The 72,089-nt window shown below is 37.8% G+C and overlaps 3 protein-coding genes across 3 annotated transcripts; 1 reads left to right on the forward strand and 2 right to left on the reverse strand.

Moving 5' to 3' along the window:
* Window positions 1–23,254: 23,254 nt before the first annotated feature.
* On the reverse strand, window positions 23,255–36,015 carry LOC117989669 (uncharacterized). Its single transcript, XM_069504041.1, has 17 exons — window positions 35,966–36,015; window positions 35,144–35,301; window positions 34,477–34,637; window positions 32,892–33,259; window positions 31,511–31,731; window positions 30,512–30,614; window positions 29,889–30,016; window positions 29,327–29,614; window positions 28,641–28,802; window positions 28,334–28,462; window positions 27,752–28,236; window positions 27,334–27,517; window positions 26,760–26,955; window positions 25,890–26,656; window positions 24,629–24,821; window positions 24,115–24,228; window positions 23,255–23,482 (listed from the first exon to the last, which is right to left on the reverse strand). The coding sequence occupies exons 1-17, from the start codon at window positions 36,006–36,008 to the stop codon at window positions 23,412–23,414; spliced, it is 3,771 nt and encodes a 1,256-aa protein (XP_069360142.1). The 5' UTR covers window positions 36,009–36,015; the 3' UTR covers window positions 23,255–23,411.
* A 2,478-nt stretch (window positions 36,016–38,493) lies between these two features.
* Window positions 38,494–50,637, reverse strand: LOC117989671 (uncharacterized). Its single transcript, XM_034977063.2, has 17 exons — window positions 50,595–50,637; window positions 49,582–49,739; window positions 48,209–48,369; window positions 46,959–47,326; window positions 46,358–46,578; window positions 45,943–46,045; window positions 44,937–45,064; window positions 44,555–44,842; window positions 44,021–44,182; window positions 43,786–43,914; window positions 43,231–43,715; window positions 42,343–42,526; window positions 41,731–41,926; window positions 40,863–41,629; window positions 40,221–40,413; window positions 38,983–39,096; window positions 38,494–38,564 (listed from the first exon to the last, which is right to left on the reverse strand). The coding sequence occupies exons 1-17, from the start codon at window positions 50,635–50,637 to the stop codon at window positions 38,494–38,496; spliced, it is 3,771 nt and encodes a 1,256-aa protein (XP_034832954.2).
* A 19,137-nt stretch (window positions 50,638–69,774) lies between these two features.
* On the forward strand, window positions 69,775–71,556 carry LOC138403443 (uncharacterized). Its single transcript, XM_069504014.1, has 2 exons — window positions 69,775–69,877; window positions 69,957–71,556. The coding sequence occupies exon 2, from the start codon at window positions 70,040–70,042 to the stop codon at window positions 71,174–71,176; it is 1,137 nt and encodes a 378-aa protein (XP_069360115.1). The 5' UTR covers window positions 69,775–69,877; window positions 69,957–70,039; the 3' UTR covers window positions 71,177–71,556.
* Window positions 71,557–72,089: the final 533 nt, after the last annotated feature.

A 72,089-nucleotide genomic window follows, 5' to 3' on the forward strand; every position in this document is an offset into this window, starting at 1 on the left:
TCTAATACAAATAAAAGTAAAGTAAAGTAAATTATTCTTTATTGTACACCGAAACCAAAACCATAGCAAAGATGTTTGCAAGTACAATAGGCGGCCTTATCGCTACAATAGCGATCTCTTCCAGACAACCTTAGGGTAGAGGATATTATAAAAATTAAAGAAAGCGGAAGGAGTATACTAATAAAATAAATACACATAATATACGTATGTACCTATATGTATAAAAATACAACAGTAAATAAGAGAGGAATAGACGACAGATAAGTGGAACAAAAGTAAAAATCAAATGGAGGATAAATAAAATAGCTTCAATTTTGTTTTGAAAATAGCAGTATGCCTAGCGGTAACAGTAAATGATTTAGTATAATAGGAAGAGGAGTGTGTATTGTGTAGGCACTTTCAGTCGTAGATTATTTTGAGAACGGAGAGAAAAAGAGTGTGTATCGCATCGGTGCTTAAATCCGAAATGGAAAGAAATGAAATATAAAGGTTTGTTTTATTCAAATAACCATTTACACACGCTTTTAAATTGTCAGGAATCTACCATGGGTTGGAAATGCTCTTCTTACAAAGAAGTCTCATCATCATCAACCGTTAGACGTCCACTGCTGGAAATAGGTCTCTTGTAAGGCCTCTCACATGCCACGGTCTTGCGCTGCCTGAATTCAGCGGCTTCCTGCGAATTCTTTGATATCGTCCGTCCAACTAGCAGGAGGTGTTCCAATGCTGCGCCTTCCGGTGTGAAGTCGCCATTCCAGCACCTTGAGACCCAAACTATCGGTTTTCCGAACTATGTATGTGCCCTGCCGATTGTCACTTCAGCTTCGCAACCCGTTGAGCTATGTCGGTTACTCTGGTTCTCCTAACGATCTCCTCATTTCTGATTTGATCACGTAGACAAACTCTAAGCATAGCTCTCTCCAGAGTAACTCCGAGCTTTCCGATGAGGCATTGTTAGCGACCATGTCTTTACATCATCATCATCATAATCAACCGATCATAATCAGACGTCCACTGCTGAACATAGGTATCTTGTAGGGACAACCACACACGAGGGTCTTGCACCGCTTTAATCCAGCGGACCCCTACGACTCGTTTGATGTCGTCTGTCCACCTAGTGAGGGTCTTCCAATGCTGCGCCTTCCGGTGTGAAGTCGCCATTCCAGCACCTTGGAACCCCAACGTCCCCCTAATCTCTACCATAGCATTCCAATTTGCGGCTTGCTTCTAACTGCGTGCCGTACAGGATGATCAACCTTTCTTCTTTGCTGGGCTTTCCAGTGCGAGGTCACCATTATAGCATCTTGGGACCCCAATGTCTAAATTACAGGATGGTGGAAACATGACTATACAATGTATGCAAATGGTACTCACTAGTCCATCGGTCTTGGGAATAGATTTGGTTATCGGCCACATGGCTTGGTCGGTGTAGGTCACCTGGTGGCCCTCAGAAGTCGGCCTGGTTTCTCTATGCTTTACAGCTCCAGAACGATAAATGTCGGCCACGGTATTTTCTGGACACAGTGAGAGAAGACCCTGAAAGAAATTAAAAGGGTTTATAAATAATAATTATATTATACAGGGTGTAACCAGAACGCTGGCAAAAACGAAAACAGGTGATAGTGCTGATGATTACAGAAATGATAGCACAAAAAAAAAAACGCAAAAAACTTATTAAAAAATCCTATATTATTGTAAAAGTTTACGATAAATTGCAAATAAAACATGTGACTGACGCTAGAGGTGAATGAACGTTGGGAGAGTAGGTCACTCGGAGTCAATGCCGCGTCGTAGACGGGGCATTGACCCGATTTTGCACGCTATACATTGCCGGTTTAAAAAAATCTAAATCACTAAAACAATTTAGAAATTATGACTTCTCAAAGTGCCCCTGCCGGAATTGTATTAGGGACTGGGACCTCCCACTTGTAAGACTTAGTAATTGATGAGCATACAGCACGTACCAATGCGTTAGGGACGTCGTCAAAACTTTTCATAATTAATATTATATTTTTGAAAATTATTATTTATTGCATGTCCATAAAAACATAAATAAATTTCAAAAAGAAATAAAAATAAACTCATACCTAAATGCCCACCTCTAGGCTAAGTAAAGTTAGCAATTCATTTGTTGGTAATTCTATACGTTTTTATAATAAGCTTCCAGAAGACATATTGGAGATGTCTCTCAACAAGTTCAAAGTTTTCATAAAACGTAAACTTATTGAGAAATGATATTATTACAATGTAAAGGATTATTTAAATCATAAGAAAGCTTGGAAACGAGTTGCTTAACGGCTTTGTGATAGTTCTAATAAGTTTAAGTGATTTTGTAAAGTGGTAATAGTAAAAAGAATACCCGGCTGAGTTTGTTGTGGGCTCTTCTCAGACCTGGGCGCGTTTGTGACCCTCGTAGCTTTAGTTTTAAATTCGCGTAAAATTACCACCACTTTATCATCATCTTACAATTGCAAGAAACGACCATCAACAAGTGTAATTTTTTTTTAGTATTACAATAAAACTTAAAGCTAGCCTTATCTAATTACTATACAAATCATGTCCGCGGGAATGGTGCCAAGAATACTGGCTCCATTTCGGCGCTGGACAGCCAGGCTGATAAAGTGTAAATTATCACCTTTATTGAATAAAACATTTGACTTTGACTATGACTTTGACTTTGACTTTGACTTTGACTTTGACTTTGACTTTGACTTTGACTATGACTTTTAACATATTAGTGAGTTGCGTACCTTATAGAAGAGCCCCAAAGCCATTTGTCGGCGGTACTCCACTGAAGGCTCAGTCAAGTGAGCTGTTATGACCATTTCATCTTTCAATATAGCCAGTGCTCCTTGCAGGACTTCATTGGTGAACGGGTTTTTGCCGGTCATGTACCGCTCGGTGTTGTATGCGCGATTGAAGTTAGTCGAAAGCGCTCCGTAGACGATTCTGCATTCTTGTATTATGTTGCTTTCGTCCATCTTGTAGTAGAACGCGGCGTTCACCAAAGCGTGGACGCTCTGGGAGCGCGGCATTATCTGAAAACAAATTACAATGACAGAATTTCTATAGAACCGTAACCCATTTTATTATATTATAATTTATGCTTTATGCAGCATTTTGTTGCTGTTTCATCACTGATAACTAAACATAGGATTTAACACCTCTAGAACTTGCGGTTTTTCATTAAATCTAAGATTAAGACGTCACAATAATAAAACTAATAAAAACTATTGTGCATTGTGCAAAATATCAGAGAAATACGACTGTAGTACGGAACCCTCGGTGCGCGAGCCTGACTCGCACTTGGCCGGTTTTTTTTCCATGATGTAACTACAAATTCACGGTTTTCGGATGTTTCCCTTTGTCTGTGCTATAAGACCTACCTACCTACCTTTTAAGGTTCTAGGTCAACGGGAAGTACCCGGTTTTATTGACAGACATGACAGACAATGAGGTGATCCTGTAAGGGTTCCTGTATTTTCCTTTTGAGGTATGGATCCCAAAAACAGAATGAATTCGGATTTACCTTGTATGTTCGTAATTTACAGTCGGCACCCAGGGGCGGTAAAACAACGTTCAAAAGTAGCTTCCCTGTCATGTCTTCCTTCAGGAATCCTTGCATCGACAAAACGCGCTTTTGCCCATCAGATTGCACTGTAACAACAAAGTTATATAATATAATATGTCGGAAGGGCCGTATTTTAATTGTAAACAGATTGCTCATTGAACATCACATCATCGTCCCCACCGTCGCGTCGTTGTGAGACTATAAAATCGGATGCGCAGTGTGTCACGATTCATTACTCGTGTGGCTCTTGACGAGGCCACTTCTCATTAGACACTGTGGGTCGTATTGTGGGTTTTATGGTTTCTGTTGTTATATATATATAAGGTTATAATACTAGGCTGTGGTGTGCTAGGTTAGCTGGTTTAAGATGCCAGTTTAAGATGTATAGTTTTTCTTTCTTTCTTACTTACGTATAGTGATCTCTGCTCCAATAGCCTCCAGGAAAAGATAAATGTCCGACTGGAAGCCAGGAGATTGTTTCTTGATCATCAGGTTGCCGCCCATGGTTCCCAACTACAAATATAGTCATCAAAATTTATTTGTTTCATATAGGACAACATATTGTAATGAAATGTTTTATAAAGGGTATCCCAAAATTCACACAAGAATCACATTATTCATACATGACGTAGTTTCTAATACTATTCTGAAGAAGTATAAAAAATTAGACCTGATAGTTTGTCGTAAGATTTTTCACAGCTTTATTACCTGTTATCTCCCAAAGCCACTACGATCCAAACAAACATCCAAATTGACGTTTCTCCCAGTGTTGGGGACAATACGCAAAGGAACTTTCAGCTCTTATAAAATAACGAAGGTCTGGCACGCGCTGGCTTTCTCTCTATTGATTTGGGGCATGGATAATGGAGAGATAAAATGATATGTATATGGCTTAGTTGAAGATCTTTAGTTGAAGACTATATTTGTACGGGCGCGTAAAGGATTGATGCTAGATCTCTGTATACTTACATTCCTGATGGCGACGCTAGCCACTAAGTCCATATGGTCTATGGGTTCCTTGAGATAGCTGAAGCCGTCATACCCCATGGCGAGATTGAATATGTCCATCATCTGAGCCAGCGTGTTTCCGGCAGCCACGTACAGGTTCTGGTCCATGTAGTGACCCTTTAATTCCGGGATACTACTTATATCCATTATCAGTTGGGGATACTGAATCATTGGAAAAGCTCCTGGAATTAAATGAAAATGAAAATATTTTTTACTAGCATAAGCATGCTTGCGACTTCGTCCGCGTGGGCTACACAAATTTCAAACCCCTATTTCACCCACCCTTGATGCTTACGTCATAATAGCTATCTGCATGCCAAACTTCAGCGCGATCCGTCCAATAGTTTGAGCTGTGCGTTGATAGATCAGTCAGTCAGTCAGTCAGTCACCTTTTCCTTTTATACATAGATATATTTAGAAGATTCAACTAAACTTTTACAAGTACTTTCGAATAGTCTGATGCATCTACCACTGGTTCGGAATGTCTTTCCTACCGAGAAGAACCAGCAAGAAAATCGGCGGTTGCTCTTTTCAAATGCAATCATAAGAGGCGTGATACAGTGGTTTAGACGTCCGCCACCTATTCAGGAGGTTGCGGGTTCGATCCCGGGGACGTATAACTTAAAAAAAACCGGCCAAGTGCGAGTAAGACTCGCACACCGAGGCTTCCGTACTACAGTCGTATTTTTTGACATTTTGCACGATAAATCAAAAACTATTTTGCATAAAAATAAATAAAAATCGGTTTTCTAGAATATAAAGGTAAAATGCCCTTTCATATGATACCCCATTTGGTATAGTAATCTTACTTTAAAAGTTGAAAATACTAATTATTTGTTCAAAACACATTTTTTTTTGTGATGTAACCACAATTTCACGGTTTTCAGATTTTCTCGCTAATGTCTGCTATAAGACCCACTTTGCTGCCAAATTTCATGATTCTAGGTCAACGGGAAGTACCCTGTAGGTTTCTTGACAGAAAAAATACGACTGTAGTAGACTGAGCCTGACTCACACCTGGCCGGTTTTTTCCTTTTAATGTACGGAACCCTATTAACCCTTGGTAATGTTATTAGTTATTACCAAAAAATTACCTTTGACAGTATTTCCCGCTACACACATATACGATTCCGTGCCACCATGCTTATTCAAACAGTCGAAGAAGTCGGTCAACTTGGTAAGTCTGTACCAATCCCTGTTGTCCTTCAGTCTGATGTGCAACATCTCATCCTGCACTTCGTTTTTGGAAACCATGCACCAGTCGGATGGGTCAGCCTTCTGATCCGAGCAGCAGCCACCAGATTTATCCTTAGAGCAGCAGCCATCAGATTTCTTGGAAGAGCAGCAACCATCAGAACTCCCGCATATTTTCAAGTCTTCGATGGAGAGTGAGGAAGGGGTATGAGCATCACTGGCGAACGGGTGGAAAGCCTGCAGGATTGGTCGGTACCCGGTACATCTGCACATGTTGCTGCCGAGGGCCCTCTCTATTTCTTTCTTCGTGCGAGGTTTAGCCTTCAAAAAGCTACAAAAACAGTAGATTAATCATCTAAATATATAAAACGAAAAGGTGACTGACTGACTGACTGACTGACTGACTGACTGACTAACTGACTGACTGACTGACTAACTGACTGACTGATCTATCAACGCACAGCTCAAACTACTGGACGGATCGGGCTGAAATTTGGCATGCAGATAGCTATTATGGCGTAGGCATCCGCTAAGAAAGGATTTTTGAAAATTCAACCCCTAAGGGGGTGAAATAGGGGTTTGTAATTTGTATAGTCCACGCGGACGAAGTCGCGAGCATAAGCTAGTTAATTAATATGACGGCAGTGCCGTCTTTTAGTCTTATAGTTTTCTCATTGAACATCATCATCATCATCATCTTTATGAAGGCAGCAGGCCTAATCCCGACATCAGAAGTGGGATTACCCACACTAATCCCACTTCTGATGTAGGCATTTCACCACCATTTTTGTAATCCTGACATATCCGGTTAACCATTATATAAAGTTACCTTTAGTGGTTTAGTCTTCAATGTCTCTGGTGAAATCTTCTGAAATTTGGCATACAGATAGATATTATGACGTAGGCATCCGCTAAGAAAGGATTTTTGAAAATTCAACTCCTAAGGGGGTGAAATAGGGTTTTGAAATTTTGTAGTCCACGCGAACGAAGTCGCGAGCATAAGCTAGTTAAAGTATAAGTAGAGGTAGTAACGTGGTAATAATCCATACTTTCCATCCATACTAATTTTATAAATGTGAAAGTGTGTCTGTCTGCTAACTTTTCGGACAGTATAACCACTTTTGATGAAATTTGGTACAGAGATAGTTTTTATCACCTATAACCTCATATAGGCTAATTTTTTAAACGAGTAAGGTTCCGCTTTCCAGTGCGAGGTCGCCATTCCAGCAACTTGGGACCCCAACGTCTATCGGTTTTTCGAACTATGTGCCCTGGCCATTGCCACTTCAGCTTTGCCACGTACCCAAACGGTTCGGACTATGTTTTGGGCTGTCAGTGACCTTAGTTTTCCTCCTCCTGCCTTCCGCCTCAGGAAAGTCCAAAAGTCATTTGTGGGTATTGGTATTACCTTTTATAATAAAATCCCGCAAACTATTTTGGACTTACCTTTGCACAAGTTAAAAAATCTATTAAAAATATGCTCCTGAAAAAAGCATATTACACAATTGAAGATTATCTAAATGATAAGAGAGCGTGGATTTGACCTGCAGCTCGTTCCAGCAACGCACAAGACTGCAAATACTATTTTATACATGGCATAATTTTGTACCTATATCAAATATTTGAAAAGAGCAACCGCCGAGTTTCTTGCTGGTTCTTCTCGGTAGGAAAGGCATTCCGAACCAGTGGTAGATGCATCCGACTATTCGTAAGCACTTGTAAAAGTTTATACGAATAAAAAAGATTTTCATTTTCATTTTCATTTTCATTTTTCCTGCCAGATCTCCTGAACTCCGATCTTATCGTTCAGGGAAATTGCTAACATATTCCCCTCAGTATAGTTCGCTGAGCAACTTTGAATTTGTGGATGAGGCAACTTGGTGACCACGTTTCAAGGTTATACCAGAGGATGATGAGGAGATCCTAGTAAAAGCGTTCCGTCTTACCTGTACATATTCATGATCATCCCTGGGGAGCAGTACCCGCACTGGGAGCCATTGTTCTCCGCGAGGGTCTTCTGCAGCGGATGGTACCCATCCAAGCGGTTGCCAATCTTCTCGATGGTCTCGATATCCCAGCCATGGCATGATGTTATTGACACGAGACACTAGAAAAAACAAGTAAAAATGGTCAGGTCTTCAATCCATTGAAGGTTTTCTACGAAAAATTATTTTAATATCATTCGGTGAAGCAGCAATGGAGAACCAACAAATGTCAAATGAAGTCGGTGGCTGTCATTCAGTGTTATACACTTACCGCCGTACTCAGAGTCACTTAATCATTACTTAAGTTTACTTGAAACGAGACAGAGCTATATCTCTTACATCAATCTGTCTCGTTTTAACTCAATCTTGAGTAAGTAGCGACTCTGAGTACGGCGGTTAGTTAGCGCTGATGGAACTTCGACATCATCATCAACCCATCGCCAGCTCAGCAATGAGCACGGGTCTCCTATCAGCATTAGTAAGGGTTTGACCAATAGTCCACCACGCTGGCCTTTTGGCCTGACTTTTTTTCCCCACTTCAAGTTAGCCCTTGACTAAGATCTAACCTGCCCCCCAATTGTGTAAGAATGACCATTTCATGGCTATCCCAATCGTCAAGAAATTCTGCCATTTGATTGGTTGATTCGCTGTTTACATTTTTTCACAGCCAATCAAAGGGCAGAATTCTTGACGATTGCGATAGCCATGAAATGGTTATTCTTACACAATTGGGGGGCTGGTCGTAAGTGATGAATGATGATGCAGTATAAGATAGTCATCGTACCAAAACACTAAGCCGCTTGGCGGCACGGCTTTGCCGCTGGATGGTAACTAACCACTGCCGTAGCCTCTCACCAGACCGAACCAGAGACAGTTTAGAAATTTATAAATTCCCAAATTCTGCCGGGAATCGAACCTGGAGCCAACCACTTGTAAGGCCAAAGCACTCGTCACTGCGCAATGGAGGTCGTCGAATAAACTGAATGACAGAAATTATCCATACTAATCTTCTAAATATATAAAAGGAAAAGGTGAGTGACTGACCAACTAACTGACTGACTGACTGACTGACTGATCTATCAACGCACAGCTTAAACTTCTGGACGGATCGGGCTGAAATTTGGCATGCAGATAGCTATTATGACGTAGGCGTCCGCTAAGAAAGTATTTTTGAAAATTCAACCCCTAAGGGGGTAAAATAGGGTTTTGAAATTTGTGTAGTCCACGCGCACGAAGTCGCGAGCATAAGCTAGTATTATTTAAATGCGAAAGTGTGTTTGTCTGTTACTAGCTTCACGACCCAACAGTTAAACCAAACGTGATAAAATTTGGTACAGAGTCAGCTTACATCCCGGGGAATAACATAGGCTTTTTATGGGATTGCCGAGGTATTGCAGTGCTTCTACTATGTTTGCCGAAGCGGGGGTGCCTGACTTCTATTGTATTGTTAGAGCTCGCGTGACATCCTTTTGGGAAAGACTTCGGAGCTCTAACAATGCAATACTCAAGATCGTTTGTGAAGGGATGCCCAGCCCTATTTTTAGTTATTGGCTCTATCTGTACACCAGGATAAGAACAGAAAGTAATACCTGTGACCTGTGACATCTGAAATGAGTTTTTTAACCATTTCAGTTAGTTGTAAGGTATCTTTATGTATGCTTTGTAATGTAAATTGTATTTTATTTTATTGTAATTTTTAAATGTGTTAATGGGTTTTATGCCTGACAATAAAAAACTATTATTGTTATTATCCCGGAAAATCAAAGGATTCCCTCGGGATTCTTAAAGACCCATCCGTTTAACCGATATACAGGATGTAACCTGAACACTGGCAAGAACAAAGACAGATACATAGTACCTACTGATGAACTGATAATATGATTACACCGGTTCGGAAAGTAAAGGAGAGTGGGACTTCTGGGCCTGATCTAACAAGTTGAAATATACTTTAAAAAAAGGGTATATTTTTCTGATGTAAAATACAAAAACTAGCTCATTTTGCAATCTACAAATCGAAAAAACATTAAAATAGAGAAAAAAATGGAGAAAATCGATTAAAATGGAATCAAATGAATATTTAATCGATTAAAAAATATTAAGATCCAGTTGTTTAATTTAAATAATATTAGTTAGGTGCATAGTTGAAGTTCGAATGACCATATTATGAATAAAAAATATTATTTTCTATAAACAAAACTGAGCACACTGAGCAATTATTTTATTTAGCCAAAAAGTCGATTGGCATAAAAAAATTGATACTAGTGAAATCCTTGTTCCTGAACGCTAACTACGCTTTGACAATGACAGTCTGACAGATCATTTCATTTCTTCGACATTGTCAGTTGTCACTTCGTTTCTTGTTGTATTCGTTGAGTTACGGGCTTGTTTTTCGCGTGCTTTCTAATTCTGCTTTTTTTCATCCCCTGCTTTGTTAACGGACTCCGAGAATCTTGCTTACACGACTGAATTGGCCTTGTTATTTTGGGATACGACACCACGCCTATCGATTGGATATTGACGAAATGGATCGTTATTCTAATTGTGGTATACTCATTTTTACTTCTTGAATTGCTCAGCTCCTAGATTGACAAATCTTGCCAAATTTTCAGTTATGGATAACTTAAATGTTAGCTTTTAAGGCCCAGGAATATACAGAAGCGTTTCGATCTCCTTTCTATTGAGAAGATTCGACAAGAATCTCAGCTTGCTTTTCGCAGGACTTACGGAATTGAGGCTGACGCGTTCTTCGCCAGGGCTCTTGACCACGCTGACCATGCAGGCGCCGCAGCCGCCCTCCTTGCACATGTACTTGGTGCCGTGGAGGTTGAGGTAGTACCTCAGGTACTCCAGGAGTGTCGTGGTGGAGCTAACCTCGCACCCAACTAAAAACGACAGAATATAATATTCAGGAAGTATTTATAGTAAATTAATATGGTAGGTACCAAGCAACGACCTTATGTTTGGACTCCAAGTCTTAACTCCTTAACCCTGATGATGTAGAGGTACAGCTCTCCTATACTACAGTGATTTAGGAATTGCGGATGATGCAATATTATTTTTGGTGCCAAGCATAGACTACACCATTGAACTTCTGATCCCAACTCCTCAATCCTGATGTTTTAAAAAAATATCGGAATACAGAACCCTCGATGCGCGAGTCTGACACGCACTGGACCGGTTTTTCTTTTATTTGAAAAAATATCTAATGTGGCAGGGCAATTGTTTTTTTTATTTTTTAAATTCCTTTTATCTCTATCTTCTATCTTCTATAATATAAAAATGAATCACTGTGTTGTTCATCGCAAATCTCGAGAACAGCTGAACCGATTTCGCTAATTCTTTTTTTATAATATTCCTTGAAGTAAGAGGATGGTTCTTACCGAGAAAAAAATTTAAAAATTTGAATCGACTGTTAGGCGGAACGAAGTTCGCCGGCAGCTAGTGTTTAAATATAATTTTATTAGATCATACACTTCTTCTTCTTTTTATTTTGCTTTGTGGCTTCATTCACTTCTATCAAATGATGATGAAATAAATAAATAAATAAAATATTTTTATTTCGACCAATAAAAGGATCATATTGGTGTTAGTAGGTAATTACACGAAACTTAAACCTATTTGTTAGTAAAATATCCACAAAAAATCTATAACTATTTAAATTAGGACAGGATCGATTTGCCAGCACGTGAATCATACAACAGTGATTCAAGTACTGGCAGTCGATCCTGTCAGAAAATACCTTCAGGAGGCCGTTGGGGCTGGAGCGGACTCTACCTAACTATAGAGATACCTAGTGTTTTATTTTTTAGTTGCTTAGTTTTAGTGTTCAATTTCAAAGTTTGGAACATTCGGCACAAAGTTGCCTGTCTATCGGTATTTTACAGGATATATTTCGGAGAGTGTGCCGAGGAACTTTTCAACCTGGTTTCTTCTTCACCTTTCTAATATCGTACCGCAAGGCATCGCCAAGGTCTACTACACCCGTGCGTAGTCGAAATTCCACGGATACGTACGAAGCGATTTGCCTCCTCATTTCTGATTCGAACCGCTAAGATTTGGAACACCCTTCCAGCATCAGTTTTCCCCTCCAATTATAATATGGGTACTTTCAAGTCGAGAGTGAATAGGCATCTTCTAGACAAGCGCGCTCCATCTTAGGCTGCATCATCACTTGCCACCAGGTCTGATTGTAGCTAAGCGCTAGTCTATAAATTTAATTTAAAAAAAGTGTGTGCGATGTATTTGTCTTTGTCTACGTTCTTCTTCTTCTTTTCTTAATATATCGCTTTTTTTAATGCCACATCAGAACAGTGTTCTTTGCCAGTCTCAAGTAGCTTGACGGAGACGCAGAGGAGATTAACTGGTATTTTTTTTAAAATAATGAATAAACTTTTATTAAAATCTAAATATATAAAAGGAAAAGGTGACTGACTGACTGACTGACTGACTGATCTATTAACGCAGAGCTCAAACTACTGGACGGATCGGGCTGAAATTTAGCATGCAGATAGCTATAATTATGACGTAGGCATCCGCTAAGAAAGGATTTTTGAAAATTCAACCCCTAAGGGGGTGAAATAGAGGTTTGAAATTTGTCTAGTCCACGCGGACGAAGTCGCGAGCATAAGCTAGTTATTATTATAATCCTAAATGAATATTCTACATACCCGAATGGTCGTGCCCATTGACTGTAAAACAAACTTGGTCCATGTCCGTATCTCTTACGTCGGTCAGACTAAGTGAGGAAGAACGTCTTGGATAACTTCCGAAGCCGTCTCACAATCAAACAATGGTTTTATTTACTTTTTAAAAACTGACAAAAGCATGCGGCTTCGGTTTTAAACCATTTTTTTTAATTCTTCTTCCTGTTAAAGACCTGGCGAGTCACATTCTTCTCCTTCGTAGTAAATCTGTTGGCAGAGTGGTCGTGGTCATTACGAAGTGGCATTTTTGGGGGCAGATGTTATACTACTATTATATATCCCGGTTTTTTTTTTTTTTTTTTAATATTTTAAGAAAAATAATTAAAGAGTTCCCATGCGATTATAAAACGGTGTGTTTTCCGTACCATTAGTGAACTTATGTTTTCCAAAAAACATAAGTTGTGATTGGTCGTCACTGAAAAGGGTTATGCCCACTTCGTTTTTTATCTTTGTGATTTGAATGGGATTGCGTAAGAGAGCCCTATTGGACTAAGAGCCTACGAGGGGCGGACCTCGGTTATTTTATAAAAGCTGAAAGAGTATATCTGAAAGCTCGCTGTGTTGGGGACAATACGAAGAGAAACTATCAGCTTTTAAAGAATAACGAAGATCTGACACGCGCTGGCTCTCTCTCTCTATACAGGGTGTAACCAGAACTAAGCTAGCAAAAACGAAGACGGGTGATAGTAGGTACTGTAGGGTGATTGTCTAAAACCTGCATCAATCATTATTACAATCTCAATTGTTCTGATTGGCTGAATTTGTGCCATTCTTGTTGCAACAATGCATTGTAGCCAATAGTGAGCGAGTGTTAACCAATCAGAAATGATTGCGATCGTGACATTGTAGCTGTCAAACAACCGCGGTAGGGTCACAGATAATTACTTATATGATACCACAAAAAAAAACGCGAAAAAATATATAAGAAATCTTAAATTTTGTAAAAGTTCACGACATTATATAGCAAATAGAACATTTGACTGACACTAGAGGTTTACGAACTTTGTGTAAGTAGGCCACTCAGAGTCAATGCCGCGTCGCAGGTGGGGCATTGACCCAAGTTTTGCACACTATATATTACGGGATTGAAAAATACTAAATTACTAAAACTAGAAAATGAGGCAAATGGTTATTGGTATTGGATTGTGTTTAGGTAGTATAACATTAACGCTAAGTGTTTGCTAGCGTTTTGGTTACATTCCATATACTAATTTATCTCCGGTGTATACTGGAAGAGTTTAGTAAGATTTAGATTTAGCTATTCCACCTAGACATGTATGTGCATTCTGCCAACTGTCACGTATGGTGCTCAGACTTGGTCCCTGACAAACTCTCAAAAGTCCAAGCTCAAGGTTTGCCAAAGAGCCATGGAACGCAGCATACTAGGCAGAGGCGTCTCTAGCCCTTGTGGCGCCCGTGTGCACCCAGTACCCTGGCGCCCTCTAGTCTAGTAGGAGCAGGGTCAAAATGGAATACTAACAGTTATATTTTCAAACGGAAATTCGGATGCAAATGGTGCAATTTTAAATGATGATGGCGTCGGCCATAACACGAGCGCTGGGTCTTTGAGAGCGCCGGCATCGACGCATCTTTGGAGGTGTCGCATTAGAGGGCGCTCGGCGCCCCCTTAGACCCGGCGCCCGTGTGTGTCGCACACCCTGTACCATAGGTAAAGACGCCTCTGATACTAGGTATAAAACTAGCAGATCGCGTAAGGAATTCTGCTGTACGTTCCAAAACGCGAGTAGCTGACGTTGGCCGCAGCTGCTTTACTCAGATGGGACTGGGCAGGTCATGTGTGCCGTATGCCAGATGAGTTATGGGCAACATCTGCTTCTTTTTGGACGCCCCAGAATCATCAACGTCAGCGTGGTCGGCCGAGGCGACGTTGGCGTGATCAATTAGATAACTTTACAGTTCCGTGGCCTGAAGAGGCACGAAATAGGAAATTGTGGAAGGATCGGAGGGAGGCCTTTGCCCAGACGTGGGACAGCACAGACTGATTTAGATTAGATTAGATTAGTCTACCTATAGGTAACATGGTCATACTTTGACGAGTTAGGTAGGTATTCTAGATGGGTATAAATCTAGTCAAAATATCACAAGGAATATTGAGAAATTGACGGACCTACATTAGATTTATACAAGTAGGTATATAATTCCGTACCTACATATTTAAATACCAACTAATGCCCTAGGATGATGATTTTTTAAAAATCCCGTGGGATCTCTTTGATATTCCGGCATAAAAAGTAGCCTATGTCATTATCTCCAGGTCTTTAACTAAGTATATCCATGCAAAAAATCACATCGATCCGTCGCTCTGTTGCAACGTGATTGAAGGACCAACCAACATACTAAAAAACCAATGAACCAACAAACAAACACACTTTCGCATTTATATTATGGGTACTGATGACTCAGTTCACTGAAATTAAACGAAAAATATAATAGGTACCATTAGGTATTTTACATAACTACATCGAAAGTTTATTATATATGTAACTACGTACTATGTATGTATAGAGTTGCATGGAGGGGGTATACGTATGTACATTGTACGTGGTGGTGGCAAATAATACCCCCCTCCATCGCATTTACACACATATTATGCAAACATTTTTATTTTGTCTGGTGGGAGGCTTCGGCCGTGGCTAGTTACCACCCTACCGGCAAAGCCATGCCGCCAAGCGATTTAGCGTTCCGGTACGATGCCGTGTAGAAACCAAAGGGGTATGGGTTTAATAAAAACTGCCATACCCCTTCCAGGTTAGCCCGCTATCATCTTAGACTGCATCATCACTTACCACCAGGTGAGATTGCAGTCAAGGGCTAACTTGTATCTGAATAAAAAAAATAAAAATAAAAAAAACATGCATGTACCTACCTACTTTGGAGTGGATGGTATATTATGAAAATGTCACTAAGCCACATATTGTATGTAGACAGCTATTGTTGAAGCGCCTACAACATTTTCGCAGCAAATGCGCACAAATTCGTCGACTCCTAATATTAACGTTCACTTAATTATTTAATTGTTTCTTTATAGTATTTTTGTTATTGTATATAAATAAATTAGTCACTTTTACAACTCATGTTTAATATTTTGGAATCAAACATTAATAATCTAAAATCACACATTTATTATCTTTTCAAAATGTCAGTTCATGCAACATAATATAACCAACCGCAATTTTCTATATATTTTTGTATCGATTGACGTTTTCATAAATTCCTTTGTTCTTCTTGTTCAAACTAGCCAACGGTCTGCGCGCAATAAATCATTTACAACTGCAAGAAAAATCATTTACAACTGCAAGAAAAATCATTTACAACTGCAAGAAAAATCATTTACAACTGCAAGAAAAATCTTTAAATTGTCATCCACGCATCTACACCTAGGTATGTTATCCATGCATGATAAAAATATTATTTTAAAGCTTGGGATCTTTTGTTTGATATATTAATCGTCATCATCATCATGATCAACCCATCACCAGCTAACTACAGAGCGCGGGTATCCTCTCAGAGTGAGAAGGATTTTGGCCATAGTCTACCACGCTGGCCATGTGCGGATTGGTAGACTTCACACAAATTTGAGAACATTATGGAGAACTCTCAGGCATGCAGGTTTCCTCACGATGTTTTCCTTCACCGTTAAAGCAAGTGATATCACATAATTCCGAAAAGTTAGAGGTGCGTGCCCGGGATCGAACCCCCGATCTCCGATTAGAAGGCGGACGTCCTAACCACTAGGCTATCACTGCTTCGGATAATTTAATATAATGATCTAAAATAATAACTAAGTATTACATTTTGTATGATCCTGCAAATTAAAAAAAAAAGTTATAAAGTTTACTTTGAGTGGAGATTCTGTGGCCACGGAGTCTTAGGGTGAGATCTATAGAGCGCACTCTGACTTAGCTTAGACTTAAGACAGAGTTAAAACGAGACAGAGCTATACCTATACCTATCTCTCACATAAATCTGTCTCGTTTTCACTTAATCTTAAGTAACCATTAGCGACTCTGAGTACCGCGGTTAAAGCAAGTTCTATCATACTGCACCCATCAGTAATGTGGGAACACACACACACACACACAGACGAAGATAAATTGGGTAAGAAATAAGAATTACTCCCCGCACCCCGCAGTTTCCCGCACGCAAAGTAGTGGGGCGTGTCTTCGTGGATTGAACTATCTATAACTTGTATTTGAATTTAAAAAAAGAATGAGATTGTAATAAAATAAGAAATGAATAGTGTCTCAAAAACTTTTCTGGATAGCGACAAATAACAAGAGTTCATGCCACTTGTTCAAATTGATCGCCTACCTACTTTACGTACCTAGTGTTTAAACAACTTGGAATGAAAGAAACAAAACAAATATGGCAGAATTATAATAATTATTGACACAGACAGCAGCTTGCATTATATTTACATAAGTAAAAATTTTGCGCACATTATATAGACCTTGGCCTTGAAAGAAAATATTAACAATAATTATGTCTCATAATATCGGATTTTTGAGAGGGTATGGACGTCTTTTAGCGATGAATGAGTATTTCATTGGTTGGGACAACCCTCCACCTCCCATTGCCCACCAACCTGTCGGTTATATGTGCCGAATCGCGAGAGGGCGTTCGGTGGTTGCTCTTAGCGTTTTCTCGACTCCCTACAAATTATTTTGTCTCTTCCTTGTCCCTTATGCCAACTCTCCCCCCTTCGGGGCTAGACGTCACTAGCACAGCTGGGATCTCCGCTGCTGCTCCTCCGTGGTGCCGACCTGGCACCTGTACGCTCCGAGCCGCTTCGCCTCTTATGCCAATGGTGCGATTGTAGTTCCCCGCCGCCGCGCCGCTGTGACGAGGTCCGTGTTGAAGACCGGCCCCGCTTTCCCGCGTACGATCCCATCTAACATTGTAAATGTTGTAATAATCATAATACGTCTTGGATATCCAACACATATTAAACTTTAAGGATGTCTGGCAGGGGGTTGCCACTCGGAACAATTAGGCAAATGGCATGGAATCCTGATTAAAAAAAAAACTGAGTTTGCGTAGGGATATAAATTATATTATAGTTCGGTCAAAATAGACATTCAAGGTTACAAATAATTCGCACATGGCTAAAAATTGGTACGTTTTAACGTTGGGAAAATCGATATATAAATCATAATCATAATTTATTTATTTTGCTTAGATATGGTAAGTACATGTCTATTATTTACATGGGGTCTTAAAAAATAAGGAATCAGGAAGCATGGCGTGCAAAATTAATTGAACCCAGCATCTCATTTCAGCTTCGATGGGGACTTTCATAATTCATTGGTGTTATAATATATTCTATTCAATTCTAAACATTAATGAACCATTTTAATAAATAATTATGTGCATACTGTTTGTAAAATTGCTACTAAATTGCAAACATGCTAATGTTTAGGCCTTGTTGTTTGCATAATCGGTTATTATTGCGAGACCAATGTTAGGCAGTGGTCCAGCCGCCGCAGCCGGCGAGAAAACTACTAACTATCGGCGATTTTCTCTCAAGGAACGCACAATAAATTTACATTCCGTGTAAACGAAAGAGATGCATTAATATCAAAAGTTGCTCTCTGACCGTTCACACTGCCGGTGACGACTCGCTTTACTAGTGTTGTCGCTGAGCGACGAGCTTTCAAAAATAAACTTGCTCAGCGATATTCGTTCTCTCGCTTGAACACGTGTAATGCGCACGCAGGTTTGCACAGGACTGGAATATTTCAGATGGACCATTTACTGTGGATAAGATTTGTGTGACCTGCAAAACGGATTCTATGGATTTCAAATTTTATTAGAAAGAGACAATGACTTATTGGGAATAATAAATTCCTAAATAAAATAAATATTCTTTTATTTGGGACCATATCATAAACACAGTACTCAGTACAAACACAGAATCATACAGAAAACTGGCCAAGTCCGAGTCAGACTCGCGCACTGAGGGTTCCGTAATCGGGTATTTTAATCGACATTTTGCACGATAATTAAAAAACTACAATGCGTAAAAATAAATAAAAATCTGTTTTAGAATGTACAGATAAAGCCCTTTCATATGATATCCCACTTGGTATAGTAATCTTACTTTGAAAGTTTAAAATACTAACTGTTTATGAACACTTTTTTTTTTAAATGTAACTACAAATTCACAGTTTTCGGAATTATAAAGCCTCACATACACACCTCACCTCATATACAACATATACTTCTACTAGAAAACCTACCTACCTGCCAAATTTCATAATTCTAGGTCAAGTACCCTATAGGTTTTTTTGACAGACACGACAGACGGACAGACAACGAAGTGACCCTATAAGGGTTCCTTTTTTCCTTTTGAGGTACGGCACTCTAAAAAGGCAAAGGTATGTTCAAATATGGCATACAATGTTGATGATCATCACCATCATGATGACAGATTCGCTAAGAAAGGGACCGAGATGTAAAATATACTTATCTTTTACGACAAAAGATCTCGTGAATCGAATCCTGTCCATTTGCTTAACGAGGTGACATAAAAGGGGTGGGTCGGATGGATCCCATAAATTAGGAGATTTCTGCTGAACGCGCCATGGGTTCCCATGTAATGGCGGTGACGATCTATGGAAATTTAACGGTTAGATGGGGTGTTTTTAGATTGTGCCTATATTCGTATATTTAGAGCGGTTTCAGATAAGCATTTTCTAAAACCTATGTTTTTAAGGTTTCATACCCGAAAAGGGAAAAAATAACCTTTATAAGAATACTTCGTTGTACAGCTGTCTGTCACGTCTGTCAAAAAACCTATAGGGTACTTCCCGTTGACCTAGAATCATGATATTTTACAGGCCTTATAGCACAAGTGAAGGAAATGTTCGAAAACCATATTTATGACTAGCTTATTCCCGCGACTTCGTCCGCGTGGACTACACAAACTTCAAACCCTTATTTTACCGCCTTAGGGGTTGAATTTTCAAAAATCCTTTCTTAGCGGATGTCTACGTCATAATAGCTATCTGCATGCCAAATTTCACCCCGATCCGTCCAGTAGTTTGAGCTGTGCGTTGATAAATCAGTCAATCAGTCAGTTAGTCAGTCAGTCAGTCACCTTTTCCTTTTATATATTGATTGGATTTAGAAGATTGGTTGGTGATGGTGGCTCAAAATGGTCAATGTCCACTGAGATTTTTTCATTGACTTATATCATAGATTAATTATTGGTCTCGCTCCGCTCTACTAGATACCGCCCATCGATGATGTATGACTTATATATTGATTTTTTCCTGTATCATTTGTATGGAATTACAATATCATACTATAACCATCAGACAGAGCGCATCTTCTTTCCTTTCCGTTCCATAGTACAAACGTCTTCTTAATTTTCACTAAAAAAAATTCAATAAAATGATGACAAATCTGTAACATCAAATTAAGACAGAAATAGACAGCAATCAAGCGAAATGTCAATACAAAGATGTTACGACGTATTTATTTCTTAGGTTTATTGTTATTATTGTGTATTACTAATATTTCCTTTTGCTACGACTATTTATCGAATGAAGAGCTAAACCCTAAACAAGTTAATAGAAAAATTCGAGTTGATGGTAGAAAATCGAGAAGAAAATTTGATCGAAGGAATCAAGCACACATAGATGTAGCCAGCTTCATACAAAGTCCTGATGATTCTCCTTTGGATGAAAATCAAACTTATGAGCAATATAAACAGAATGTCAAGAGTCAAGATTATGGTAACTATGGGTCTTATGTCAATATAAACGATGAAGTCAATAAAGATACTAGGGAATATCCAAATTTGGATTCTGATAAAAACCTTGAAGTCAACATATTACATGCAAAACACTTTGTCCCTCAACATATTATGAATTTAAATGGACTATCTATGGATGAAATAAATTCTCCAAATATTGAAGTACATAAACAAGGAACTATTAAGCAATTTGATTTTCCATACAGTTCAAATGTCGAAAAGTTTTCACGGAAGGAAAAGAAATGGTGAGTAAAGATCGATTAACAAAAATAATGTTTATTTTAAAGTTTTTAAAAAGAAAAACTGACTGACTGGCTGATCTATCAACGCACAACTCAAACTACTGGATGGATCGGCCTGAAATTTGGCATGTAAATAGCTATTATGAAGTTGGCATCCGCTAAGAAAGAATTAAGGAGGAAAAAAATAATAAGGAAAAAAATAAGGATAAAAAAATATAGGAGTTTGAAAATTTGTGTAGTCCACGCGGATGAAGTCACAAGCATATGCTAGTAGACTATAAAATATTTTTGATTCATAGAATTTCTGGGTACTGTTGGTAATAAGTATGTCCGACTAGTTTGTGTAATGTGGGTACAGAACCCAGCAGATCACTAATTTATAGTTCGCATTACAACCTAAGGAACACGTCGGGCATACACCAATAAAAACCGAGCGTAATTACCGGCATTTCTTATATATAGTTATGACTCTGTCTTGTCATTCCCTGGCTTATTATGATAGTTTAGATTCTTAAATATTTTGCGAAAATGTTTTTGTAAATATGTAGTTCAAAACTTTAAACTAATTCTTTTTGTAAATAACTCAGATTAAAAAGTTATTTGGGCAATATAAATATTTACAGAAGCAAACCATGCACTTAATGCTTTGTCGTTTTTTTAGTGCCGGTTGGAAGAAAATGAAGTTTCCGTTTTTTTCCCATAACAATTCCAAAGAAAAAGTACAAGATAAATCGCCTGTAACAACTGAAAATAAAGGTAAAAAAGACAAAAAAAGAAGACTATTTGGCTTACGATCCAAGGGCTCCCATAAATTAAAGAAACAAAGTACGAGCGTACCAAAAACAACTATGGGTATCACGAATATTATCATGGCGAAATCTACAGAGGCTAACATTGATGCAGACAAAATCTTCAAAAGATCTTATTTCGAAAAACTGTGTCCTGCCTGTAAAAAAATGTTCTTTGGAAATTCAAAGTCAGGTGAAAGAGGTAAATCTTTAAATGGCATAATACATAATAGTAGACAATATTTCCAAAAAAAAGCTCATAATCCTCCAGCCCAAGAAAATAACAAATCACCTAATTTTGAAATGAAAAAAAATAGTTTGGAAAATAATTTTGATTTTGGAAATTCCATACAAGATCAGCACGCCTAACATGCGCACCACGAGAAAATTTTGTCTACGCATTTACTCGTCTTATTTGTATGAAAAAACACGAGATAATGCGTAGACAAAATTTTCTCGCGGGGCGCATGTTAGACCAACAGAGGTGGAAAAGAGATCTTGAGACGGTTGAGGGCAAACAAAAGAAGATTTTAGAAGAAACAGAAAAGTTGAAAGCGTATGGGTGAAGAATGAGGAAAAAAAGTAAATTAATAATATTGTTATCTCTTTAAGTAAGATTTTGAGTGTAGGTGTACAATGTTTCATAATAAATGAGTTTTAGAATTAAAATTATATTATATTTTTATGTTACGATTTTTTAAAGAATACTAGCCAGGTTAATTATGACTAATATTCCTCTTTTCTCTAAAATCTCCAAATAAGTGAAACGACAATAGTTTTTGATGAACTCATTGGCGCAGTGGTATATTCCGGATTCGATTTCTGGCGGGGGTTTGGAATTTTATAATTTCTAAATTTCTGGTCTGATGGGAGGCTTCGGCCGTGGCTAGTTACCACCATACTGGCAAAGCTGAGGCTTTGAGGCTCGTTGACACCATATAACAAATACCACCTCTGTCGTAGACTTCAAAAACCCCTAGAAATTTTGAGTTTCATGACCAATTACATAATTAGATACCCACGATTTCAAAAAGAGTTCCCACGGGATTTTTAAAAACCTAAATCCACGCGTACGAAGTCGCGGGCATCAGCTAGTTACAATATAATGGATCTTTTTTTCTTAATCTTTAATTAAAAAATTACACAATCACGTTTACTTAAAACTTTATTTGAATAAGTATACCCATTCACAATTTTATTGCAAAGACGGCGATAATAGCACATCACAATCAGTAGCCAAATTGATAAAGTTAGTAGCCAAATTGATAAAGTTAGTAGCCAAATTGATAAAGTTAATAGCCAAATTGATAAAGTTAGTAGCCAATTTGATAAAGTTAGTAGCCAAATTGATAAAGTTAGTAGCCAATTTGATAAAGTTAGTAGCCAAATTGATAAAGTTAGTAGCCAAATTGAAATAGCTTTTCAATAACTTCTATAGGATTACAATTTTTTTAACTTTACCTAAGTATAAATAATTTAAGTATAACATTAGGTTTGAAGAGACCAAATAATATATTATTATTTAAGCAAGCTTCACAACTTTACAAAATAATTAGTTACGAGTACGACGACAGTCAATTCATTAGTATATACAAGATGTAACTAGAACGCCAGTCAAAACTTACCGTTATTGTTATACTGCCAGACTAAATACAATCCAATACCACTAACCATTTGCCTCATTTTGTAGTTTTAGTAATTTAGTATTTTTCAAACTCGTAATATAAAGGTAGCGTGCAAAACTGGGGTCAATGCGGCATTGACTCCGAGTGGCCTACTTACGCAATGTTAGTTTACCTCAAGTGTCAGTCAGATGTTTTAATTGCAATATATCGTGAACTTTTACAAAATATGGGATATTTTTAATATTCTAGTAGGTAGGTAGGCACTATCACCTGTCTTCGTTTTTGCCAGCGTTCTGGATACACCCTGTAGTTCATTTCTGATGTTTGTGTAAAAATAAACCATAGTAAAACGAAAAAAACAGTTAAACAGTGATGTTCCCAAAGGTGCGTTTCTGCCGATCCACACTTGGCTAGTGTGGTGGACTATGGCTTAACCCATTCTTATTATGAGAGGAGACACGTGCTCAGTATAATATAGTATCAGTATGGTAAACCCATCCGTGCAAAATCGGGACTTAATAAAACTTAAAGTCTTTTGGATCCGAGTCGCATGCGACGCAAATTTTTTCCACCGTAAATGGTCCATCTGAAAGAGAAGATCATGTTTTATACGACTGTCCCAAAAATTAATAATATAATGTTTTCAGGGTGAATGTACGTATGTTTGTATACGTATGTGTTTGTATATCAGTACCCTTATTATAAATGCGAAAGTGTGTTGGTTTGTTGGTTTATTGGTTTGTTGGTTTATTGGTTTGTTGGTTTGCCCTTCAATCACGCCACAACGGTGCAACGGATTGACGTGATTTTTTGCATGGGTATAGATAAAGACCTGGCGAGTGACAGGCTTCTTTTTATCCCGGAAAATCAAAAAGTTCCCACGGGATTTTTGTAAAGCTAATTCCACGCGGACGAAGTCGCGGGTATCAGCTAGTAATATTATATATTTATGTGAGTTTATTTATTTTTGACGACCTCACTGGTGCAGTGGTAAGCGCTGTGGTCTTGTTGGTGGGTCGATTCCCGGCAGGGGTTTGGAATTTCATAATTTCTAAATTTCCGGTCTGCTCTGGTGGGAGACTTCGGCCGTAGCTAGTTACCACATTACCGGCACAGCCGTACCGCCGTACCGTAAGAAAGTGTTGGTTACAAATTCCAGAAGCATACATTAAAGGAGAAAAATAACAATAGTATTTTTTATGAAGATAAGCTTTATACCTATCTGGAACCACTGGGTGGTGGGTATTCCTGATTCCAGCCTCGCTAAGGATATTGCCTCCCTCAGAGCGAAAGCGATCACGATTCCCATACACGTAGCGGGCTCTCCCGTTGCTGTAAGCAATAACAAATCCATTGATTAATCGTAGAACAAATCAAAACAATAACAAATCTACCAATTAATCGCAGATCAAATCAAAACAATAACAAATCCATTGATTAATCGTTGAACAAATCGAAACAAAAACAAATTACCGATTAATCGTAGAACAAATCAAAACAATAACAAATCTACCAATTAATCATAGAACAATTTGAAACAATAACAAATCTACCGATTAATCGTAGGACAAATCAAAACAACAGCAAAGCATTGATTAACCATTTTTGAGGCATGAATGAAACCCCTTTTGTCTTATAATGTCCAAAGTCGGATGTTTCATTTAAAGTAGAGTGAACGGTGTGTGCATAATAACCTCTTAAATTAATCATGAAATATGACATGATCAGTAACCTTTTCCTCCAAGAATGGTCTCATTACTAAAGGACCGCCGTCGGAGGTACACCCTGAAGTCCTCTGGAATGTCCAGGGCTTGAGGGATCCAGTATTCCCAAGTGCGGTGGGTGAGCAGCTCTCCAGTGTCAGGTTGGTATTTCAAATTTTCACTTGTCCAGTAGCCGAGACCAAAAATAAAGGCTCCTTCAATCTACAAAACATTTATGTCTTCAAAAGTTTCTATCTATCTTTAAAAATATTATAATGTATGAATAAATATCCTATCGACCAAAATTAGGACATGTATAGAGCGGGAAATTCCAGTTGTTGCACTATATTATAAGGATATGACCAAAGCCTTTGATTTCATAGATCACAAAATTTTGTTAAGAAAATTATACTAAGTGCGAAGAACCGTGCTTGATCTATTTGAGTCTTATCTTACAGACAGATCACATATTACAGAAATAACAAGAATATGTCCTATTATTTCCCAATGCTTGCAATACGGCGTTCTACAGGGAAGCTTTTAAGGTCCACTAACATTTCTTGTGTACAATAGTTACCTACCCCAAGCAATATCACAATCAAAGGTCCTTTTCGCGGACGACTACACCATCATATTATATTATGAAGGGAGAAATGATATAACTATGTTGGAAATTTATACATCTATAATTGATTACTCGAGTAATAGACTGGTTTGACAAAAATAACTTAAATGTAAACATAAAAACACAAAACATAAAACACCCAACACACAACAAGAAACAGCGAAAATGTAGAAAAGCATATTCTGTCTGTCAATTAACATTTATAATAAGTCTCCAATGATATAAAGAAACTAACTATATTATGACCAATTTTAAAAAGTAGTTTCTTGGTCTGTACCCGTAGTATAAGATTTTACGTCTCACCAAACGTTGCTAGAATTCGAGAGTCGAAACACTACTGGGTTATAGTAAACTGGATCCTAAATGCCTTGTTTTAAAGCTCAAGTTTGTCTACACATCTACAGCCAGCGCTCTAAGTGGAAACGTTGCGAAATTAAAATCAGTGGCATTGAATTTCTGACTTCAATTCAAGGCTCTTTAGGTCCATTTTACTTTGATGTTATTTTGTTTCGATTCTCGAATTCTAGCAACGTTTCGTGAGACGTAAAATCTTATACTACGGGTACTGTGCTTATACGATCTTTAACGTAGCATTATATACAGCTAAATTATAGAATTATTATGGATAGTATTGTCTGATAAAAGATATGTAAAGCTAAACTTACTTGGCCAAGATCTATTTGAGGATTGACACTACGACCGGTATCTTCAATTAAATCAACCCGTAGGATTGTGTGTTCTCCTGTCAAAACATCAAGTTCAACTTCAGCCAATGTAACTCCATAAATATCATATTGTTGGGAGTCGTTCTGGGAAGTATAATAGTGGACTTGCAAGTCAACCTGCTGTCTATATGCTTCCTGTAACAAGTCCCTCCAAGAGGGATCATTCATCTGATTTCGTATGGGCGCAAGTCTTGCTAGAAGTTGTTCACAACATCTACGTACACCTATTCCCACATTTTGAGTTGTTACACTCGCTCCAGTGGCAATACAATTGGGAGAAATCATGGTATCATTGGGCTTGATCTGAATCTTGTCCACGGGCAATTTGAGGAAGTAAGCAGCAATTTGTATTGCCACAGTGTTTACTCCTTGACCCATTTCGATGCCACCGTGCGTTATAGACACAGTACCGTCATCGGGATAAACCGACATATTTATTTCTAAGTTTTGGAATCCAGCTGTGGGCCATCTCATCCAACTAAATCTTAAACCACGTTTTTTCCATCTGTTGTTTCTGTTAAATTCGTCGGTTGCAGTTTTCCTCTCTTCATATCCTGAGTTACTTTTCAATGTATCCATCAATTCTATCAAATCACTATGTCCTACTCTATCTAAGTTTTCTAAACGCACCTCGACCGCATCTAAGTTAAGTTCATATGATATACGCTCCATTACTAACTCGGCCATTGCTATTGCTTCTATTGTACCTAAAAAGAAAGATTATTCGTGACTTAAACAATACTTAACTTCATCTCAGATATTATGCGATGCTATTTCTTTAAAAATCGTATTTATTTTAAACTTTCTTACCAGGAGCTCGGACCCAGCTATTAGAAGTAGTATCTGTAACAAGATTATATCCCGCATGATCCCATCGTTCCTTTCTGTAGCAATTGTAGTAAGAATCGATGCCAAACTGCATGAGGTTTTCATTGTATACATAACCATTGTCACTAAATAGGTCATTTCTTAGATATTGAATTTCGCCTCTTGAGTTGACATGAACCTATTTGAAAAGAATAAATAATGGAGCTATTTTCATGTTCGAACGAAATCTAAATCTAGACTATTTACCAAAAAAATTATTTTTTATTACAGACTAACAAATTAATTTAAAAAAATGATCTTATTATAAACCGTGTAATTTTAATGGATGTTTTTCCCCAACAGAACGATGTACCCTTAGTAGTAATATCAAAGGATAGAAGCTATCGCAAGGTATACCTAATTGTTAATTTGAGGTAGCTTTCGAGTTTTGTTTTTTACAATCTGTAAATCTACCATAACCACTAATAATTATTATTTATAAATCGTTTGCACTAACAAGATATTATAATCATTTCGCTACAAGAAAGCATCCATCAAAATTTCGCGCTGTATTTACTTCATAGTTTCTTGAACAAGGCAGTCGTTTTCCCATTGATCTCATATTGACGTCAAGGGGTGTATTAAATCTGCAGGGTTGATTGAGCTTGTAAACTACCAGGGCACTAGCTACAGCCAGTTGTGCAGATCTGGTCAGTTTAAAACCGTAACCACCACCTAGTCGTCGGACGTAAACATCAATTCTGACAAAAAAATATAATTTTATTAATTTGCAGCAAATGTTTATTTGAATATAATTTTTTCCTACTTCTATTTCACTTCATCCGACACTACTTCTTTTACAGTATCAAAGATTGTATAAAAGGGTTTAGATATAGGTAACAACTTATGTCAATTAAGATAATTCCTTAATTAGAGGATAGAGTTTGCATCCTTTCATTTTCAAGGTATGGTGATAATCTTATAATTTAAAATACCTGTTCTCATCTACGTTCAGAACCCTTGCAGCAGCTTGCTGCACCAAGTCCATCCACTGAGTTGACGATACCAATTTGATTCCTTCTTCAGTAGGATAAGCTACACAAGCTAGAGTCTCCATAGTGAAAGCGTATTGTGAATAAATTGTGTCATCTGCGTTAATCACTTTTGTAATATCTGTCCCTCTATCAGTTGCTTGATATCGCACAAACTCAGAATACTTAGTAGGATCGTTTTTATTGATTTTTATATCAATAATCGGCTTTCTTACGTTAGCATATTCAACGTGTACTAATTCTGCTGCTTTCCTAGCTATGCTTTCACATTCAGCAACAATGACACCTATAGGTTGATCGTAGTATTTTACTGTGCCATTACAGAATAATTCTTCATTTCTTAAGTTAAATTTGTTAGGAGCTGGTATGAAGCTATTTACCCCTGGTATGTCTGCTGCTGAGTAGAATGCTACAACACCAGGTTCACTCTGCAATCCAAGAAAAAAAGCATCTCAACAAAGCCTTTTTTTAACTAAAAACATTTCGAAATCCGTGTTCATGTTGGTCTAAAATGTTTTGACTTACCAATGCAATTGAAGGATCAATTTTTGTTATAGTTCCAAGCGGAACTTTAGCCAGAACAAACTCCAGGAACACTTCTCCTGGGAGAGATGGGGTATCGTCAGTATATTTAGCTTCCCCCGCACATTGTATCTAGAACAATATCACTGTATCACACAAGGAATAGGAGGCTTATTTTGCTGTCGTGGAGCCATTGCATTCAGGCAGCGCAAGACCGTAATTTATGGAAGTCCCTACAAGAGACTAATGTCCAGCCGTGAACGTCTATGTTGTTAGGTTGACGATAATGATGATGACTGATTGTACTTACCAAGCCATCAATCTTTGGTATTGGTTCATTGACTGGCCAGACGGACGGATTTGTTTCGAACACCTGAAGACTTTTGGACACTGGTCTTGTTTCTTTTAAATCGATGGCTCCAGAGCAATAAACTGGGCTCAGAATATGAGGAGGGCACAACTCCAAAAGTCCCTGAAATTGATGAAATCGAATTAAACATGAAATTCAAGAAGAATCTAAAAATTATCTAAAAAGAAAAGCTGACTGACTGACTGACTGATTGATCTATCAACGCACAGCTCAAACTACTAGACGGGTCGGGCTGAAATTTGGCATACAGATAGCTATTATAACTTAGACATCCATCAAGAATCATTTTTAGCGGAATAGTAGAAATCCTTTCTTAGCAGATTTCTACGTTGTAATCTATCTACACGCCTTTTAGTCCTATTCATCCAGTAGTTTGAGCTGTACGTTGATAGATCAGTCAGTCAGTCACTTTTCCTTTTATATATTTAGATCTCTCTCTCCAGTCGTTCCTTCATTGCTGAAGATCGTGGTCCTGGCAAACTTCCCTCGAATGGATTATATGTTTCCACCGGCTTCTGTTGGTGGCCATTTTCACTATGTGATAAAATCCACACCTGCTGGATCCCTTTAAAACTGGTCTGACCACCTATATATATTAACATGATGATACTTAAATCGAACTCTACCTTGTAAAAGAGCCCCAAGGATACTTGTCGCTTGTACGCAATGGGTGGGTCAAGCAAATCATTCACGAACACAAGCTCCTTCTGCAGTATATCCAGAGCACCTTGCAGAGTTTCATTAGTGAACAGCTCTTTACCCTTCAGATACCGCTCAGTTTGGTACGCACGGGTGATGGTGACGGAGAGACCACTGTATACAATTCTGCTGTCTATAACCATGGACTTCTCATCTATTTTGTAGAGGAAACCAGCGTGGACGAGAGCGTGGGCGTTCTGGGAACGTGCCTGTATCTGAAATCAAACTCACGTAAATAATTAATTATGATTAATCTTATTTAACCTTTGCCTTGTAATATTATGAACCTATGGAAAGTAGGAAATTACGCAGATTAAACATTTTCTAATCAAACATCACAAAAAGATTCTACTGTTTTTTTAAGTTTCTAGCCCCAGCGGGGATGTGCCTTGATAGACCAAACTTTTTATTATTGTACAGTTTAACTTATTAAGGATGTCAGTTGAGTTATGTTTGGAAGTTTTTTATTGTTCTTTGATAAGTATTTACCTTGAACGTTACTACTTTGTTTTCCAAGCTCAATGGCGGTAAAAGGATATTCAAAATAATTTTTCCCCTCATATCTTCAACGAGGAATTCTTGCATTGTTAAAACTTTCTTTTGGTCAGGACCAGTTACTACAAACAAGTAAGGTATATTGACATTTGTTTTTTACTCTCTATCATTATCATTAACAAATGCTTACAAAAATAGCATAACAGAAATAACAAAAAATAAAATAACAAAGACAACAAACAATAAAGTCACAGAAAAATAAAGCAATAGCAAAAAAATAGACGATGATTGTTACTATCGATAATTAACTGAATATTAGAAGCAGGCGTTACTTTGTGGAAGTTCATGACATACAAGGTTCCAAAAGCTCTGTATGGTGCAACGTGCAGCATGCAATATACCCGCGCAAACAAAATGCACCATCACCACCACGCAACATCCCACAACGCCACACAAATATTTTATTTGAGTGTGTTTTGAAGAATTTGCATAGTGTACCTATTTCAATTGTTTTAGATTATAACTTCGTTTGTGTAATAATTGACGAGGCCTTGAAGTTGTACCTATCCCAAAATACTCCAACGTGCACTATTCTCCAGTATATTTTACTAACTTACGTATGGTCACCATCGCACCAACAGTTTCAAAAAGTAGAAATACATCTGATTTAAAGTCAGAATGTTGAATCTTTAGAAACAAATTTCCAGCCACAGTAGCTAACTAAAAATAGAAGCTTATAAAGAAATAAACTAATATAGCATAATATACAAAATAGAGTATGAAAAATAATAATAGACTCGTAGTTTTATAAATTAATAAAGAAACAAAATGACAGAGTCAATGGAGATTGACAGAAGTAAAAATTTAAAACTATGAAATAACTATGAACCTAGAAATCAGCTTAGCTAATTAAGAATTCATTTCTTCTGTGGAAACAACAGTGGTTTTTTTTGGATCCTCAAAATAATTGTTATAGTAGGTATCAAAAATTAAAATCTCATAATTTTTAGGGTTCCGTACCTCAAAAGGAAAAACGGAACCCTTATAGGATCACTTAGTTGTCTGTCTGTCAAGAAACCTACAGGGTACTTCCCGTTGACCTAGAATCATGAAATTTGGCAGGTAGGTAGATCTTATAGCTGACATTTGGGGAAAAATCTGAAAACCGTGAATTTAGGGTTAGATCACACAAAAAAAATTAAATTGTGGTCATGAACTAATAATTAGTATTTTCAACTTTCAAAGTGAGTGACTATATCAAATGGGGTATCATATGAAAGGTCTTCACCTGTACATTCTAAAACAGATTTTCATTTATTTTTATGCATCGTAGTTTTTGAATTATCGTGCAAAATGTCGAAAAAATACGACTGTAGTACGGAACCCTAATTGCGCGAGCCTGACTCGCACTTGGCCGGTTTTTAACTAATAGTTTTGTTTTACGTCTAATGCACTTCAAGCACTTTAAACATTAGCATGTCAATGACGCGATCGAAGTTTTTATCCATCACCAAATCGCCTCACGCACTTATCTTTTTATTTCAAAAATACGGTAAACTGAAAACAGATGAAGAAAGATTTATAAACTCCTCAAAAGTACCATTTAAAATACTTACGTTTCTGACAGTGACATGGGCTACTTTCTCTAAATGATTACTTAATACTAGGAGATAATTGAAACCGTCGTAACTAGATAGAGCTTTAAATATTTCTAAAGCCTCAACCAGTAAGTTTCCACCTCCAAGTACCAGGTTCTGGTCTCTATAATGACCTTTAAGCTCCGCCACACCACTGATATCTATTAATAGTTTGGGATATTCTATTATTGGATATACTCCTGAAAGTAAACAAAAAAAAAATATAAAAAAGTTTAATAATACCAAAAAATATTATTTCAGTACATATTGTTCATATTATGACAGTTGGTTCCGGTTCTTAAGTCAGTAGTGAGTCTAAGTTAACCTAAGAGTCGAAATCTCGTTCTTTTAATCGAGTTTTATGCGGTAGGATTGTTGATTGCTTATTAATTTTACTTTGTGCACCATCCCGCGCTCTGGTCATACTAAAGTTTGCCTGTAAGAGATTTCTTTAGCACATAAGGCCAGCTTTGCACCCTCTTGTATAGTTTCTTCTGTATCTTTTATAGTTGGTTTTCCTGACTTATAATATTATACTAGCCGATGCCCGCGACTTCGTACGCGTGGATTTAGGTTTTTAAAAATCCTGTGGGAACTCTTAAATTTTCCGGGATAAAAAGTAGCCTATGTCCTTCCCCGGGTTGCAAATTACCTCTGTACCAAATTTCGTCAAAATCGGTTGAACGGTTGAGCCGTGAAAAGCTAGCAGACAGATAGACATACAGACAGACACACTTTCGCATTTATAATATTGCTAGATGATGCCCGCGACTTCACCCGCGTAGATTTAGGTTTTTTTAAATCCCGTGGAAACTCATTAATTTTCCGGGATAAAAAGTAGCCTATGTCCTTCCCCGGGATGCAAGCTACCGCTGTACCAAATTTCGCCAAAATCGGCGGTTGGGCCTTGAAACAGACAGACGGACAGACAGACAGACACACTTTCGCATTTAAAATATTAGTATGGATAATAATAATAATAATATATAATATATTATGTTTGTGTGTGCAATTAATATTTAAAAAAAAGAATCAGTACCTTTATTATAAATGCAAAAGTGTGTTTGTTTGTTGGTTTGTTGGTTTGTCCTTCAATCATGTTGCAACGGTGCAACGGATTGACGTGATTTTTTGCATGGGTATAGGTAACAAACTGGAGAGTGACATAGGCTACTTTTTATCCCGGAATATCAAAGAGTTCCCACGGGATTTTAAAAAACCTAATTCCATGTGGACGAAGTCGCGGGCATCAGCTTAGTTACTAATAACTTTGGGAAAGTCTGGTTTTATTTTTTTGAATATTAAAAATGGTAAGCTTGCTATTTTTACGCAAAATTTAAGATAAGATAACATAGATCACCTTTTCCTGTGTTCCCATGAACCAGCATGTAAGATTTCGTTCCTTTTTCCTGCCATATGCTAAATACATCAGCCAAAGTCTCTACTCTATAAAAGTCTCTATCGTCACATAGTTGTATATGTAGCACTTGATTATGTTTGGGAACGATGCACCAATCCGCATGTTCACATTTGGACCCCGTACATACGTCTCCAGACTTCTTACATATGTTCAAATCTTCAATGTCCAATATGTCACTGGGTTTGGGAGCATCGGAGGCGAACGTCTTGAATGCCTCCAATATTGGTCTGTATCCTGTGCATCTGCACAGATTGCTTCCTATGGCTCTCTCTATTTCTCGCATTGTGCGTGGTTTTTCTTTCAAATAGCTGAAAGAAAATTCACATAATATTCTGTGATACTAAAGTCACTACCACTACCCATATTATGAATACGAAAGTGTGTCTGTTTGTTGGTTTATTGGTTTGTCCTTCAATCACCGTGGAGAAACGAATCAACGTGATTTTTTGCGTGGATATAGTTAAAGATCTAGAGAATGACATAAGCTACTTTTTAATCCGGAAAATCAGAGTTTCCACAAGGTTTTAAAAACCAAAATCCACACGGACAAAGTCACGCGCATCAGTTATTAGTAACATACATATGAATTTATTGTTAGATTAATTAGCACGGAACGCTTTTGTATATAATTTCGCTAATTATATATAACTATATTACATTACAAATGAGCCCCTAAGCGGTGAAACGCTCTTCCGGTGATGGAGTTTCTCAACAGGTAGTATTAAAACAAGTGAAAATAAATTCATAACATAGGTTTCCATTTTATTAATTATGTACTAGCTGATGCCCCCGCGACTTCGTCCGCGTGGAATTGGGAATTTTAAAAATCCCGTGGGAACTCTTTGATTTTCCGTGATTAAAGTAGCCTATGTCACTCTCCAGGTCTTTATCTATAGGTACCTACCCATGCAAAAAAAAACGTAAATCCGTTGCACCGTTGCGACGTGATTGAAGGACAAACCAACAAACAAACACACTTTCGCATTTATAATAAGGGTACTGACAGCATATACGAGTATTAATTCCATTAAAGCCAAGCCATGTCACTAGAAGAATGTTAAATAAGTATGCATGTGGAAGGAAAAAAGAGGAGAGGACGACCAAAGAAAAGGTGGATGGATTGCGTGAAAGAGGATATGCGTGAAAAAGGCGTGGATAATACGTTGACGGATGACAGAAGGGAGTGGAAGAAAAATACATGTTGTACCGACCCCACGCAGCGTGGGATAAGGTAAGGAAGAACAAGATAGGTTTCCATTTACAAATATCTCATCGTGGTTGCTCATCTTTTTAGATTAGGCCCCCTTGTCATCATGCACAAACCTATTTTTTTTGTTTATTTTTTTAGAAAACAAACAGCTAAACATATTACATATTTAATCTAGAAATTTCAGTAAGCCAGTGAAGTTTTCACAAAAAAATAAATTTATAATTACTAATTCCTACATATCCCGATTTTTAAACGAATAAAGGCTAAGGTTCTCCTTGGATTATTCAAATGAAGTAATGTAGTCAGTCAGTTCACCTGTATATGTTCATGATCATCCCCGGTGAGCAGTACCCGCACTGGGAGCCGCCTTTCTCCGCCAGTGTGCTCTGCAGCGGGTGGTAGCCCTCCAAGCGGTTCCCCACCTTCTCTATTGTCGTGATGTTCCAGTCCTGACATGATGTTATCATGACCATGCACTGAAATTAACGATTGTTTTTGTTTTACAAGGTTACACGTTAGTTTATTGATGCATCGGAGCTCGAAGTGACGACGCATGTACTTTTTTTAAAAAGAAGAATAGGTAGCAAACGAGCAAGCAGGCCACCCAATGTTAAGTGATTACCGCCGCCCACGAAGATTTGCAGTACCATAGGAACCGCCAATGCCTTTCAGGAATTTGTTGGTCCGCCCCTTGAATAACCCTATGTTGTAATCTGATGGGAACATCGCCGAAGGGAGTTGATTCCACAGTTCGCATGTGCGTGAAAAAAACGATCTGCACAACGGGCGGTCGAAGTACACCAGGTACCCAGGTGGTGAGGGTGAAATTGCCTTCAGTGGCGTGCGGTGCAGTTGTAGAAAAAGGAGGGTGGAATGAGGCAAATTCGATTCAGAGCACTCCCCATTATAAAGGCGATAGAACACGCAAAGAGCGCTTACGTCTCTGCGGTGCACCAGGATTTCCAACGAGCCAGATACTTACAGAATTAATGCCCTGAGGTGGTTCTCCGTGGCGCTTAACGACGCTTATGATGCAGGCGCCGCATCCTGCCTCCAGGCATTTGTACTTGGTGCCTCGGAGCTCGAGGTGACGACGAAGGTAGTCCAGAAGTGTTGTATCGGACCTCACCTCACAACCAACTAAAAACTCATACATGTTACTATTGTCAGTGGAAACATAAAAAGGAAAAATTAACATGGTCTGTTATCCAAATAAATAAAATGAAAAGGTGACTGACTGACTGACTGATCTATCAACGCACAGCTCAAACTACTGGACGGATCGGGCTGAAATTTGGCATGCAGATAGTTATTATGACGTAGGCACGGCTCGCCACGGATCTCCACATTTCTGATTTAATCACGTAGTCGTAGAAAACTCCAAGCATAGCTCTCTCTCTCTCTCTTTCTCTGAGTGACTCTCAGCTTTCTTATGAGACAAAGATAAAGAGGAATAAACTATACACTTGCTTGGAGTTTCTCTACGTGATCAAATCAGAAATGAGGACATCCGTAGGAGAACTAGAGTAACCGACATAGCTCAACGGGTTGCGAAGCTGAAGTGGCAATGGGCAGGGCACATAGTTCGTACAACCGATAGACGTTGGGGTCCCAAGGTGCTGAAATGGCGACCTCGCATCGGAAGACGCAGTGTTGGAAGACCCCCGACTAGCTGGACGGATGACATCAGACGAGTCGCACAGGCGGCGCAAGACCGTGGCGTGTGGAAGTCCCTACAAGAGACCTATGCCCAGCAGTGGACGGATGATGATGATGATAATGATGATGATGAAACTATACACACCCGAATGCTTAACGCCGTTAACTGAAAACTGGACTCTGTTCATGATCACGTCTTACATGAGACTGAATACCTACATGTAATATGGAAAGATTCCAAGAAGTTATAATATATAGGTTCTGAGGTATACTTATTATATTATATTATTAACATGTCTCGCACTAATGGCTAGCCGGTTGCAAACAACACGGCCTAAACATTAATATATCATTACTTGCAATTTATTTGTAACTAGCTGATGCCGGCGACTTCGTCTGCGTGGGATTAGGTTTTTTAAAAATTCCGTGGGAACTCTTATTTTCCGGGATAAAAAGTAGCATATGTCACTCTGCAGGTCTTTATGTATACCCAGTGGCGTGCAGGTCATAGAGGCATAAATGCACTGCTTACCCCAGTTTTTAGCTCAATGCATATTTTTCATTATAACCTGCCAGTGAACAGGTTCCTACTTAACTAGTGCCTACCCTGGCTTCAAGCCCTGTGCCCATACAAAAAATCACGTCAATCCGTTGCACCGTTGCGACGTGATTGAAAAACCAACAAACCAATAAACCAACAAACAAACACACTTTTGCATTTATAATAAGGGTACTGATTCTACAAAGAGTATGCTATATAATTATGTATGTAGTCCGGTATGAATTGAAATCCATCCATATCTAGGTACTAATATTATATAATGTGAAAGTCTGTCTGTACTTTTTGTTACCTTTTCATGACAAGTTCATATGTCAAATGATTCATATATCCCTAGGGGTAAAATAGGAGTTTGAAATTTGTGCAGTCGACGTGTCTATACTAATACTAGCTTATGCCCGCGACTTCGTACGCGTGGATTTAGGTTTTTAAATATCCCGTGGGAATTCTTTGTTTTTTTTTATTTTTTTTTATTTTTTTTTTGTAATCAACAGCGATATATACAATATAATTTTACATAATAACATACTGAAAATAAGGCCAAATAGGATTACAATTTTTTACAGATTACTTAAATAGATATTAAATATAAATTTATAACAGTACGTTTGATAATTTAAACAAGCTTTACAATAATATAATAATATGAAAATATAAAAGTCAATTAACTAGTAAAAATACCTAGTAGGTGACAACATACAACATATGTGTGTGTGTGTGTATGTGTGTCTGTGTGTGTGTAGGTGTGTGTTTGTGTGTGGGAGAGAGAGTATGCGTGAGTGCGTGCTTGTGGGTTATGATATTATGCGGATTTATGTACTATTATAGATACTAGTATAATTATTATCAGTTACATATTATTATTTTTCCGATGCAGTTTAATTATTTCCTTTTTTAATTGCATTTTGGACAGGTGAAAAAGGTCGAAGTCTGAGTAAATTTTATTATAGGTTCCCGCCATTATATTATAGGTTTTTCCGGGATAAAAAGTAGCCTATGTCCCTCTCCAGGGATAAAACTATACCCCATGCAGAAAATCACGTCGATCCGTTGTTCCGTTGCGTCGTGATTGAAGGACAAACCAATAAACCAACAAACCAACAAACAAACACACCTTCGCATTTATAATAAGGGTACTTACTGATTATAAAAAACAAATCATATTATATTCTCTCATTTATTTACATGTCTAATATATATTTTTTAATTTATAAAAATTAAGTAACAGTAATACTAATATCGAAAAATTAAGTAACAGAAACAACAAATATTAAATTAAATTAAATTCAATTCAATTCTCTTTATTGCGAATTTGGGTTAGTTTACAGATCTTAAAGGTATTATTACTGTACGTCCAAATTCTACCATAATAAAATAACAGAAACAACAGAAAAATAGTTACGGGAAAATTAACAAAAAAAAAATAACAATAAAAATAAAAAAAATTATTGTTATTATAGCTAAAAAAATGATATTAATATAATATTATTTAAACAAACAGGTATAATAATAATTAAGAATTCTATAACATAATTTTAAATCAAAATTAAAACTAAAAAATATTAAATTAAAACTAAAATAAATTGAATTAAATCTAAAACCTCATCGAGACCACCGCAGCGAGGCATTGTACCCAAGATGCTGGCAGCATTACCCCTTTGGATGGCCAAACTAATTCTTTGTTAAAAAAACGATCATACTAAAATATATCATGTTGCACCATACAGATTCGACCTGTTTCAGCGGATTACAGCAAATTAAGCTTTTGGTTCATTGTATATCATGGACTTCCGCAAAGTAACGCCTGCTTCTATACAACATACTAAAATAGTTTCTAAGTATTGCTATGCTAACAAAATAAGGTTGCCGTAATAAAAAAATATGATTAAAATACCAACTATACGAACATTTAAGTAGGTACATGTTTCAGGATTTTTGGAAATTCGACCCTCTCCCTATTTTCAAAAAATTCATTCAAGCGAAGCCACGGTGGGTCAGCTAGTAGTAGTCATACTTGGCTAGTGTGGTGGACTATGGCTTAAACCCATTCTGAGAGAAGACATGTGCTCATTATAGTATCCTGTTTCAGTAGGTATAGCTATTTATATCGGGACTTAATAAAACTTAAAGTCTTTTGGATCCGAGTCGCATGCGACGCAAATTTTTTCCACCGTAAATGGTCCATCTGAAAGTAAAGATCATATTTTACATGACTACCCAAATAAGGGGTGTAATGTTTTCAGACCTATTCAACGATACCCTAGACTATGGGGTAGACGAGAAAAAAAAATCATCCCCACTTTACATGTAGGGGAGCTACCCTAAAATATATATATATATATATCTATATATATATATATATATAATCACAATTTTATTTCACCACTTTGTCGGCGTGATTAATATTTATACCCATGCCAAATTACAGAATTCTAGCACTAATAGTCTCTGAGATTAACCGAGGACGGGCGGACGGATGGACATGGCGAAACTATAAGGGTTCCTTGTTTACTACGGAACCCTAAAAACTGTCTTTTGCAACAGATGGATGAACAGAAGGGAGAAGAATAATAATAGTATTTCTTATCAAAATTAGTGTGTACCTATCTGGAACCACTGGGTGGTGGGTATTCCTGATTCCAGCCTCGCTAAGGCTATTGCCTCCCTCAGAGCGAAAGCGATCGCAATGCTCATACACGTAGCAGGCTCTCCCGTTGCTGCAAACAATTACAAATCCATCGGTTGATCGTAGAACAAATGCAAACAATAATAATAAGCAACGATTAATCATTACAAATCTAATGAATTATTCAGAAACGCATGGACAGTTAACCGACTTTTATCCTATACATAACTTTATTGAATATAGCTAATGAGAACATAACTGACGATATCAGAAACCGGGCATTAGACAATTGACCCGAGAAACAGATTAATATTATGTGCCGAGAAATATACGTATGGTGGTGCGCCCCTTCGAGGCACTTATCTCTTACGAAAGAGAGAGATAATACAACACTTTATGCGACAGAAAAAGAGGCGTTTATTAAATTTTAAGCCGTAGTGCTTTGTCCAATTACACTTTATTGGGTAAGTACAGTAATAAAATCTGCTATTTATTTGAAAGTAATTGCCGATTTAATAAGGGCCATCTTATGAACTTTGCACGCCATTGTATCGCAGATTGTGACATATGTACCAATCATGCAATCTTTCTATATATAAAAATGAATCGCTAAATGTGTTGCTGATCGCAAATATCGAGAACATCTGATCCAATTTCGCTAATTCTTTTTTTTATAATATTTCTTGAAGTGGGCGGATAGTTCTTACGGAGAAAAAAACTTAATTTAACCTCCCCCTCAATTTTCTAAACTCCACCCGAGCGAAGCCGGGGCGGGTTAGCTAGTAAATGAATAAATATAAATTTATATAAATGACTCGGCAACTTTGATCAATTAGGTATATTTTTGAGGCATGAAGGATTAGGCCCAATTTGTAACTCAGAAGTCCGATGTTGGTTGATTTGAAGTAGAGTAAACGAGATGTACTTCTGATCTCTTAATTATTTTAATCTAATCAAAATTAGCCTGTACTTTTCCACGTCGGGGCAAAAGGCGCCCTCCGATGTTTCCACCATTCCCAATTATGTGCTCTTTAGGCCACGTTACTGTAAATTTATTTAATTTATCATACCATCATCAACTCAGCCTGCCACGCTGGCGTTGACAATTTTGCAGATTTTGCCCATTGTCACCTGGCATACAGCACACTACACACTACGTGTGTACCGTATGCCAGAACTCTTAAATGAATCATTGAATATAACATAACAGGTAACCTTTTGCTCCAAGAATGGTCTCGTTACTAAAGGACCGGCGTCGGAGGTACACCCTGAAGTCCTCCGGAATGTCCAGAGCTTGAGGGATCCAGTATTCCCAAGTGCGGTGGGTGAGCAGCTCTCCAGTGTCAGGGTGGTATTTCAAGTTCTCACTTGTCCAGTAGCCAACGCCAAAAATAAAAGCTCCTTCAATCTAAAAAAAGTCGTCAATAGTTCTGATCTTCCTTTAAAAGCTTCCATAAAAATATACAATCTAGTAATTAATGACGAAAGAAAAAAGCTTATAGAAAGTGATATCCACATCTTCGTCTCCGTGACGAAGACGAGTGCAGGACTTAATGTTTCTTGGAGAAATTGTATCTTCAACATTCACTGTATCGACTAGTGGAATAAAATAGCGGTTTTCATTTTTTATTTTTTGAATTTTTAGCTGATTCTATTCCCGGGTGAGACAAGCGAATTTGAGATAATCTTTGAATGTAGTTTTATATCTTTTTAAACATAAGAGACTGTTTCCTTTAACTAAATTGATCTAACTTAAGGATTTAAGGCAGTTCTCCTCCAGGGCCCATGATTATTTTCCACCCTGTATATATTAAACTGTCTAAAAAATTATATACTATGATGTAAAGTTAATCTTACTTGGCCAAGATCTATTTCAGGATTGACACTACGACCGGCGTCTTCAATTAAATCAACTCGTAGAATTGAATGTTCTCCTGTCAACACATCAACTTCAACTTCAGCCAATGTTACTCCATAAATATCATATTGTTGGGAGTCGGTCACGGAAGTATAATAATGGACTTGCAAGTCAACCTGCTGTCTATATGCTTCTTGTAACAAGTCCCTCCAAGAGGGATCATTCATCTGATTTCGTATGGGCGCAAGTCTTGCTAGCAGTTGTTCACAACATCTACGTACACCTATTCCCACATTTTGAGTTGTTACACTCGCTCCAGTGGCAATACAATTGGGAGCAATCATGCTATCATTGGGCTTTATCTGAATCTTGTCCACGGGCAATTTGAGGAAGTAAGCAGCAATTTGTATTGCCACAGTGTTTACTCCTTGACCCATTTCGATGCCACCGTGCGTTATAGACACAGTACCGTCATCGGGATAAACCGACATATTTATTTCTAAGTTTTGATACCCAGCTGTGGGCCATCTCATCCAACTAAATCTTAAACCGCGTTTTTTCCATCTGTTGTTTCTGTTAAATTCATCGGATGCAGCTTTCCTCTCTTCATATTGTGAGTTACTTTTCAATGTGTCCATCAATTCTATCAAATCACTATGTCCTACTCTATCTAAGTTTTCTAAACGCACCTCGACCGCATCCAAGTTAAGTTCATATGATATGCGCTCCATTACTAACTCAGCCATTCCTATTGCTTCTATCGTACCTAAAAAGAAATGTTATTCGAAATTTAAACAATAACTTCATCTTAGATATTATGCAATGCTATATTATTGTAAAAATAGTATTTATTTTAAACTGTCTTACCAGGAGATCGGACCCAGCTATTAGAAGCAGTATCTGTAACAGCATTATATCCCGCATGATCCCATCGTTCCTTTCTGTAGCAATTGTAGTAAGAATCAATGCCAAACTGCATAAGAGGTTCATTGTATACATATCCGTTGTCACTAAAAAGGTCATTTCTTAGATATTGAATTTCACCTCTTGAGTTAACGTGAACCTATTGAAAAGGATAAACAATAAAATTATTTTTTATGTTCGAACGTTAGAAATTTGTAAATAATGAGAATAATGAGAATTGTATAATTGTGTAATAATGAGATCTTCGACCAAAATTTATTGTTATCACAAATTCACAAATTAATAATAAAATGGAAAGTAATTAATAATTAATGGATCATCTTGTTTATACACCGTGTCATAGATGTTTTCCCGCAGCAGGCCAATTTGCCCTCAGTAATACTATCGAGGTACAGGAGCTATCGCAAGTTATAACTGTTGGTTCAAAGTAGCTTTCGAGTTTTGTTTTTCACAATGAATATAAATACTTGTACTATTTTTGATTTTAATAATTTTTATTTTGGACAAAATAATTTCGCTGCGGGAAAACAAACTAAAATTTCATGTTGTATTTACTTCATAGTTTCTTGAACAAGGCAAGCGTTTTCCTATTGATTTCATATTGACTTCAAGGGGTGTATTAAATCTGCAGGGTCGATTGAGCTTGTGAACTACCAGAGCACTAGCTACAGCCACTTGTGCAGATCTGGTCAATTTGAATCCGTAGCCGCCACCTAGTCGTCGGACGTAAACATCAACTCTGACAAAAAAATGTAGTTTTATTAATTTCAAATATCAGTTAATACAATTACAAAATTGATCATTCATCGTCATCATCATAAAAAACCCATCGCCGCGCCGCTAGCTTACTAGTAGGCCGGGCTCTCCTCTCAGAATAAGAAAGGCTTAGACGTTAGTCCATCCCGCTGATCCAGTGCATTGGGAGACTTTACACAGCACCTTTGAGAACATCATGGAGAACTCTCAGGCACACAGATTTCCTCGCGATGTTTTCCTTTGCCGTTAAAGCAAATTATATTTAATTGCTCAAAATGCACATAAATATGAAAAGTTAGAGGTCAAGATTGAACTCACGACTTCCCCAATAGAAGCCTAACGCCTTAATCACTAGGCTATCATCACATAGCATAATACTGGAAGTTAAATATATGAAATAATACAACCACAGAGTTTCTTGCTGTTTCAACTAGGTAGGAATTGCATTCTGAATGAGTGGTAGATCTACTTACCGATTCAAATAGAACTTGTACCTAAATGTTTATTTGCAGATACAATTTTCCGACTTTTATTTCACTTCATCCGACACTAACTCCTTTAAAACATCAAGAGTTTTCAAAAAATGGTTTAGATATTATAGGTCACACTTTTTGCTAATTAATAAGAGAGTTTGCATCATTTAATTTTTAAAGGTGCTATGGTGATAATCCTATATTTTGGAAATACCTGTTGTCATCTACGTTTATAGCTCTTGCAGTTGCTTGCTGCACCAAGTCCATCCACTGCGTCGCGGATATCAATTTGATTCCTTCTTCAGTAGGATAAGCTACGCAAGTTAGGGTCTCCATAGTGAAAGCGTATTGTGAATAAATTGTGTCATCTGCGTTTATCACTTTTGTAGTATCTGTCCCTCTATCCGTTGCTTGAAATCGCACAAACTCAGAATACTTAGTAGGATCATTTTTATTGACTTTTATATCAAGAACCGGCCTTCTTACGTTAGTATATTCAACATGTACTAATTCTGCTGCCTTCTTAGCTATGCTTTCACATTCAGCAACAATAACACCTATAGGTTGATCGTAGTATTTTACTGCGCCATTACAGAATAGTTCTTCATTTCTCAAGTTAAATCTGTTAGGGGCTGGTATGAAGCTATTTATGCCTGGTATGTCTTCTGCTGAGTAGAATGCTACAACACCAGGTTCACTCTGGAATCCAAGAAAAAAAACCATGCAATCAAAATCCGTATTCATGTTGTTCTAAAACAATTTATCTTACCAATGCAATTGAAGGATCAATTTTCGTTATAGTTCCAAGCGGGACTTTAGCCAGAACAAACTCCAGGAAGACTTCCCCCGGGAGAGATGGGGTATCGTCAGTATATTTTGCTTCCCCCGCGCATTGTATCTAAAACAACATCAGTTCTGTGTTACACAAGAAATAAAAGACTTATTTTGTTGAAGTGGACGTGTGCCGGTTGACAATCATAATGATGATGACTGATGGTACTTACCAAGCCATCAATTTTTGGTATCGGTTCATTGACTGGCCAGACATTTGGATTTGTTTCAAACACCTGAAGACTTTTAGACACTGGTCTGGAATCTCTTAACTTGTTGGCTCCAGAGCAATAAACTGGATTCAAAATTTTGTGAGGACACAGCTCCAGAAGACCCTGAAATTGATGAAATCTAATTATACACGAAATTTAAAAATATATAATTAAGAGACCAGAGCCAAGCATGTAAAAAGGATAGATTGATACACTGTAGTGTACCGAAAAAGAGATGTCAATAAAGTAATATTATACGACGGGATCAAAAATAAAATAAAATATTTTGAAAATATAAACAAAAATAATTACCTGACATTAGAAACTTTACGAAAATACATAAAAATTTAATACCGTTTCTGCCAAGTTTTTGATTAAATTTACATCACTTACCACTGGTTCAGAATGCCGTTTCTTTATTTAATATAAAATGAGACTTAAGTCGAACTTTATTTATTTTTTATTTTTATTATTACATTATTTTATTAACTTTACCTTGTAAAAGAGCCCCAAGGATACTTGTCGCTTGTACGCCACTGGTGGGTCAAGCAAATCATTCACGAACACAAGCTCCTTCTGCAGTATATCTAGAGCACCTTGCAGAGTTTCATTAGTGAACAGCTCTTTACCCTTCAGATACCGCTCAGTTTGGTACGCACGGGTGATGGTGACGGAGAGACCACTGTATACAATTCTGCTGTCAATAACCATGGACTTCTCATCTATTTTGTAGAGAAACCCAGCATGGACGAGTGCATGAGCGTTCTGGGAACGTGGCATTATCTGAAATCAAACTCACTTTAATAGAGAAAATTTCAGATCAAACGTAGTATATAAGTTTGCCATTGTCTTTAGACACTTTTTGATAAATATTTACCTTAAACGTCGCTACTTTGTTTTCCAAGCTCAACGGCGGTAAAAGAACATTTAAAATAATTTTTCCAGTCATGTCTTCAAAGAGGAATTCTTGCATTGTTAAAACTTTCTTTTGGTCAGGACCAGTCACTAAAAAAAAGTCCGGTCAATTTAGACATCCAAGGTTACAAAAAGTTACACTTGACTTAAAATTGGTAGGATTGTTAATACTCGATCGATCCGACACCTGGAAAAATATTTACTCGGGGTCAAAGTTCACAAATACGGGTTCTTCGCGATTATCAGCAAAACGGAAATGATTTATCATAGAATCAACCCAGACAAAAATAATAAATCAGATGATTATCTAATCTGCAATTTTTGTCTGGGCTAATTTTATGATAAAACTTACCGTTTTGCTGAAAATCGCGAGGAACCCGTTTTTGTAACTTTTCACCCCAAGTAATTTTTTCCAGGTGTCGGATTGATGAGGACTTTTCACATTTCATTTATAATAGTGTTTTGAACAATTCTACCATTTTCAAGCTATGTGTGATTTTTGTAACCTCACCCCTATTTTTGGTCTAATTTTACCGGACTAATAAGGTATATTATGGATAATAATCGATGATGTTAACTGAATATAAGAAGCAGGCGTCACTTTGCAGAATTCCATGAGATACAAGGAAACATAAACTTAATTTGCTATAATCTGCTGAAACAGACACAACTGTTATGGTACAACGAGAATGCACCGCCCCTCCCAATGCTAATCATCAAGCTAGCAAGACGCATCACCACAACAAAGCAATACCATACAACTTTTTTATTGCGTTTTGGAGAACTTGCATGATGTATCTCTTTGATTGTTTTGTTTGTATAAAAATTAGCATGTCGTTGGCGCGACTTTGAAGTTTTTACCCATTCCAAAATCGTCCAGCGCGCCTAAGCAAATCACTTCAAAAGTTTTACACTACAAGGCTGATCGTACTCACTAAGCTATTTTCAAGTATGTTTTATTAACTTACGTATAGTTACCTCCGCACCAACAGTTTCGAAAAGTAGAAATACATCGGATTTAAAGTCGGAATGTTGATTCTTTAAAAACAAATTCCCAGCCACTGTGGCTAACTAAAAAAATAGACGTATTTAAAGAAATAAATATATCAGATATATAAAATAGTAATAAGAGCTTCTTACTATAAGTCCCGAAAGTTGTTCATGCGCGTGGCTGCCATTTTAGAGACGTCAGGACTAGACTGAAGTTCCGAGCTGATGCTATATTTTTATTTCGGCTGACGTCAAAATGACGTTATTTCGATGTTAATGAGACATGGTTCCAGCGCAATAGCAATTTGCGGGACTTATAACTTCTAAAAATATAAGTTTACATAACTTAACACTGAGAAAAAACTTATTAGAGTATGAAAAACTGTTAATTACGTTTCTGACAGTGACATGGGCAACTTTCTCCAAATGATCACTTAACACTTTGAGATAATTGAAACCCTCGTATCTAGATAGAGCTTTAAATGTTTCTAAAGCCTCGACCAGCAGTGTTCCACCTCCAAGTACCAGGTTCTGGTCTATATAATGACCTTTCAGCTCCGCCACACCACTGATGTCTATTAATAGTTTGGGATATTCTAGTATTGGATATACACCTGAAAATAAAGGACTCGTACACGAAGAGTTCCGTACCATAGTACAAGAAATACTTAACCCTTTTTAATTGTTTTTAATTTTCATAGTAGCCATTTTGAAATTCTTATTATATTTTGTTGTTATAGTGCCAATAGCAATACACATTCTGGGGAAATTTCAACTCTCTGTCTATAACGGTTCACGAGATACAGCCCGCTGACAGACAGATGAACGGAAGGACAGCAGATGCCTAGTAATAGGCACCCTAAGGGTACGGAACCTACAACCATTAAAAGAAAAATAATATTCTTATTATGGATTCATAAGAAGTAGGTGATAAGTAAAACAGCTAACTTTATAGCTTGCTATTTTTGCGGGAAATTTAAATAACATAGTTCACCTTTTCCTGTGTTCCCATTAACCAGCATATAAGATTCCGCCCCTTTTTCCTGCCATAGATAAAACACTTCAGCTAAAGTTCCCACTCTGTACCAGTCTCTATCGTCACTTAGTTTTATATGTAGCACTTGATTATGTTTGGGAACGATACACCAATCCGCATGTTCACATTTAGACCCTGTACATGACTCTTCAGATTTCTTACATATTTTCAAATCTTCAATGTCCAATATGTCATTGGGTTTGGGAGCATCGGAGGCGAATGTCTTAAATGCCTCCAATATTGGTCTGTATCCTGTGCATCTGCACAGATTGCTTCCTATGGCTCTCTCTATTTCTCGCATTGTGCGTGGTTTTTCTTTTAAATAGCTGAAAGAAAATTCACACATTCTGTGAAGTGTGATAATATAATAGCATACTTATGAATTTATTATTAGCAACATTGTATTTATTATTTATGATTAGTTAGCACGGAACGTTTTTGTTTATAATTTCGAATACAAATGAGCTAATCAGTGAAACGCCCTTCCGGCGTTCGAGTTTTTTCCAGCGCATCTATAACCTGATTAGGTACGTTTAAAAGAAGTTTCCCTAGCGCTTTCAATACAAACGTAGTTGGTTCACTTTTGAATATAAACAATAAAACTCAATGAACTTATGTTGTTGAGACAATACTCTACTTACTTACTCTACTTACTATACTTGGTATAGATTTTAGGTACGCAAAGAATGTCTTACTTTAAGTTGGACTATTTAGAAGTTCTAGTTAAGAATGTTGAGTTAGCCTGTAAGTGAGTCGCATTGATAGTCCTAAGTTTATATAAGTCGTCATTATTAGTTTTCTTTGTATACCGTTGGCTTCCTATTAAATAAAATGAAATAAAAATAAATACTCCATCAACATGACAACCGACATGAGGGGTGTTAAGCGACTCTTGCATGCGTTGACATAAAGGTTGAAAAGCTTAGGGGAAGTTAAGTCCCCCTGTCATGCCCCGCACTCCAACCGATATGTCTGCGAATAATTTTCGGACGATGGCACGACATTGACCTGGTTTCGATACGATTTGAAAATCCTAGTAACTTCTTCGGGCAGTCCGGTATCTTTCAATTTCTGCCATAGGATATCGTTATTAACCAGGTCAAACGCCTTGCTAAGGTCCAGAAAACAGGCATTAATATGCGTTTATCTAACCGAAAAGTACTTTTCCTTGGATTGTTCAAATGAAGTAATGGAGTCAGTCAGTTCACCTGTACATGTTCATAATCATCCCCGGTGAGCAGTACCCGCACTGAGAGCCACCTTTCGCCGCCAACGTGCTCTGCAGCGGGTGGTAGCCTTCCAAGCGGTTGCCCACCTTCTCTATTGTCGTGATATCCCAGTCTTGACATGATGTTATGGAGACCATGCACTGAAATTAACGATTGTCTTTGTTAAATATGATTACAAGTTAGTTTATTGGTGCCTCGGAGCTCGAGGTGATGACGCAGATACTTACAGAATGGACGCCCTGAGGTGCTTCTCCGTGGCACTTGACAGCGCTCACGATGCAGGCGCCGCATCCTGCCTCCAGGCACTTGTACTTGGTGCCTCTGAGCTCGAGGTGATGACGCAGATACTTACAGAATTGACGCCCTGAGGTGCTTCTCCGTGGCACTTGACAGCACTCACGATGCAGGCGCCGCATCCTGCCTCCAGGCACTTGTACTTGGTGCCTCGGAGCTCGAGGTGATGACGCAGATACTTACAGAATTGACGCCCTGAGGTGGTTCTCCGTGGCACTTGACAGCGCTCACGATGCAGGCGCCGCATCCTGCCTCCAGGCACTTGTACTTGGTGCCTCGGAGCTCGAGGTGATGACGCAGATACTTACAGAATTGACGCCCTGAGGTGCTTCTCCGTGGCACTTGACAGCGCTCACGATGCAGGCGCCGCATCCTGCCTCCAGGCACTTGTACTTGGTGCCTCGGAGCTCGAGGTGATGACGCAGATACTTACAGAATTGACGCCCTGAGGTGCTTCTCCGTGGCACTTGACAGCGCTCACGATGCAGGCGCCGCATCCTGCCTCCAGGCACTTGTACTTGGTGCCTCGGAGCTCGAGGTGATGACGCAGATACTTACAGAATTGACGCCCTGAGGTGCTTCTCCGTGGCACTTGACAGCGCTCACGATGCAGGCGCCGCATCCTGCCTCCAGGCACTTGTACTTGGTGCCTCGGAGCTCGAGGTGATGACGCAGATACTTACAGAATTGACGCCCTGAGGTGCTTCTCCGTGGCACTTGACAGCGCTCACGATGCAGGCGCCGCATCCTGCCTCCAGGCACTTGTACTTGGTGCCTCGGAGCTCGAGGTGATGACGCAGATACTTACAGAATTGACGCCCTGAGGTGCTTCTCCGTGGCACTTGACAGCGCTCACGATGCAGGCGCCGCATCCTGCCTCCAGGCACTTGTACTTGGTGCCTCGGAGCTCGAGGTGATGACGCAGATACTTACAGAATTGACGCCCTGAGGTGCTTCTCCGTGGCACTTGACAGCGCTCACGATGCAGGCGCCGCATCCTGCCTCCAGGCACTTGTACTTGGTGCCTCGGAGCTCGAGGTGATGACGCAGATACTTACAGAATTGACGCCCTGAGGTGCTTCTCCGTGGCACTTGACAGCGCTCACGATGCAGGCGCCGCATCCTGCCTCCAGGCACTTGTACTTGGTGCCTCGGAGCTCGAGGTGACGACGAAGGTAGTCCAGAAGAGTGGTGTCGGACCTCACGTCACAACCAACTATGAAGCATGTTTAAATTAAGATGGGACGCGTATTCTTTGAAAATTCGTACCTATTCACGCATGTTTTAAAGATATCCTGATTGTATTTAGTAGGAAAATCAAATCGCGGAAGAGTTTATCCTCAAGAAACCTTATGCCATGCGTATGAGGAATGATGATGCAAAAATGCTTCGTGCGTGACAGATGGAATTTTGACATGGGATGGAAACTTGCCTGGTGTCTTACGGTACAGTGGTATAAAGTGAAAGAAGGGACAAGATCAAACACTCCTGAACACACTCCGAAATATATCCAATATAAAACATCGGTAAACCAGTAATCTTACGGTGATTCAGAAATAAGTTGGTCCGCCCCTTGAATAACCCCATGTTGTAATCTAATGGGAACACCACCGAAGGGAGTTGATTCCACAGTTTGCATGTGCGTGGAAAAAGGATCTGGTACAACGGGCGGTTGAAGTGCTCCAGACACCCAGCTGGTAAGGGTGGAATTACTTACGGTGGCGCGCGGTGCGGTTGTAGAAATAGAAGGATAAAATGAGGTCAAACAACTCTTCAAAGCACTCCCCATTATAAAGGCGATAGAACACGCAAAGTGAGCTTACGTCTCTGTGGTGCTTTCCAACGAGTCGGTTAGTTTGGCATCGTCCACAAGTCGAACAGCTCAGCTCGCCTTTGGATCCGATCAAATGGAAGGAGTTGGTACTGGGGTGCTCCGGCCCAAAGTTGAGAGCACTCCAGAATATAAATGTGCTCAGGCACGAAGTACCGCTTTGCTCTGTTGAGCACCCCGAGCTTTTTGGAGGCTAATTTTAAGCTAATTTTAAGATAAACTTAATCTCATAATACACACCCGAATGCTTAACGCCGTTAACAGAGAACTGGACTCTATCCATGACCACGTCTTACATGAGACTGAAGTTGGACATGCGTGTAATATGGAAATATTCCAAGAAGTGTAACAAATTGACTTTCAATAATCGGCCATGTAACACGGTCTAAAAGTCAGCATACTTAGTTGCAATTTTCGAATATTTTACAAGCAATGTTTCATCATTATACCTACTAATGAATGATGTTGTGATTGACTCGTCCAACTACACTTGGGCTTGCCTAATGCCTACCCAACACATTTACAATAATAATGTAGCTAATTCCGTTACATACAATCTCTAAACTAACTAAACTGCTATCTATCCCTTTCATAATGTTGCTTGCGGAAAAGGATAGCACTAGATATTTTAGACCTGTTAATTTAGTTTAGAGATTGTGTACAAGAAAATCGGCCCCAATTTAGTCTTTACTAGGTAGATCTAATAATGTTTTGTTTCCCAAGTTTACTTAGCTACCTAGGTGTCTTCATTGGTTCTGGAATTTAGAAATAAAATTATTGTTTTAAAATAGCATTAACGATTTCAGAAAAATACACAAAAAAATACACATTTTCAGAAAAATACGTAAAAAATAAGAATTTTTCGACATCTTTTGCATTTTTTCAACGTACGAATAACTTTGAACCGAACTGGAGCCGAAAATAGAAATAAGTTTTGTTTTCAGAAAAAAATCCTTTGAAGACCTTTTGTGAATAATGGCCTTAACAAGGAAATTAAGGTTTTCCGTTGAGTTAAGTTGTTAAAACGCATGTCGAATTCTGAAACAATAGGTATAGGGCACTATCTCACTAGGACACCAGTGGCGGCGCAACCAGTCGCGCTACCAACAAAATGTATACCTACAGCTCTACACGGAGGTCATAGAAAACGTTCTTAAAAACGTTTCTATTAAACTTTACATTTTCTTTTATTATATAACTAGCTGATACCCGCGATTTCGTCTGCGTGGAATTAGGTTTTTAAAAATCCCGTGGGAACTCTTTGATTTTCCGGGATAAAAAGTAGCCTATGTCACTCTCCAGGTCTTTATACCCATTCAAAAAAAATCACGTCAATCCGTTGCACCGTTGCGATATGATTGAAGGACAAACCAACAAACAAACACACTTTCGCATTTATAATAAGGGTACTGATTTTGGGAATCGGATCGGGGAAAAAAAGTCAAAAAACTTCCAAAGGGTTTAAAGAAACCATCTCTTTGATCTATTCAGGAATTTATATAAAAATAATACTTTTCTTATCAATCACCCTTAGAACCTCCGCAGACTACCTACAAATACCTAAAATAAATAAATAAATAAAACTTTTATTTCAGGCATAAGTACACCCATAATTGTGTGTTAGTACAGAAACAATTCCTTAACCTATGTTAGTACCTACTTATTACTAGCTTACACTTAACTTAACAACTAATTCTACTAAAACCAATACCTAAACCAGAAGAACAAAGCTTTAAAGATACCTACCTCAAATTGTAATAGGACACAGATGTAGGGACATAAGAAAATCTAGGATTTTCCCCCAGAATTTAAAAATACCTAAATCCACGCGGACGAAGTCCAAAGTAGAGCGCTAGTCTATAAAACAAAGGACTTCCTCGTTAGAATTTAGCCCCTCCGTCGCCATCAAACATAGCCTGTTGAGACATTGGATTTTGTGAATGAAGGAGATTCCCAACGTGATTCAATTTCTAAATAATCTATATTTATATGTATAAAATCTGACTGACGGACTGATCGATCAACGTAGGTACACTATAGCTCAAACTACTGAACGGATCAGGCTAAAATTTATCTTGAAGATAGCTATTCTGACTTCGCTAAGAAAGTAAGTAAAGTGCCGAAATTTTAGATATTATGTTTTCAAGAGACTCAATTTGTCGGTAGTGTACGCTAGCTTTTATACCTACTATAAACCTATAGGCTGATCAAAATGTCGTTTGCAAGCCTGAAAAAACATGGGCATAGCAAGCTTCACATATTTGCTGAAGTGGTCCCTCCGGAGGGTCGGAATGTGTCCTGCATTATTTGGCTTTATGCTAAAGATTCCAGGAGAAAATGCCAGACCCTTGGTAGTTCCAAGGGTCTGGCAATAAAAATTACACAATATCAAGCTTTAAGGTACGCTCACAATATATGATCAATTGAAATTCAGCAATTCCACGCAACAAGGAAAACATCGTGAGGAAATCTGCATGCCTTGAGAGTTCTCCATAACGTTTTTAAAGGTGTGTGAAGTCTACCAATCCGCACATGGCCAGCGTGGTAGACTATTGCCAAACAGCTCTCACTTTGGGAGGAGACTTAGTTTATATTACTCATTTAAAATGGCTAATATTCTTATTAAAACAAAAACAACAATAAACAATAATGTTCAGTCTTCAGATGGTCTTCAGGGATCTTTCCGTGTATTTTTAAAAAGTTAATTTAAAAAATTTCTCATCTCTCTTCATAATACAGAAGTAATAGTTTTTAGTCCCTCTGGAAAAACAGGGTGAAGTTATATTTGAAAGTTCAAGTTTCGTGAAAATTTCTAAAAGGGTTTTTTTTTTTAACTTTCATACATCCATCAGATTATGAAGCCAAGTATCACTACCCCTATTATAGATGCGAAAGTCTGTTTGTTTGTTGGTTTGTCCTTCAATCACGTCACGACGGAGCGACGGATCGACGTGATTTATTGCATGGGTATAGTTAAAGACCTGGAGAGTGCTATAGGCTAGTTTTCATCCCGGGAAAACAAAGAGTTCCCAAGGGATTTTTAAAAACCTAAATTCACTCGTACAAAGTCGCGGCCATCGCGGGAATGGCAAGTTAGATAACCCGCTTGCAGACAAACAGACGGATAGACAGCGGAGGTCCCGTGCAGCCCCTGTTACTAATAACAGAGTCCCGTTATATAATACTAGCTGATGCCCGTGACTTCGTCTGCGTGGAATTAGGTTTTTATAAATCCCGTGGGAACACTTTGATTTTCCGGTACAAAAAGTCATGTCACTCTCCAGGTCTTTATATTATATACCCGTGCAAAAAATTACGTCAAACAAACCAACAAACAAACACACTTTCGCATTTATAAGAAGGGTACTGATTATGATGAGTCATAACTCATATCAAATTATTAGAGGCACGCCAATCGCCTTACTATAATCTTTAATCTCACCGCCATTAATCTTAAGTACGAGCCGTTACGAACAGTAAACTTTGTTGGTTTGAGCCTCAATATCTTACATGTTACATCTGTTTCAGCAATTTGGGAGTATTAGCACAATATAGATATTTGATGATAACTTTACACAAGAAGCTATATAGTACGCGACAGGTTGAAATGGCAATCAGGTTAGGGACGCCCCGCACACCTGCACAACCCCCGCGCTTACCCGGTGCGGGCGAACACGGGTGACGTGCGGGCGAACACGGGTGACGTGCGGGTGTGCGGGGCGTCCCCCCGCCTCATACCCCGATTACCATCTCGACCTGTCGCGTACTATATACAGGATGTAACCAGAACGCTAGTAAAAACGAAAACAGGCGATAGTACTGATGATTACTGATATGATACCACAAAAAAACGCGAAAATGTATATAAAAAAATCCAAAAAAAACATCAATCATCAATGAATCAAATAAAACATCTGACTGATGCTAGAGGTCTACGAACGTAGTCAAACAATAGTCTTCTCAATTGAAATGTATAGTATAAACAGGTAAGTAAGAACATGGTCCATGGAGAAGATCCTGCACGATATTTCCCAACGCCGAGCATTTCTGCGGTTTCAGGGATGATTTCCCGAGGCGCGGCAAGCTCGACTTTACCAATGGCTGCCTGGTACATGCTATACTCAGCCACTGATGTACCTAATACATTTAGATCCGATATTCTAGATATTGAGCATTCTTACGGCTTCAGGAATTATCCTAGCTTTGCGAGGGCTTTGAAGATTTTAGCCTACCTAGTATTACGCCATTTTACTTTTTTTCCAAAATAGCGGCCACTGGTTTGTACTTCAAACACGTCGCAACGGAGCAACGGATTGACGTGATTTTCTGCACGGGTATAGTTAAAGAGTGCATACTACTAATAATCTAATAATAATAGAAATGGTAAATATTGTTTATACATATTGTAATTCTTAATTATTATCAACAGGTTTTTTTTATATGGGTCCCCCCTGACCTGAAATAAAATATTTTTATTTTTTATTTTATTTTAAAGACCTGGAGAGTGACATATGCTACTTTTTATCCCGGAAAATCAAAGAGTTCCCACGGGATTTTTAAAAACCTAAATCCACGCGTACGAAGTCGTGGGCATCAGCTAGTCTATTATATTTAAATTTGAAGTAATTACGTTCAGTAATTTCAGAAGTTATAAGGCTTTGACAGACAGACAGACGGACAAGTGCAATTTCACTCGAGTGGACTCAGAGACCTCGCTTCGCTCGGGCAGTAATTAGCTTCACTACTAGGTACTGATTGTCATTTATTCATATAATTATTACTTACTAGATGATGCCCGCGACTTCGTCCGCGTGGATTTAGGTTTTTAAAAATCCCGTGGGAAATCTTTAATTTTCCGGGATAAAAGTAGCCTATGTCCTTCCGCAGGATGCAATCTATCGCTGTACCAAATATCGTCAAAATCGGTTGAACGGATGGGCCGTGAAAGGCTAGCTGACAGACAGACAGACAGACAGACATACACACTTTCGCATTTATAATATTAGTATGGATTTGTTAATTTTGAATAAGAACGCAAAACTTTTCGCCATTAAACGTTAACTCGGAAAGGATTTAAGATGGCATCCATTAAAAAAACTTAAATCCACGCGGACGAAGTGGCGGGAAAAGGCTAGTGTATCATAAGACTATAGGAAGGTCTTCAAAAGGGGTGTTTTGAACCAGCTCAAAAGGTACAGACGATAACCTTTATTGTTGTCTTCGACTCTTTGATGATCAAACATTTCTTTCATCAGAAAGGCAGGTGTCACTTTGGAGGGTTCCATTTTGATTTCGTTTAATTACGCAGGCTTTGATCATATCACAATAGAACCGCCTCAGTCTTTGCGAATGCAAATCTTTAATAACGAGACGCGCATTTTAACGGCGAATTTTTTTTATTTACCTACTTCCTATCGTTGAAAAATGCTCGCGACTTCGTTTGCGGGGACTACTCAGATTTCAAACCCCTATTTCACCGCCTTAAAGGTTGAATTTTTAAAAATCCTTTCTTAGCGGATGCCTACGTCATTATAGCTATCTACATGCCAAATTTCAGCCCGATCCGTCCAGTAGTTTGAGCTGTGCGTTGATAGATCAGTCAGTCAGTCAGTAAACTTTATTGTTGTCTTCGACTCTTTGAAAACAGGGGGGAAAAGTTTCTACAGAAAAGTTTTAACTATTGTTATTTTAACTTGAAATTTGAAACGTAGGTTCTTTCTAGGGCATAGGTATCAGAACAGAAAGGATCTAACTAAATTCCCCCCTTAAGGGTGTGAAAGGGGGGTCGAAGGTTGTATGAAAATCCTGTGTTTTTGAAGTTAGAGATATGAAAATTGGCATTAATGTATTCTGGGTTCTGTGCCTTAAGGTGAGACTGAGTGAGTAGGTAAGTAAGGCCTTTTGCAGCGGGAACATTTTTGATCTCATGAGAAACCAGAAATTTTACGCGGACGAAGTCGCAGGCAACTGCTAGTTACTCATAAAGAAAAAGTTGTTCTTTTTTACTTTCATAAAATGAATTGCAAATATATTCAAGTTCCAGATTTAGTATTCCAAAGGGTTGGTCTTACACTAGTGATTTAAATTTACAATTCTTCTCTTTACACTACTCTACTTTACACTACTCTCTCTACTTTACACTAGTCCACATTAGTGTAACATTAGGTCCGTGCACCGAAAGGTCCGGCTCTGAATATTCATGCGAAATGCCTAAATAAATGTGTCGTCCCAGCATCCCGGCCTTATGTAGATTTATGCTCAAATTGCTTGGGACGTGGGGAAACTACTTTGAATAAGTGCAAGAGATGAATCTATAAGTATAGATGCACTTATATATAAAAAGACTTTTGCTGACTGACTGAGCTACCAACGGATAACCTATGGGGATTTGTGCACTCATGCGCATTGGTTCGTATCCGTGATTCTTCAAAGTAGCCGTGAAAATACGAATCGAATGAGTAACTCATTCGATTCGTATTTTCAATGATGAGTGCACAAACGCCCGACCGGTTACGCACTCGTCCGATTGGAGTCCGTGAAAATACGGACATAAAAAACTGGGAACGAACTCGGATATTGCTTACGCACGAATCCGATCTCTGATCCAAATCCAAATTATTCAGTGGACATCTTATACCTACTATTATATAAGTTAACTAGCTTCTGCTCGCGGCTTCGCCCGCGTGGCCTACAGGAAACAAATGGAATTTTATTTCAGAAAAAAACATTATAACATCAGGACGCGCACCCTGAACAGCACCGAATAACACATATAACCTTCCAACCCCCATTTAATCCCTTTAGGGGGAGATTTTCTCATAGTCGTTTCTTAGCTGACACCTAACCTCAAGAAAAAACCTACTTTCCAAATTTCAAGTTAATAATATCAATAATTAAAACTTTCCCATACAAACTTTCATCCCCTATTTTACCACCCTTATGGGCGAATTTTCCAAAAATCCTGAAACACGTATTTCTTCATTTGTGACCGAAAACCCAAATATCAATTTTCATGCAAATAACTTGAAAAATGACGGATTTTCATTCAAACTTCCATCCCCCATTTAATCCACTTAGGGGTGGAATTTCGAAAAATCCTTTCTTAGTGGATACCTACTCTTTACAAAGAATACACCTTCCAAATTTCATGTCTTTAGGACCAGCGGTTTAGGCTGTGCGTTGATATATTATGTCAGTGAGTCAGGCAGTCAAACAGGACTTAGAATGTTATATATATAGATATAGATGAGATAGATAATATAATGATCTGGTTGGTAGGTAATCACAAATGCAGCTAATGAAGGCATCTCATTCACCCTGCTCGCGAATGCAAAACACAATTTGCATCACTAATACTTTATATTCGTTATGCTTTTCCCATCTCGAACGAGCAAGCTTTGGTATACATAACTCATCAGGCACATTCTGATTCTGTGATCTCTATTTAACCCCAGAAGCAAACAGCAGGGTGTTATAAGTGTAACATTATAGGGCTCAAGTCGATGGACCGATTTGAATGCGGTTTCTTTTATTTGAAAGCTAGTTTAATCGAGAACATTCTTAGTTATATTTGATGAAATTTCGTTCAATTGGTTATTTGACTATATCAAAAATAAATTATTTCACAGTGATTATTAAATAGAGGTTTTTCCAAAACACGTAAAATCCACGTCCTTTGATAGTTTTAAGCGTAATAACCATTTTAAATTATCAATTAAACTAAAAAAGTACGCCATTAAGATGTGACGTCACATTCCAGAAGCTCTCATATTAAGGGCGCGTTTTGGCGTTTGATAAAAAGTTACTGATTTGACTAAGTTGTCAAATACCGTATTCCCGGTACGCCCGGTGCTTTAAATCGGTACACATCTATTAGCGTACTTATAAGTCCATTCCACATTGTGTGGAATTGGGAAGCTCAGTTTAAAAACCGTTTTTAACCGATATTTTCAGTCAAAAAACACTGTTCACCAACATTTTTAGTTAAAACTGTATTAATTAACCAACCTCTATAGTCAAATGTACCTACTTTTTAATGTTTTTTTTGCAGTTAAAAATAGTTTTGACCTGATACAAATTTTGACTGTAACATAAGAATTAGTTCAACCGTGTATGGTGTGCCATGATAGTAAACAAAGCAAGGTTTTGTTTCTAAAAAAAACTGCAACGCCTCGGCTTACCGCCACGTTGTGTGCAAAACAAACACACTTTATTTTCTCTTCAACTTAAGCTAATATTTTAATTTTAGTTTATATCTAGCTCCTCGCAGACGAGCAAGTATAATATTTTTTCATCATTAAGCTCAAACATCGAGTAACGCGGACAGAAGGTGCATTACAGCTTGATATATATTTCACTAGCTTATTCGTGCGACTTCGTCCGCGTGGACTACAAACCCCCCCGCCCCTATTTTTAGGGGTTGAATTTTCAAAAATCCTTTAGCGGATATCTACGTCATGATAGCTATATGCATGCCAAATTTCAACCCGATCCGTCCGTCAGTAGTTCGGAGCTGTGCGTTGACAGATCAGTCAGTTAGTTGGACAGTCAGTCAGTCAGTCACCTTTTCCTTTTATATATATAGATTTGTAACAATTTGAGCAACCTCAACTTGAGGCAAACTGATTTCTTAAATGGACCTGCGACACTCCACACATACAAGTTAAATAGAATAGAAATATTTTCATTCAAGTAAGTAAACTTTTACAAGTACTTTTGAATAAACTCGGTGGTTGCTCTTTTCAAACATTCGATTTATGATATTATGCAATAAATACTTACCAGGGATTGCAATGACAGAGCCAGCAATCTAGCAATCCAGCTGGCAAGTACTAGATGTATAACTTCCGAAATACAACTATTGGATGAGCTGCGTTTACCGTACTATAGATATTTCGGCTTCTTCACTAAATGTGGAATTTGGGCTGTAGTTCCTTCGGGTACAATTTTGTGACCGTTTGGGCTGGTACTTTGGCAGAGTAAATTGTAAGTCGCCTCCCCTGTAAAGGGTCACGGCGCCTTTTCCACTTGTATTTCGTCCGTCATAACGTATTTTTACGATCTTCTTAAGTAAAGTTTTTCTTAATTAGGACGACTAATGAACTGCTTACCTGAAGTTTTATTAACTAAATAAAACTTCGCAGTGCAGTAGATTTGTAGCAGTCTGTTTGAATTTCATTTGAAAAATTTAATTCAAGAAACTAATTTGGCTCAAATCCTTGGTTTTTTTTTGTTAAAGGAAAATATTTTCTTTTTCCTACTGCCAAAATTTCAAGTTTCAATCCCCAGCAGTTTAGGCTGAACGTTGATAGGTCAGTCAGTCTGTCAGAACAAGTCTTATACAGGGTGTAACCAGAACGCTAGCAAAAACGAAGACAGGTGATAGTACTGAAATTACTGATATGAAAAAATATTAAAAAAAAACCTATATTTTGTAAAAGTTCACAATATATTGCAAATAAAACATCTAACTGACGCTAGAGGTCAACGTACGTTGCGTAAGTAGGCCACCAAGAGTCAATGCCGCGTCGTAGGTAGGGCATTGACCCCAGTTTTGCACGCTATACATTGCGGGTTTGAAAAATACTAAATCACTAAAACTAGAAAATGAGGCAAATAATAATTGGTATTGGATTGTGTTTAGATAGTAGGTATAACAATAACGCTAAGTTTTTGCTAGCGTTTGGTTACAACCTTTCCCTGTGTAGTATAGACTAGCGACCCGCCCCGGCTTCGCATGGGTGCAATGTAAGTAGATACTAATGTGTCAGTGAGGAGTCTAATTCGAGATTTCTTCCGATATTTTGTGCAAATATCGTCAAATTTCAACAAAAATTCACACAAACCAATATTAAACTATACCTATAAACCTTTCCCTTGAATCACTCTATCTCTGGAAAAAACTGCATTAAAATCCATTGCGTAGTTTAAAAGATCTCCGCGTTCAAACATACAGACAGCGGGAAGTGAGTTTATTTTTTACTATGTAGAGATGAAGTCCATATTTGAAGGGGACTCAGTTCAGTGCTTTCTTCATACAAACGCAGGAGGGAAATTACAACAATATTCGATATTGTACGCACAAAACTAAGAATTATATCGATTTATCTCGTCACTATCTAGGTTTATTGATAAGTATATAAAAACATTGAGAAAATACTGATTTAAAAGTTACGAGGCTCAAAAGATTCCTCTTTTAACACTAAATTAATGACAACTTTGGGCGTAAATAAATAAGATTAGGGATATGAAAATTCTAAAACAATTTATCATTAGACGTAGTTTATTTATTCATTAGTTGAAATAATTTTACTTTGCAAACATAAATTCAGCAGTTTTTTCTCAAAAATACTTTATTTAAACCCTTTTCGCGCGCTTGATTTCAGTGAAAATCATCGTGCCTCTCAACTTTCTCATACAATGTCAAGTTAAAAGCAAACATGTTACCCACGTGCGCTGCCAATTTCGGTCGAGCGTCCTGCGTCACCTTAATGTATAAAACGGGTACATACCACTATACGGGTATTAAAATATGTCGTTAAACCACGAAATAAGCTTAAAATCATTAGATGAACTCCATATTATAAAGACTTCATTAGCTAATTAAAAAGTCCGTTTTCAATAGAATATTTAGCGGTCAGCCGTATTCTAGTGCTTATATTATATACCTACCTATCTACTTATTTCACTCTAATAATTCCGGATTGCTCTAAAATCATATTCAGAGTTTTCGTTTGAGCTAACACGCTCAAAGTAAATGCAAAACTCTATGTTAATAACGCTTCTAATGTTCCCCTTGCGAATGTTTCTTTGATCGTGTACCGTTAGCAAAAAAGAATTATCTATATCCATATCCATACTAATAATATTATGAATGCGAAAATGTGTCTGTCTGTCTATCTGTCTGTCTGTTCGCTAGCTTTTTACGGTCCAACAGTTTAAAACCGATTTTGATGAAATTTGGTATGTACAGAGTTATTATACTTACATTCCGGGGACGGACATATGCTACTTCCCGGAAAATCTAACAGTTCCCACGGGATTTCTAAAAACCTAAATCTTCGCAGACTGGAAGTAGCGGGCATCATCTAGTTTTTAGTAAAAACCGGTCAAGTGTGAGTCGGACTCGCACATACGTACCATCGTACAAGATAATAATATAGAACCATGTTTTTTTTTTCATTTGCATGACGGCCATTTTGAAATTTTCTATCTTGGGTTTTTGATTATTTCGGGTACGGAATCCTAATTAATCCTTCTTTTTTGTTGTTCTTATTTCAGTTTGCCTTACAGTCCTCAGTCAACGTTTATAAGTCAGTCAGTGCGTGGGCCAGGGCTTTTTTTGTATCGTCATTATCAACTGATGGATGTCCACTACTGGACAAAGGCCTCTGTAGAGACTTCCACACGCCACGGTCTTGCGCTGCTTGAATCCAGCGGCTCCACGCGAGTAGTTCGACTCTGAGCATTCTTATTAGGCCCTCTCTAATTTTTATTTTATTGACATGTAACTGACATAAGATTTTTTTGCTGACTGTACCTGATACATTTATTTAGGCGTCTTGTATGAATATTCAAGGCCGGACCTTTCCGCGGGTGCGCGAAATGTGAGGGTACTTAGTTTTAAAGATATGGACGTGAAACATTATAAATTTAAATCGCTCTTGTCAGATTTATCCTTACCATTTGGGTTACTTACAGCTAATTTCACACTACTGTAATATGTACGAATTGTCAGTTTAAACGTAGCATGTTCATATTAGCTGTAACATAAAAATGCAACTCCTCAATATATCGAAGTAGGTTGCCTGCACATCGGATTGAAAGAGAGGTGATGCTAAATTATGTGGGTTAAGTAGTTAAGCAATACGATTAAGACAATAGTATGTAAGATTTCTTTATTGGTATTGTTAGCCCATAAGTAGAGTAGATCATAAGCCGGCTCTCAATAAACTTCTTTCACCGTTGCCGCATTTAATTATTACCATACGGCCACAACATATCTCACTACGGGAAATAAATTATGTTATAGTCCGGTCAAAATAGACATTCAAGGTTACAATTATTTATAATAATTCGCATAGGGCTAAAAATTGAGGAAATAAATCGATTCTCGCAATTCATTTATGTATTGTGTTCCCTACATTCGTACCAATTTTTAGCTCTATGCGAATTATTGTATTTTGACCGAACTATAGTACCTATAACTAGCATATGCTAAGAAAGTCTACGTCATAATAGCTATCTGCTTGCCAAACAGCTTGATCCGTCTAGCGGTTTTAGCTGTGCGTTGATAGATCAGTCAGTCAGCTTTTCCTCTTAAATATTTAAAAAGAAGATTTATTTCCCGTAGTGAGAAATAAGCTTAAGTCATGGAAGTACGAAGTATTCTTATACTCCGTTAGTAGATTGCGTTCACGTTGTCTCAATCGATGAGCTTGATCATCATCATCATCACCATCACAACCTATCGCCGGCCGTAGCCTTCCACCAGACCAGACAAGAGACAATTTAGAAATCATAAATGTCCTGAATGTCCCTGCCGGGAATCGAACTCGGAAGCTTCTCACCACTCACCACTGCACCAGGGGGGGTGTCAAAAGTTGAAAACTTACGTTTTAAGTAACTTACGTTTTAGTAAAGTTGAAAACTTGGATTTGACTCGCTCCAGCAATGCACGGGGCTGCAATTGCTTGTACGGTATGGTATAATAATATTGTAAATTGATCTCTTGAAAAGAGCAACCGCCGAGTTTCTTGCTGGTTCTTCTCGGTAGGAACGGCATTCCGAACCAGTGGTAAATTAAACTAGTTGACGATTCAAAAGCACTTGTAAAAGTTTACTTGAATAAAAATCTATTGTATTCTATTCTGCTTATATACAAAATTCGTGTAGCATAAAAATAAGCCCCAATTGGTCTAACAAAATAAGTACCTAATACCTATGTAATTTGTTACATCAATTTTCTGTAGAAGAAAAATCATTCGCGAAAACTTTTCTTACGCCATACCTTGCTATTTTCGTACTTATGTTGAACGTAATAAGGTCCACGATCCTCTGGCAAGTTGTTTAGTTTGGTAATGTTATTAGTGATAGGGCCGACCGCTACATTTTAGTATCAATTAGAGTTGACCTTCAGTCCTTTGGGACCCTTGGCACAAGACTCATTGGTTTCAGCTTTAACCTACTCGATACAATTAACTAGAGGTTACTACCTTTTTAGGTCTTTTTTAATCTTTATCAAGAGTTTTAGAAAGCTCACTCAGAGTCGCTTAATCGTTACCACGGTCTTGCGCCGCTTGAATCCAGCGGCTCCCTGCAAATCGTCTGATGTCGTCCGTCCAACGCTTCGCCTTCTGGTCGCCATTCCAGCACCTTGAGACCCCAACGTCTATCGGTTTTCCGAACTATGTGCCCTGCCCATTGCTTCGCAACCCGTTGAGCTATGTCGGTTACTCTAGTTCTCCTACGGATCTCGTCATTTCTGATTTGATCACGTAGAGAAACTCCGCACATAGCTCTCTCCATCGCCCGCTGAGTGACTCTGAGCTTTCTTAAATAATAATAATAAATATGCTTTATTGTTTACATTATTGCTAGTAACTAGTATGTAGGTACAATGTTATATCTAATATACTATCTAAACTAAAAACTAACAATAAACAAAAGGTCGCAAACTCAGCATAGCCGAGCACTCCTCACAATGCTCGGCGCTGGTTTTCAGTTTGCGCCATAAATTTATATCTACACTAATATTATAAAGAGGAAAACTTTGTTTGTTTGTTTGTTTGTTTGTTTGTACTGAATAGGCTCAAAAACTACTGGACCGATTTTAAAAATTCTTTCACCATTCGAAAGCTACATTATCCACGAGTAACATAGGCTATATTTTATTTTGGAAAAAAATAGGGTTCCGTAAGTTATATATAATATATAATATAATATTTGGTCTTTGAATGATTAAAATTGGACGTTTGGTTTTGAAGTTATGGCGAAATTAAAATATTACGATTTCTGCTGCACGGCCCGATGTCGTTAAGTTTGTTTGTAGGGGGTAATCTTTAGAACTACTGAACCGGTTTTAAAAATTCTTTCACCAGTAGAAAGCTACATTATTCCTGAGTGACATAGGCTATACGGGATCTTTAAAAACCTAAATCTACGCGGGCGAAGCCGCGGGGATCAGCTAGTTGATTAATAAAGACGCACCGCGCCCGTTGCGTTATCTCTGCATTGATCAATTAAACTTTGTATGTATGTGTTCTTATGAGGCCCATAGTTAGCGACCATGTCTCGGATCCATATCATAATATGTGTCCGTGGGGCTATCATCTAGTTTTAAATCATTGCATGCCAATCTGCCATTAATTGGGTGTACAGACAGACAGAAGAATATTGGAGTGTACCCTACTCCAATATTCTTCTGTCTGTGCGTTGTAGTTCTTGCTTTATAACCAACAAAATAAAATAACTCTCATTGAAAACTTTGTTAATTCTTTATCTTACCTATTTAATTTTAAAAGTTTTAGCGTCATAAGCTCCGGAGATCGCTCCAAGCCGCAACAATGCGCTGAGGTTGCCACGCCACGCCACGCCACGCCACGCCACGCCACGCCACGCCACGAGTGGCGTCTGTTATATTATGAGCCTTATATTACACACCTATTTAAATATTTTCCGTTCCAGAAGTGTGTATAGTTAGTTAGGGGAGTGTTCTTAGGAATCATTTAGATGGCTTAGTTCACGATTGCACCTACCCAGTACCCAGTGGCGTGCACAGGGTTTGAAGCCAGGGTAGGCACTAGTTAAATAGGAGCCTGTTCACTGGCAGGCAGTGTTTCCATGTACACGGTAATTACCGTAGATGCACCGTAATTCAGCCCTAATCTACCGTCAAGGTACCGTGACCGTGTCACCGAAATACAAAAATCACTATGCTAGGAGAGTCAGATTCAGAATAATATTAATAATTGATTAAAAAGCGAATTCGTGACGTTTTTTCTTTTAAAAATGACACGGTAATTTACACGGTATTCTTTTAGCTAATCCACCGTAATTTAATCTAGAAACACCGTAACTTTAACCCTTGAACACGGTATTCTTGATTTACGTATGGAAACACTGCTGGCAGGTCATAATGAAAAATATGCATTGAGCCATTACAACTGAGGTAAGCAGTGCATTTATGCCTCTATGACCTGCACGCCACTGCCAGTACCTAGCCATGTTTAAAATTCAGATTATAATTAGCATAAATAAATGTCACTATTTACCCATTCATACTAATATTATTAATGCGAAACTATGTTTGTCTGTCTATCTGTCTGTCTGTCAGCTAGCTTTTCACGGCCCAACAGTTTAAACGATTTTGATGAAATTTGGTACAAAACTAGCTTACATCCGGGGAAGGACATAGGCTACTTTTTATCGTGGAAAATTGAAGAGTTCCCACGGGATTTTAAAGAAAAATCTAGTAAAAAAGCTAGTGACTAATAAATGAGGTATGTGAAGAATAAAAGATAAGCTAAGTGCCTAAAGAAATGAAAAATACGATGCAAAGTAACTAAGTCAATATTAATTATTCTTGTTTGTTTTTCACCTAAAAGAATAATAACGCAAGTTTTTCATCTAAGTATAGAATGCAACAAATCTTAAAACTCATCACTCTGTCAGAATCATTTCACTATTTTCATCATTTAGCAGAAACGAAGAGTAATATCAGTGTATTGAGTACACTGAATGAAGTCCCGCGGGAAATCGGGGCGCTCTGTGTCTAGGTTTTAAAAGCTAGATTAAATCCACGGATCTAGGTATTGTGTCTTGTTATTACAGTTTTCGATACTGAGCATTGTATGCGACAGTATTGTTTGGAAAATGAGAACATTTTCTTATTTTGCAAAGGTGTAAGTATGTAGTTTAATATGAGCTCTCCTCGGGCGCGTTAGGAACCCTCGTACTTTACATATGTAATTACTGATTACCAGTACATCACTGTCTTACAAGTGTACAATGGTATCCAATTTGAATAAATGATTTGACTTTGAATTTAAAGTCAAAGTCAAAGTCAAAGTCAAATGATTTATTCAAAATAGGTAATAAATTACTCGTATTGATGGTCTGGTATGGTGTTACATTTGTAAGATATAGTGGTGATAATTATTACGCAAACTTAAAACTAAAGCTACGAGGGTTCCAAACGCGCCCAGGTCTGAGAAGAGCCCACAACAAACTCAGCCGGGTATTCTTTTTATTATCACCACTTTACAAAATTATTGAAACTTATTAGAACTATCACAAAGTCGTTAAGCAACTCATTCCCAAGCTTGCTTATCATTTAAATTATCCTTTACGTCATTGTAATAGGATTTTTCATAATATAAGGTCTGCCCATCCGCACTTAGTTAGCGTGGTAAAACTTTTGTATAGTTTAGTCGTTTGTTTATATTTTTACTAGCCGATGCCGATGATTTAGGTTTATGTAGCTGATGCTGATGATTTAGGTTTTAACAATCCCGTGGGAACTCTTTGATTTTCCGGAATAAAAAGTAGCCTGTGTCACTCTCCAGGTCTTAAACTATACGAATACAAAAAATCACGTCAATCCGTTGCTCCGTTCCGACGTGATTGAAGGACAAACCAACAAACAAACACACTTTCGCATATTTTATAATAGAAGTAAGTAGTGATGACCATAATATTCAAAAGGAAAAAGGAATTGACTGACATGGTAAGCTTCTTACCAAAATATAAATGCAGAGACCGGACATATCTAGCTCATTAGAATTCACGACAGATAATGGTCTTGTCTCTCCAACAAAAGACGGGACGAGGGAAAGCGGCCATTTTCCTTACAATACATCATCTTAATATCACATCCTGGAACGAGCAAGTTTTAATATTCAGGAAGTGTAGAAGCACCGGACCCTTGGGGCAGTAGCGTGCTGGTCATAGAGGCATAAATGCACTGCTTACCCCAGTCGTAAGCTATTTATCATTATGACCATTTATTTTTCATTATAACCTGCCAGTAAACAGGTTCCTACCTAACTAATGCCTACCCTGGCTTCAAACCCTATTTTATTTTTACCTACTGTTAATCTGTCAAGTTACTCTGTACGTTATTAAGTCTGTCTGTTATTAAGTTAATCTATACTTTAATCTGTTAGTCTGTAAGTTAGTGCATGTTAGTTTATAAGCAAAGTTTCACCTGTAATTGACGACCATACTGTTTATTGTATGTATTTAAATGTGCGGTCTTTTATGTATGGAAGTTGTCGGTGATAAATAAATTAAAAAAAAAAAAAAAAAAACCCTGTGCACGCCACTGCCTTAGGGGATATAAATCTAAAAAATCCTAAGCAAAAAATAAATAACAAAAGTTGTAATAGTTGAGACTTGTGACGACAACACTGGCGTAGAGGTGATAGTAGGCTTTGTAAATGGTATTGTACCTATAGAGGCAGGTGTTACTCAAAAAAAAACCTGCCAAGTGCGAGTCAGGCTCGCGCAACGAGGGTTCCGTGCTACAGTCGTATTTTTTCGACATTTTGCACGATAATTCCAAAACTCTATTCGGACAAAATACTTTAGGAATTCCTTCACGGTCACTGCTATCTGTTTATGGAACGAGCGTCCCTCGCAAATCCATCGTGCTGAATCCCTTAACTAATTTAAAATTGACGTCAAAGATCATTACCTATCTCTTTGCTATCATCAGTAACAGCATAGTTTATTATTTAAATCTATATGTGTATATATATATAAATGACCTTAGGAAGCCCATTTATTTCTCTTCATTTATTTGTCTATGTCAATGTCATCACTTATCTATGTCTATGATCACATAATTTGAATCTGCCGCGCATTGACCCGAGAGAGCTGTCAAGTGTCAACTGTCAGGTTGTTATTTTATTAAAACGTTAGCTGTGCGAGTGAATTTCGAATTATAATATAAAATTAGAATTTAAAGTTTAAACAATACCTAATAACAGTGAAATAATAGCTTCAATTGTTGTTTCTCTTTACAGGTAAGATAATCTTTAACAACTTATGTGTTTGGTTCTTGTAAAATGTCAGGTCGTTAATAAAACATAATACTCTTTACAGAGCAACGCAAGATCTTTTATTTCACAAGAGTGTTTATAAACACATTATATATATCTATGTAATTTTATGTATGTCTATTATACTTTATTTGTATGTATTAGTGTATTAACAATATGTATTTTATATTCTTATTATATGGTTTAGTTTATTTAGCTATTGGTATTTAGGTTTATTTTACACCACCTCCCATTGTCCATTTGTTCGTTTTTTCCCTAGCGTTAAGGTTGTCTGGAAGAGATCGCTATTTAGCGATAAGACCGCCTTTTTGTACCTACTTATTAAGATTTCTTTTTGTAACCTGTCATTTGTGTTTCTGTGGTGCAATAAAGTATATACATACATACATACATACTATGTTGCATAAAAATAAATAAAAATCTGTTTTATGATACCCTACTTGATATAGTTATCTTACTTCGAAAATTGAAAATACTAAATATTAGTTTATGACCACAATTTAAATTTTTTTGTTTAATGTAAAACCAAATTCACGAACATTTCGAAAAAATATACGGGTGTAACGAAATTGTCAGGTTCCCTATGTCTTCGGTACGGATTTTTTTATTTTTTTTTATTTTTAACGGATGCGGCGCGAGTTTCTTTACGCGGCGCGGAACCCGGACGGTGGGTTATTTACGTGGGCGCCAATGTAACGTAGCAAAGGAGGTTGGGGTTGGCAACGTCCTTACTACGTACATGAGATAGGAATTATACCTGACTTCGACTGATCGGGAGGTCTTTAAAGCAAACACGAATCGCACACAAAAACATAATCATTTATTTACTTCTAATTGTTAAGATTACCTTTTACAACAATTAATCTACATGACCGCTTTTATTCGGCTACTAAGGAATGATGATTTATATAATTCTACAACATACAATTCTATATACGGAGGGAAGATTTCTTAAACACGGACATCGGTACGCGGGTACCGGCGGCGGGTCTATAACGCAGATCGCGTCGCGGACGGCGGAGGGGAGCGAGACGCGCTGGGGGGAACGGACGGTAGCTGCGGCCGGCAGGCTGAAGGCCTGGACGGTGCTGGATGCTACCGGAGTCTCTCAACCTCTTCACCCTGGCCGAGCAGCGAGAAATCACACCGGCCGCAGTGGGCGAAGGCGCTGAGAGACTGTCGTGAACTCGTGGACGTTGCCCTATTTATAGTCTGGGGGGCGTGGCCTACTCGGTGGTGTGATCGCTCGGCGGAGATCGGCGGAGGTCGGTGGTGTGTTCGGTCGTGGAACATTCAAGATGCTTCCGCGCGTACTCGGCGCGCGGGCAGCTGACTGTTTGTGACACCTTGTCACAAGCTGTGCGAGTGAATTTCGAATTATAATATAAAATTAGAATTTAAAGTTTAAACAATACCTAATAACAGTGAAATAATAGCTTCAATTGTTGTTTCTCTTTACAGGTAAGATAATCTTTAACAACTTATGTGTTTGGTTCTTGTAAAATGTCAGGTCGTTAATAAAACATAATACTCTTTACAGAGCAACGCAAGATCTTTTATTTCACAAGAGTGTTTATAAACACATTATAAAACAACAATTCTATAGCTATTTTTTGCAAGAACATGGAGAAGTTAAGATTGGAATTTGTTGTAAAAAAATCGATGGATGATCCGAAATCAAATGTCATCTGCTTAACATCAATAACTAATAATAATCGTACCTTCTTAATGCCGGAAGAATTCCAACCAGCAAAACTGCACGACACATTGATAAAAACTCAAACATTTCAAAAAGTAAAAACCACACTACAAAAGAGAAATGATAGAAGACAAGTTTGGTTTACACTAACACCAGAGATATGTGGTACCTACATAGATGAAGATGGAAACATGCAGTTTAAAGGATATTTGCTAGAGGAATCAACACAAGAAACGCGGACACTGCCCTCTACTTCTGGAATTTCAGAAGAGGCTTTGACGAGAATCTTAGAGAATTTTGCTGAAAAAAAGAATTCATCGAAGTCCGACAATATAAAAAAGCTGACAGAAAAAATTGTATTAGAGAAATTCAATAATAAGATGTCAAATGTATCACAATGGATGGCTATTTTTGAATCAGAATGTATTCGTGTTGGTATAGAAGAAGACACTAAGAAAATTGAGGCCTTGAGATTATTCTTAGAAGATTCATGCCTCGATTGGTACAGTTCAAGACTCATAAAATGTACAGTAAACTCGGAATGGTCAACGTGGAAGGAAAACTTCTGTGAAACTTACGCAGACAGGGGATGGTCGCCAGTGAGATATGCAATGCTATTCAAATATAGACAAGGATCATTACTGGAATATGCTTTGAAAAAGGAAAAACTTTTATTAGAAGTTAATAAATCAATGGATAATACCACGTTAATTGATTTAATTGCCACCGGGCTCCCAAATTTTATTGCAGACAAAATCAATAGAACTAGCTTAAAGGAGACTAAGGATTTGTTTAATAATATCAGGGGCTTGGAACATCTAGTGAATAAAAAGAATTCGGGAATAAAAATGAAAGGTTTAGAAAATAAAATTAAAGACCGAGATGGAAGTTACAAACCATGCAGAATTTGTGAGAAAGAAAACAAAGGCAACCGGTATCACTCCGAATCTTTGTGTTGGTATAAAAACAAAAATAATGATAAACAAAAAAGAGATCAGATAAAAACAGTTAATAATTCAGAGTTAGAAACAGAATTAAACGAAATAAATCCAAAAAACTAGTGATCCCGCCATTAATCAAAATTAAATTGTTATTAAATGATTCCTTAGAAATAACAGGGATTTATGACTCTGGATCAAACGTTTCTTTAATAAATTCTAGATTACTATCTTTGAAACCTAATAACAATAATATTGCAATTGAAAATGCAAACTTAAAAACGATTAATGGCGTGAAAAAAACTAAAGGAATAGTAACATTAAAGATAAAGATTTTTGAAATGGAAAAAAAAGCTAATGTTTTTGTGATTGATGAAGAAAACTTTGATTATGACTTTTTAGTTGGTCTGGACTGCATAAAAGAATTTCATCTGATTCAAAATGAGAAGTTAGAAATTACTCAGGGTACAATCAACCTCAAAATAGATAATAATAAAGAAGAAGTAAGCCTAAAAACCAAAAAAATACCATCGGACATTTCAAATAGTAAGATTGAGGAAAATTATATTAAAAATGTGGAGGTCCTGAATAAAACTAAGGATAAATATACAATAAACTTCAATGAACATGTAGAAGAGACTAGTTTCATTATTTCTGTCAATCATCTGGATGTTCAAAAGCAGGCAGAGATAGAGGATTTAATATGCAAATATAAACCTCTTTTTGCTAAGGATAAATATGATATAGGCACTGTGAAAGGCTATGAAGCACATATTGATTTATTAATTGATAAATACTGTAGTAAAAGACCTTATAGGTGCACTATTGAAGACAAAAAAGAAATTGAACAGCAAGTATCTAAGTTATTACAGGAGAACCTAATTGAAGAGTCCTGCAGTCCTTTTGCTGCGCCAGTAACACTGGCCTATAAAAAAGAAGAAGGGAAAAGATCAAGACTATGTATAGATTTTCGTGAATTAAATAAAATTGTGGTTCCTCAAGCGCAGCCGTTTCCACTTATAGAAGACTTGATGGT

This window comes from Maniola hyperantus, chromosome 16, assembly GCF_902806685.2.
Source record: "Maniola hyperantus chromosome 16, iAphHyp1.2, whole genome shotgun sequence".
In the NCBI taxonomy this organism is placed as follows: domain Eukaryota; kingdom Metazoa; phylum Arthropoda; class Insecta; order Lepidoptera; family Nymphalidae; genus Maniola; species Maniola hyperantus.

What these genes read in the sequence shown, in the direction of transcription:
- LOC117989671 (XM_034977063.2), bottom strand. Translation starts at nt 50,637, where the DNA reads ATGGATAGAGTCCAGTTCTCTGTTAACGGCGTTAAGCATTCGG. An exon ending in CACCTCAGGGCGTCAATTCT is followed by an intron (nt 48,370 to 49,581) that starts GTAAGTATCTGC and finishes CGTTAATTTCAG; the next exon opens with TGCATGGTCTCCATAACATC. An exon ending in ATAAACGTAGATGACAACAG is followed by an intron (nt 42,527 to 43,230) that starts GTATTTCCAAAA and finishes TTTTTTTGTCAG; the next exon opens with AGTTGATGTTTACGTCCGAC.
- LOC117989669 (XM_069504041.1), bottom strand. Translation starts at nt 36,008, where the DNA reads ATGAACAGAGTCCAGTTTTCAGTTAACGGCGTTAAGCATTCGG. An exon ending in TAACGGCGTTAAGCATTCGG is followed by an intron (nt 35,302 to 35,965) that starts GTGTGTATAGTT and finishes ATGAGTTTTTAG; the next exon opens with TTGGTTGTGAGGTGAGGTCC. An exon ending in CTGAACGTAGATGAGAACAG is followed by an intron (nt 27,518 to 27,751) that starts GTATTTTAAATT and finishes TTTTTTTGTCAG; the next exon opens with AATTGATGTTTACGTCCGAC.
- LOC138403443 (XM_069504014.1), top strand. Translation starts at nt 70,040, where the DNA reads ATGGAGAAGTTAAGATTGGAATTTGTTGTAAAAAAATCGATGGATGAT.